The 70,775-nt window shown below is 52.3% G+C and overlaps 3 protein-coding genes across 3 annotated transcripts; 2 read left to right on the top strand and 1 right to left on the bottom strand.

The window, feature by feature from the left end:
* Positions 1-3,636: 3,636 nt before the first annotated feature.
* pall (F-box protein pallbearer) lies at positions 3,637-6,636 on the bottom strand. Its single transcript, XM_003744103.1, has 6 exons — positions 6,209-6,636; positions 5,059-5,186; positions 4,762-4,930; positions 4,507-4,615; positions 4,163-4,393; positions 3,637-3,996 (listed from the first exon to the last, which is right to left on the bottom strand). The coding sequence occupies exons 1-6, from the start codon at positions 6,485-6,487 to the stop codon at positions 3,767-3,769; spliced, it is 1,146 nt and encodes a 381-aa protein (XP_003744151.1). The 5' UTR covers positions 6,488-6,636; the 3' UTR covers positions 3,637-3,766.
* Positions 6,637-12,163: 5,527 nt separating this feature from the next.
* LOC100902173 (zinc finger protein Gfi-1b-like) lies at positions 12,164-39,098 on the top strand. Its single transcript, XM_029111691.1, has 3 exons — positions 12,164-12,416; positions 24,248-25,054; positions 38,824-39,098. Exons 1-3 carry the CDS (start codon positions 12,164-12,166, stop codon positions 39,096-39,098), a joined length of 1,335 nt encoding a protein of 444 aa, XP_028967524.1.
* Positions 39,099-63,252: 24,154 nt separating this feature from the next.
* Positions 63,253-66,879, top strand: LOC100902313 (zinc finger protein Gfi-1b). Its single transcript, XM_029111692.1, has 4 exons — positions 63,253-63,421; positions 64,297-64,570; positions 66,257-66,501; positions 66,605-66,879. The coding sequence occupies exons 1-4, from the start codon at positions 63,253-63,255 to the stop codon at positions 66,877-66,879; spliced, it is 963 nt and encodes a 320-aa protein (XP_028967525.1).
* The last annotated feature ends 3,896 nt before the right edge of the window (positions 66,880-70,775 follow it).

Raw genomic sequence — 70,775 nt, forward strand, 5'->3', positions numbered from 1 at the left:
CCAGAGAAAGACGCGTGTCGCTTCCGGATCAATAATTACTCACCTGTATGATGCCATATGCTGTAATGAAACATGGGTTACTGCACTAGGGGCCCCCTCGCACCACATCCCAGATTTCTCGCATTATCTTTTTGTAGTCGGCGCCCGTATCGCGGCGCGGCGTCTCTATATTCGTTAAAAACACCTTTTGCGTCATCGGAAGCCGTCCTTTCCAGGCGGCACCAGGGGCTGAACAGGCCGTCTCACTATTGCTCAACTCTGGCTCAACCTCTTTCCGTCTCACAGCCATATACTTCTCAAGCTTCCCGAACTCACTGACTTCCTTCCTAGACTGATCCCTTTAACTGTCACCCCCGTTGCCCTGTAGGTGAGCGTCGACCTCCTCTCCTCCTCATCCGGTACGCAGCGTCTTCACGCCCGCATGCTGGAGTTGACTCCTGTCCCCCAGCACCGTTCCCTAACCCCATTTTCGCCCCGCCTTAGAATGCTGTTTAGACCTTCCATGGTTGTCCGAGGACCGATCGCTGATGAGTAGAGTTGCAATATGAGAGGACACGTCCTTTTTTGTCCGCTTTGACCGCTTTTCCGGGGCTTTCTCTAGAATATCCGCTTTCCGGAATTTTCGAGAAAATATCGCTAAATTTGATTAAAAAAATTGAATTTCTGCGCTGTTTTTTCGCCGAGAGCACCCAGGTCTCGGCTGCACATGCGTGAGCCAGAGGCGCCGGGGGCTGGGTCGGGAATTTTCTTCTCAGCAAATTGTCTGTGAACGATCGTTAGGGCATCCAAGTTCAGTCGATTGTCGCTTATTAGGAAAATGGTTGGAGAGTCGAATCAACTCCATGGAAAGGGCAAAAAACATGGAATAGAGTGTCCGAGTTTGATGTCCGCTTTCCGTCCCGATGTCCGCGCGGACATTATCCTTTTTTCGAGGAATAAAGGTCCTCTCATATCGCCACTTCACTGATGAGGGATACGGCCTCGATTCTGCACTGTCCCGGATTTTTCTGATCACCTCCCTGTTACGCTTTCGATCGCCCCATATAGTGCAGACCTACCGAAGCCTCCTTCCCAGGGTATGCGTAGGATCTTCTGCTCGGCTATTTGCTCCCGTAGCATTCCAGTCGGCTCTCATGTCCCGCAACTGGAGTCGGGTCTATGCTCCCTCAGATATGGATTCCGCGTTTGAGATATGTAATCTCCAACATTCTCTTTTTTGCATACGATTCATGTTTCCCGCCAGTGCAGTTCACGTTTCGCCGTGATCACTCCACATGGTCCAAAGGCTCCCTGAGAGCCTCACGTCAGCGCTCGCACGTCATCGGGCGTCGCTTCTTCGCGCAGAGGGATAAATGATTGTTCTCCTTCAGTCCGAAAAAGTGTGGTCGTCTCATCTCTCTCCCTTGCCCGCGCGGAGCATACGCCAAATCTTGTTCGGAGGTTTGGTGGTATCGGAAAAAATAAGGGCAATTCATCAATCTCTCTTGTGGACGGTCGGCGTCTGCTGAGAAGACCCGGGCTTTCATGGGTTCCACGGATTATAATGTCCGCACATTCAATGTCTTTGCTAATTATTTTTCGACTGGTGGTATTGCCACCTCCACAAAATGCCCACCCGCCCTCGCTTCCTACATCGCCCTACATTCTGTGATCTCGGAAGCTCGTGTCGTCCATCGCCCATCTTACAGATTCAGATGTATAGACCCTTTGTCCCTCCCACGTCATGCATCGCTACGCAAGATACTTGTCCACAGTTCTCTCCAAAATACTTCAACGTTCGCGCTCTCCATACCTATCGCGTTCATCTTCGACCGCTTCCTTAGCTCTGACCGATTCACGACTCAAGCGACTGGCGGTTGTGCACGGGGACCTCACGTCGAATAAGTTCTCGGTTAGCTGTTGTGTGCCGCAGGGCTCGGTTCTGGGTCCATTCCTGCTTTTCGTTCGCCAATCCCAATTCCCTCTCAATATGGGCAAATGAGCTGTCCTCTGAGCGTAGGGCTGTGTCTTCTGCGGATGACACAACTCTGCTGTTCAACTTCAACTCAAGCTATGCCCTTGTGAGTCCGAGCAACTCATCTCTTTGCTCGATGGGGTTTCCTCCATGTATTGCTGTCTGCGCCTTACTGTGTGCGCGTCCAAGACAAAGACGCTTTGGTTCAGGCGCTGTCGCTCTGGGACCAGCTGGGAGCCAGGCCCCGTTGTACTCAACGGAGCCCCCCTCTCGACCTCTGGCAGATGCCTCGGCATTGAATTGTATATCTCCTTGCGGCGTGTTCCGTACATCCAGGCTCTCATCCAAGCTCCAGTCGGACGTTTCCTGTCTCCACCGCCTCCGACGGCTCGGTGAGGTCCTGATAACTTCCCCCCAACTTTCATCAATGGCCGCATACCCCACTATATTTGAACGTGGGGTTAAGATGAATGGTGCTTCCCTCATTACTCATTACTTACAAGTTGCCCAAAACAACGGAATCAGAGCCATCCTAGGTCTCACTCGTCCCGCTCTCCAATCTCACCTCTGTACAATAGCTTTTGTCTCTTCCGAGTAAGCCAGCTCTATCGGTACCTTGTCGCCTGCTCGGCGTTCCGTGCTGTTTACGCTACTCTCCTCCCGTTTCTCTACTGTGCATATTAGCTTGTTGCATCCGCTCTCACGTTTCGGAATTCTGTCCTTCGGACCCTGAAAGTCTCCTTCGTATGCCCTGGTTCTTCGCACCCGCTCCAGCTCACGACGGTCTAGAATGGTCATCCGGATCTTCGTGATGCTCTCACTTATTTCTCCCTATTCTCAGCGCACGCCCAAAAGCCTTTGCTCACACTAGAAGATATGCGGCCTAACGCTTGCGAGTACCACACGAAGATATCATATTGAGTAAATGAATAAAACTGTAGTAGTCAGAATAGCAGATGGCATCGCACCTCTCGAGACAGCATGGCTTAGTTTCCAAACCGTTCCGATGCGGACCCTTGCTTCCGTGTGGCTGCGTATGGTCATTCAGTTCGTCTGACTGAGACCATACAACTGATCTTAACTCCCTAACGAAAAAAACGACATCTGCAATCCCAGTCGAAGAGACGACAAATTGGTCTTGAATGAGCAGCCGGTATCGGCGACATATTCCTCTTTTTATCATTGCACACGAGTACGTAAACTAACCTCAGAAATTTACACACTGATTGCAAAACTAGGGACTAGGTGAACCCAGGAGTTGCATTTGTCATACATGTAACGTAACCGAACTTTAATTAACTTAGGTTTTTTCTACAACGTGTTTGGGCTTCAGGTTCAAAGGTGCGTCCCGTCTCGACAGAAAAAATCAGAGCTTCCCTATGTCACCTTTTTGGTGAAAGACTCGATCCTGAGATTCGTGGGATTCGATATTGAGCTCGGTTCCTATACATGGATTACGATGACGGGATCGCGTGCTTTCGGGTCACGTGGTGCTTCGACAAGTTGAGGCAATAGTATTACACAATGAGCCACACTCTACCGAAGACATGGTGACCATGCTAGATCCGAAGGAATGAAAAGCTTCGTCACGGAATCCTATAGACGGATTCCGGTGTCAAACGGAGTAGGCCGACCCGACGAGTCAAAGAAGAGACTAACTCGATCCAAAATAAATTTTTCTCGGCCCTCGATTTGGGCCTGTGTTTCTCTGCTCGATCACTCAATAAATTCGTGTTTGTTATCGGGGCTGAATTCCGATTAAGACTCGGATGGTAATACGTTTCATTCTCCGCTAGATTTGTACAGCAGCACTCAATTCAAGTCCCATCGACTTTTCTTTGCCCGTGGTTGGAGTTCGCAAACATCGAGATCATCTGCGGGAAATTTGCTACTGCGGCTAGTTGCCACTTCACACGAATCCTTCCTGAGCATGCTTCGCACTTCCACCAGTTGTTTCTCCACTTCTGCGACTCTCCCCGTCAGTTTTTCTATCACGACGTTCGAAACGTTCAGTCGCTCGCTGATTTCCTGTAGTTTCTTATCTGCGAATCGATCGAAAACTTCAGGTTAATTTTCTGCGAATCAGCGTTACGTAAGATCATCTACTCGCGGGCTGAGTAGATTCACATCGCGAATTCGAAATTTCGCCATCTCATGGTCGTTGCGGGAAAGGAAAGAAATGATAGCAGACGAAAAGCTAAAGCCTACCTTTCTCCTTAATCCGCTTCTCTAATTCCTTCGTTTTACTCTCCAATTTCGCAACTTTCCGACTGTGATCGGCAATGGTCTGATATACGGAGCCAGTATAATGCGGCGCGAGATTGCTCATGGATGCAATCCGGAAACCGGGTCTGTATCCCATCACGGTATCATTAGCTTCAACGATAGCCAAGTTCGCAGCAGCTAACAGAGGGTCCGAAAGTCCTCCCGAGAGACGATCTGTGGGTCGTACGAAGGTAGAGATTAAGCAGGATAAAGACCGCGAGCGTTTCTCAGGAGCCTCACCTTTCCATCGAATCTCTCAGGGAGCGTGAAGCTCGATCTGAACTCACCGGTTATTTTTGCTCTGAGCCGAGGTTGAATGCATTCATCAAAATGCTCCATGGCCATCGATGAGATATCGCGGAGTTCTTGCAATACCTCGTGTGGTCTAGGAGGATCCTTCGGGAGCGGGAGTAACTTTAGTGCGGGCGAACCCCATGCATTGCACGCGCGTCGCGGCGTCATATGAGCCGCCAGGGGGAATCAATCCAGCCATAGTACTTTCAGCATAGGGGGATGGAGTTTTAGATGAGAATCAAACGTACTTGGTCCGTATTGACTAGTTTTATTATGCGCCTGACTTCATCGATTACACGACCCGGAATGAAGCAACACAAGTTCTGTTCAATGAATTTCCCGTACGTCATACTGAGGAGACTCAGACGCGTTTCGATAGCCATCAAAATGTCACCGTGCCTCGCCAAACGATGTGTCCTGGAAATTTGAGTCGATATTTAGCCGCTAATGGGAACGATTCATTCCGAATCACATGAGAAGGCTGCTCCGTTCGATTTTCGTGATGCTTCGTGAGTCTCAACTGCTGACTATGCGAAGTCATCTACCTTCGTTCACTCTCCCTCCGAGGTAGTTGTGATTTGACTTTCTTCAATGAGTCACTGTGGAATTTCTCCATTTTGTAATAGCCCTCGTTGAGCATGCTTTTGCAAATATCATCGAATGATTTACAGACCTGTAACAGGAAAGATATATCCTTATAGGAGACAATATTGGATGTTGAAGGAGGACCTACTCAAGGCACTCGCTGACGCAAGCCCGTGAGGATGAGACGCCGAGGCTGAGGGGTGGAATAAACCCTGATTCTGTTTCATCCGGCAGGATAGCCCAACGGCAGGATCAGACTCGTGATTCACTTGAGAGGATGGTGATGCCGAATCATCGCCGAGCCCAGCCCGAATTAGCTTGCCCCGGTCACGGTGTCTATCTAAAAGGAATCTCGATATTCAGTTTCAGCAAATCAAGACGGCAATCCGCGGCATACTGGGGAAGGCCTGGCGGACCGAGATCAAGAGTGACAGAGTTATTAGATTTCCTCTCCGGGGAGCATCCGATATGTCCCGCTCACAGAGAATTATCCTAGAATCCGAATTTCGGTTCAGTCCCTGCCGACAAGGAGTCGGGTTTCCCACCCGGCCAGCAGACAGCTAGCAAAGACCCGTAACTCAGTCAAGGCTCCTGTTCCAAAGACGATGAATTACCCGGTGTCTCGAGAAGACGGGATGACTAACGAGGTTCCATGTCGAATGTGTGGGAATCCACCGATCATTGAGCCACGGGATCCCTGTAGTGGGGAACGGGGCGAGGGTTTCTGAACAAGATCCGTTATCCGTTCAAGCTGCTGAGGAATGAGGTCAACGCATGGAATGTGTGATCCCGCTTCACGAACAAACCCGCTGCTGAACAATGATTGGATTCAGAACGGTCTCAGCGACCGCTTCCCGACGGAGGAGAAGTACCTAAACCCCAGCATCCGTCGTCTCTCCCGAGAGGGATCTCCTCCGGCCAATCGGATGACTAATCAGAGCCATTTTGTGATGGCTTCTCGATTCGCATTCTCGACGAAAACATCCTTCGAAACTCTCTTCTTTACCTCCACCATCAGAGACCAGGATGTCAGATCTTCGGCCGACGGATCTGGGCTGAGCTCTGAGTTTTCGGCCGCGGAAGCTTCAAGAATACCAGGGGAATACTTACGGGACGCAGTTGTGCGATCTCATCGTAGTTCAGAAATTCGAAGATGTACACAATTATTTCTCTGGGCAGTTTCGAGAATGGCTGACCCCCCGTGTTGACGGAGTAAGCGAGAGAGCTTGAGCCCGGGCTCTCAATAGACTCGCTTCCGCTTGCGGCACTTTTACTGTTACAAGTACAAGGTCTGGCGCTGTCGTTCATCAAAAGTTTTCTGGTGATGCCGCAAGGACAGCTGCTGGAGCCCCTATGGCTGCCGTCTGACCGGAGCTCGGTATGCTCCATTCCTGGATCTTGATCCAAGAACACTACGACGCACCACTATAGTCAGATACACTGATTATTCGAATAGAAACTTTTTATTCCGAGGCACTAATTCCCAGATCGAGTATATCGGGTTAGCTGGTGATCTGCTGCTCTCATATGAGAGTAGTGACGGCTAGATTCAGTAGGCGACCACAGCTTCTGCTGCTCATTCACTGCTTCAAGAGCAGACATCGGGCTAGGCTCGGACGGTTTCACGATGGGACGCCGTGCCTTTTCGACGATTTAGGGTTTGCTCCTCACACCGCCCTATCGACGTTCTGTTCAGTCCGTGAGGGGCGAACGAGCATTACGGACAGGAGAGTTCGTCAGAGGCGAACGCTGCTTTCCGCGAGACTCGCGGAATTGATGTCGATGATCTTTCGCGGAAGTTCAAACGCGGCCGGGCTGGCGCCTCATCTCTCCGAGGTCCGACTTCCCGATCCCCCAGACCCGGTCTTCGGATCAGCGGCGGATTCAGGGGGGGCGTGCCTCCCCAAGAATCTTCGGTCCCTGTACAAAAGCATGGGCCACGAGGTGGCGCGTCATCCTCCGGGAGCTCTCGGTAGGGGGAGCAGCGCCTTGGTGTCACACATGTAGCTCAGCCATTACAACTACGAGGCGCGTAAGAGGGACGCAATTTATCGTTGACGAGAGTCATGGATAAATACTTCGACGGGACCGACGCGGGAGGGTCAGAAAAAATAAATATTAATATCTCAAATTTCCGCGCATATCCAACCTCTCCATTGCAATGCAAGATAAGTTTTCCTCCAACCTCAAGTCTATGAGGTGGAGAAGGTCAGAGAATGAGGGCAGATCTCCTCATTAATCGGGAAGCTTCCCGAGCACCGATCCCTTCATCAATGTCCCTGGTGAATTGCGACGAACCCAGTGACGGAAAAGCTCGAATAGTCGTTCGACCAACTTTCAGATGGGATCAAGCTCCCACGCATTTGGTACGACAATCCAAGAACTTGAGGGTCCTCTAGAACAAATGGGAGCTCGAGGGAGAGCTTTTCCCTTGATCCTCGCCGGAGTTTCGCCATTGTGATGATCAGCTACCTCAGTGAATAATGATCCGACATGATGCAATGAGCCAATCAGAAGTACATCCAGAACTCCGACAAAAAACCGTGCTGGGAACGACGCCGGCGCCGCGTCGCCGCGTGCTTGGCTGCTGCGTTTCAAGAGCATCGTGGAAGGGTCTACGGTGTCGGACTCTGTCTACGGAGGTTACATCCTCGCTCCGTACCGCATCGATTCAGAAGACGGAGAGAAGAAACAGGTTGCAAAGAGGGAGACTGAATTGTTTTTGGAAGTGATGGATCAAACGAATTTTGCATGAGATGCTCCAGCGGCCAAACGACAAATATATACACTGAATCTTCCTTCTTGAGACCCGGAGAGAGCATTTTCAGCTTCGCGGAAAATCCTCCTGCGACGGACGTCGTCTTCCGACCTACGACGGTTCATCGCGCATCAATTGATGACATGTGTCAAGGCTCGAACTGTAATTCCGGCCTTGTCCCGTTTGACACGGAGTCCGTTCCAACCTGGGATCTCTGTCACAGAAAACGAGAGACTAAACTTTGGATCAGCATGCGAATACCTCAGTTCCGTCGATCCCCGAGATCATAGATTGTGTTTGTCTTATTCGACCGACCTCAAGCAGCAGCCTACTGAGACGAACCAACGCGAATCGCTGATCCTCGATACGGAGATTGAGCGGCGTGATATAATTTTCTGAAATCAAGGAGAGAGAGGTGAGTCGGGGAATGCTACGGAAAGACTCTGGGAAAGAGTCTAAACACGGTCGGGAGTCACTTTGCCTCGGGATACATCGCCCACCGCTTGATTGGGCTGCTCATTCCTCTTCCTTCTAAAGGGGCATGCCTCCCATTTCGTGAACAATATTGTCTGTATCAGGATCGGCGCCTTAGAAGTTGATGTGTGAAACGCACCTTACGCAATTGGAGCTTCTCATCTCGAAGGCGAAGCAGCTCAAGCAGGGGGGATTATTGGCCCAGACCCTCAAATCTTTCGAAGCCCCCGTTAAAAATTATATTTTTGGAACGGAACGAACAATGCTCCGTGCTTTGCCTCTCGCAGGGTCCTCAGGGTTGACTCAACACCGAGTATGTGGAGAGATGCTCGCTAAGCACAAGACGAGACCTCACGGGCCTCGTTTCTGACGACCCTGCATCTGATGTGCCGTCTCCAACGGCGTTCTAATTTTCAGACCAGCGATGTAGAAGTAATCGTTTCTCCTTGGAGGGAAAATGACCGAGGACGAATACGAACTGTGCTTCTCTCCAGTCTCCTGCACACGATACGATGAATCGTCGAAGTGAACATTCAAGGTGATGATCATCCTCCATCTCGCGGGAGACCGATTGGGAGAGGACTTTTGACCTTCATCTCGAGTCCCGAGGAGAAGCATGGATCGAGTTCTCCGATAGCTGAACGCACCATTCATTCCTCTGCTTGGAAGCGAAGGATTAGGGATATCTTGCTGACAAAACGAGGGTGATCCGTGCTGTGGTCTTGACAGAATTATTCAAGGTTACCCGACGACAGGCATCCAAATGAATCTGTGCATACGATTCTCAGTGCATCCGCGCACGAGCTATGAACAGAGGTGACGGAAAGCAGGCCCATGAAGTTTCCCATCAGGTCTGAAGTGCTTTCCTCATCCGTCTTTGCGTATTTCAGGCTCTTTCGCTCTCTCGACTCTCAGACACTATAAGTTGCTTTCGACACGAGCACAAATGGAAAATAGAATAATACGTGAGCAAGGCAGAAACATGTTCGCCCATGGAACCATCATGCTCTCCCGAGAAACGGATTCGAGAGTAGCCAGCGGTGAACCCAACAGGTGTCACGAATGGATTGCCTCCCGCGAGGCAATCCATGAGGGGGATTGAAACAGGAACCGTTGCGCGGCCGGACCCTCATGCTCGAGTGTTGTTCAGTGGACAGTCTGTGATGGAGCTGTCGTGGCGCGAAGTCTTGGAGTGAAGTCTTCGGATGACCGATGCGCTATAGACGCAAAGCGCTCGAGGTGCGAAACGCGCAACGATCGCGTCGGTGGTTCTCAGATCGTCGCCGACCTCCACCACCTGAATCGAGATCACTCGTTCGAGGATTAGGGAACTTCTCCGAGCCAGGTCAAGGATATTTGGAGAAAAACGTGGATATCGCGCTCTAGCTGAGAGAAGTCTCGGAGCTCAGCTACCGAATGTTCGGAAATCGCTTGAAAACCCTACGATCCTCACAGATCTTCCAGCCTTCCTGATGAGAAAACCTCAACGGAGGCTGCCGTCCGATAGATGGTCCCACTTCCAGTCCTCTACGTCCAGGAGGAATCGCAGAGACAAAAAAAAAGATCCCATCTCAGACGATTCGTCTCAGCAGGTGCCCTGACGCGTCTGAATCCTGAGAATGCAGCCTTGGGATATCACAGAGACCCAGAAGCGCTTTCTCCCTCCATTTCATTCCACCGGGCTCACTATGTAGGCACATGCCGAGATTCTATCCTTCTCGAATGATTAGAAATTAGAATTGATTCGACCCCGAAGCAGCTTCAAAACCACGATGGGGCCAAGCAGATGATTGTCAACTTTCCGCACAAGGAGTCTAGAAGTCGTCGATTTACAATTAGATGCACATCACACTCCAAGCTGTGAACCGAAGCCGAAAACCGAAAACACATACGGAATCGACCTCGATCCGATAGCAATGACCAGGAATTAATCGGACACGGCATCAACGATGACATTGCAGCCCAAAATGATCGCTCATATTCCCCGCATCTCGCTATCACTCCAGAGGAGGCGATTCTCATCTCTTCAGAACCAGGGAATCGAGCCGGAGCTTCACTGTCTGACGGGAATCCGATCCGCGGGAATCCTTGCGAAATGTGCCTGAACATTCTACAAACCATCGTCAGTCTCCACCGGAGGAAGGGAGGTACTCAAACGCCTAACGGATATCGGATGCTCATGGCTCGCGAGCTCGCTGCTGATCGATAATTCAGCAAGGGGAATCTGTAGAATGACGAACTATACATTATGTAAGTACATATTCTCGGGGAGCCCTCAAACCTTACATGTTTGCAAGTAAGTTTCGGTGAACCACAAGGATTTCAAGCGTTTTCTCCCCGTATCCCCGGGTTCTATGATGATCGAAGGGATCTTTTCTCCCAAATCCACGCCAGACTGAAGCGACTTATCATCGTATTCTGGGACCAGGAGAAATTATTACGGCTGATGGGATAACCCGGAAGCCCAGCGAGTTCTCCGGCTAGGAGCGAAGCGAGCCGGAAGGAGCAGAACATTGAAGCTACGGTCGAACGAGAGAGTCGGCGGGCGCTGATGGTGATGACTATCAGGATGATGATGACGGCGGCGGCGGCAACGACGACGAGGAGATTCGTTTAATCTTTCTCCATATTCCTGCCGGGATCGTTGCTCCGGCGGTGGCGCCCCACTAGTCTTCATTGTCTTTTTTCCGGGTTTCAGCAGCAGCTGCTCCCGCGCAGGCAGGGGTTGCGTCTGCAGTTGGTTGTTGTTGTCGTGGAACCGGTGAGAGCGCGCGCGGCCGAGCAGCAGCAGTGGCAGCAGCGGCCAGCGAGCTTGCCCTGATTGGTTCGAGTGCGGTCGGAGAGAAGTTTGCCGATTGGTTGCGAGAGCGGCCTCGATCCACGGAGGCGGCGCATGACTCTTTCCTAGGCGGTGGCTGTGCTCGAGGGGTGGAAGATGACTGCGGCGGCAGCGGCGGCAGCGACGGCGGCGGCTACCATCACCACGACCACCAACCAGCACTACTAGCACGACCGACCAACAATAAGAGGAAAAATAAACTTTTTGTCATCCTATCGTTATTATTATAGTAGTCTGTACACTCGAAACTAGGCCCTGGCTCGAGCCGACGGCCCGTGTGCCCGCCCGCCCGCCTGCCTGCCTGTCTGCTCGTCCGTCCGTTCGTTCGCTCGTCTGTTCTCCTGTTCGTCCGTCCGGTGGTTCGCCCGGCAACCTCTGTGCCTGTCTGCCTTCGTCTTGCAAGAGAGACAGCGAACCGGTTCGAGAGTGTTTCGTCTCGGTGCCGTGAGCGCTGTCCTTCGTTCGGCTGCCATCGCCGCTGCTATTGCGCTAGACTCTCGATTCGAAGACAGCGAAGCGTACGTCGACACCATCTGTGACAACAACCGCCACCGACATCCACAGTCGGGAAACGACGGGACGTGAACGAGAAAGCGATTCCCCGTGAGTACCCATCACAGCTTTCCAACGTCGATGGTCGACCGATTCTTTGATTCTCCCTGAGAGCGATCTTTGAGAGTCTCTCGTTTCCGAAAAACTTCGACCTGAGACTGTGCTCAGAGGAGCTCTTCAAAGTGCCGAACTCGCGACGGACGGAGTGAGTGAGTGTTTGCGCGCTCTACATGTAGGTCCTCTCGCCGTTGAGCGTTGCCTTCCACCGAGTGTACTTGATTGGAAACGATCATGTTGCATCTCGATCCGGTGTGAGCGATACCTCCGGCCGGTCGAACCGTGCGAACCTCGTATCGACCGTTTCGGATCGACAGAAGGATTCTAACCGGGAAAGGACAGTTCAGCGGCATACTGGTTAGTCTTTCTTCCCGTGCTCGTGGAAATGGCATCGTCGACTTTGATGGAAGCCGGCGGTGAACTCGCGCCTAGCGGCAGTGCGTTTCGACTCGTCACACCTTTGAGACTGCCATGCGTGTCCCCTCCACATCCTCCGTCAGAGCAGCAGACGCAACATCAGCGACGTTCCCAGCTTCAGCAACACCAGAGGCAACAGCAGCAACAACAAAGAACTCAGCAACGAACACCATCCCAACATCAATTGCTACGGGACAAAGAACAAAATCGTCAAAACACAGGTAGGTGACCGTGTCAGAGCAACTCCACGAAATTCCTCACTGCCGATACTCGACTTCGCCCGGCCTCCTCTCCTACGATGGTTATGGAGTCGAACTATCGCCCAAAAGACATCCCACAATGAAGCTCGAGAAAAATTAGAAGTACATCGGAGATGGGATGATTGATGAATCTGGCGTCAAATGAACAACTATCCAAATTGAGCCCTCCGATTGGTGGTCGCTAGTGATTGTTTAGCCCTCAAATTGGGAGAAGAAACATGAGCTGAAAGAGCCGAGGAGACGAGCGGAAAGAGTTCGACTCGATCTCTATAACTCTTTTTGTGATTGGATGCACGCAGCCGTCGTCCGAACAACTGCGCGTGCGACCGAGCGAGCAGCCGACCGATTGCTCGTTTGGCTCTAAACACAAGTCAATTCCTTTGCCAATTGACGGATTGCTAATCATCCAACACGATGATGCTCGGAAAGACAGAACGAATAGAGATACTCGCTCCGGTATCAGATATACATATCTATCAGAAAGAATGATTCATGGGTTGAACTTTTTCATCGACGAATGTTCGGTCCCTCCCGATAATTTCGAGCCAGAAATCCTCACCGACTTCGGGCGAATTTCATGAGCAAAAGGGATCGATACCTAGTGTTCCATCCGGAACCCGAATCGAGAACGACCAAGGCTGCTCCGAAAGGGAATCCATTTTTGGCGGAATTCGCGCTGGGAGGATTTGGCTCATTTCAGGGAAAAATCTCCCGAGGCCTCTCCTCCTTGTAGAATAGAGCGCCCGTTGCTTGGTCTTCCGTTCGTGTCCGCGAGCCAGGTCATAGTTCAAATTGTGGATAGTTGCGTCGACAAGCGAGCGATCGTATTTGTTCTCATTGAGTACATTGTCGGCATCACCATCGAAGCCGCAACAGACGCCGATAGATGCATGCCTATTGAGTTTATCGTTATTGGGCTCGCATGGCTGAACCCGGAGGGCACCTGTGACCCTTATGATTCGCAGTGAACAACTTCAGCGACAAGCAGCCAGCTCGCCCGCCCGCGCGCCCGCCTGTCCGCTAGCCAGTCAGTCAGCCTGCCGTGCAACCAGCTACGCTCCACAGATTACATTTCTCCTCTGACTAAGCGGCAGCGTACCCCGTACTGATCTAATCGCATGCTACGACGACGACAGTGTTCATTGACTGTTATTGATACTTGATACCAAAGGCAACGTCGGCGATCAAGATGTCGTTCCGGTCTCTCCCTCCACGCTGGCTCCCACTCTCTCGGATATCGAAATTTCGTCGTATCCCGATCTGGGGAAGGGCTCCGCTTATCCGTATCTGCGGCGCGGCGTCGCTCACCGATCGAGATGAGAAAACGAAGTTTATGTCGCTATAGGAGGATCGAAAAGGACTGAAACGACTGCGCGTTGCGCCCCAAGTTGACCACACCAATGGCGGCTCGGATGTGGAGATCGAAAACGACTGGAAAAAAAATTCCTTGAATCCAAAGGACACCTCCTCGCACAAAAATCGAGTACGGATCGATGCTCCATTGTTTCGGGTCAGGTGGAACGATTTGAACCGCAGAGAATGTAGCGAGCAGTGCGTGCCTCGGAGCCGCGCCCGCATGGTCGACTCGAGTGTCAAACCGTTTCTTTACCGGCTTCGATTTTTCAATCACTTTCAACTTGTCAGATATTCTAGCACTATCTACCGTGACAAGTAGTCGGTCGGTAGATCGGTTAGTTTGCTTGCTCGCCTTTTATTTCCGAGAGTTGCCAATATCGGGGGTAGCGCGTCGTCGTCGTCAGCGTTCCCGGGTGGAGTACTCGATGTCAGGTGTTGCTCGCGTTATCCTGAGTCACAGACGAGCGTCAGTCGGCCCGTCGGCCTAGCCGGCTGGCAGGCTCGCAGGCCGTCAGGGAGTCGATCAGTGGGTTAGAGAGAGGCGTGACGGCGGCTTTCTCGAGCCTGCCGACCGGCTTAGAGCGAGCATCCGTTCAAGCAGACATCGCCAGACCCACTGACAGACCTGTGTACGTGATTTACGCCTGACAAGTGCGGTGGCGGAGGGGGGGCGCGAGTGACTCAACGTGATTTTGATTGTTCGGCATCACTGCTGACGACGCGTCTGTCGCTACCGGTGGTGATAGTCCGATTCATTCCAATTCAATAATTGATCTGTTGAACCACGTTCGAGCAATCACTCCCGCGTGGGTCCAGAAAGAGCCGGGTTCCACCCTTTGATTCTCGGGAGAGGGAGAATGGCAAGGCTTCTCTCGGAAAATGTCTTCGGCCCACCGGCCATCCGGGGCCTTTGGAAAGAATCAGGAGGAATCGTTTCCTCGGCGATCGAAGTAGATGGCCGAACGCGCAAATCTCGAACGGCGTGTTTTTTGTCCTCCATTGAACTCGTCACGACTGGAACCTTCGTCGTAGCTTCCGCCTGCGTCGACGAAACGAGAGAGACAAGTTTATGACCTCGACGACATCCCGGAGGAGTGCGTCTCTATTTTCAGTGTGTAAAACAATTTTGGCAAATTTTAACCCCATCGACCGCCCATCGCCGCCGCGCCAACCCCGCCGTGGGCGCCCCATGCTCGAGACTCGGCTCCACTTGCTCGGATAACTGGAGTGGAGTCAGGCAGCAAAGAAGGCGAGCCAGCAGCGGCCGGCAGTTGGGCGAGCGAGCGAGCGCGCAGACGAACAACTGCTGGAGACTCGCGAAGCCCGGGTGCATAGCAAAGTAGGGTCAATTGAGGAACACAAAATATTTCCCCCGAGGCCCTACTGAAGCAGAGGCGGCGAAAGGCTTGCTCGGAGCTTCGGTCCCACACAAAAATCTCCAACGCGCTCCCCGGAGCTCGTTTGTCTTCCAGTCCTTCACTCGCTGATTGGCGACTGGTGGTTCCCTCGAAATTCCAGCTGTCGGGAATGCTCGCCGGGCATCATCGTCTCGGATTCCGAATTCCTTCCGATTCCCGAATGATTCTAGATCAGAGGGACCATGATCCTTGAATCCACCAGCATTTTCGCCGTTCTTTCGATTATATTCGACACGGAAACGCATCGAGCTCTACGAACAATAAGGGGGAAACGATCCCTATCTCCGTGCGCGACTTCCCCAAGACTCTATACGTCATTTCCCGTCCAGTTAGGTTGCTTGCCGGGAACTCCTGTATTTGCTGGCGCTCCCACTGACGGCATTGGCATCGGTGCCTGAGGAGATTCCGCATCACTTTTGCATTCAAAGATTTGGAGCCCAGAAGGAGCTGGGGGTAGGCGGGAGCTTCTGTACAAATTCATTTGCGGTTTGCGGGCCGTCGATTCGATCTCGAATCAGCAGGTTTTCTCTCGTTCAAACGCTCCGCAGGTTGGCTCCTCTTCGCTCCTCCTCTAAGGCGATTGAAGATCTCTTTCAAGGGATTTGTTGGCAATTTATTTGTCTCACTGCGGCAGAAGATTTTCCAGTCTGTGGAAACGCCAGTCGGGAGCGAATAGAAGCGCCCGGACAAAGCTCCTTAGAGCTGATTTGCTGACACAAGCCCGCCCAGCACGTCAGAGGGAGGACCGTGCTGATCCATTTTTCCTCCTCGTCGTCAATAAATTCCGCGGTCGACGACACGTCGTTGTCATATTCTTCATTATCACGAACGAGGCTGCAGAGAGTAAATCCGTATTTAATATTTAGCGTGCCAATTAATTCATAGCCTCGGGCAGCACTCTAAGCTTATTCGCTGCCGCAGCTTGTTCACTCGTTTATTCACTGATACAAGCCACTCGAAACTTCTGCAAGACATTGAATTCGTCTGCAATCTACGTGAGTAGAACGCTCTCGATGAATGCGATCAGACAGCTACGACAAGAGCGAGTGTATTTTCTCCGGAATTCCGGAATAATGACGACGATATCCATATGGGTAATCGACGTGAGACGAGACCAGGGTTTTTCTGTTTGTTTTCCCTCCTGATGAACCTTGGATCCTACGAAGCTGCTGCGACAGCCGCCTCTCGTTGTTGTCGCCGTCGTTGTTGCTGTCGTCCTTAGAGACGTTGCGGTCGCTTCTACGGCTGGTGTTGTTATGTAGGCGGCTTTCTCACTGTCCTAATAGGATTCGCTGTCAAACCGAGACACTAGATCCCGATGTCCGACGGCTTAGGATGTGCTGGACTAACGGAGGACAAGACAATATGCTCCTTGTTGGCTGCTGTCCCTGTGGCGTTCCTGCCCTAATCCTCTTAAGGAGAGTTCAAATTTATCTTGGCAGCAGCGCTGTTTTGTCGATCATGTCTCCGCGTCAGTTTTCCCTCTTCTAACTTTATTCTCCCGCAGCTGACAGACTGAACTCAGTCGTAGGGCAGGAAGGAACAGAAGCAACAGAAAGATAGCGTTCTCGGGATTCCGCTGCCTTTCTTCGTAGTGAGCGAGACCGAAGCGAGAGCGCGCGTTTCGACCAGTATGTCTTCACCAAGTCGATCGGACGACCTACCACGTCTTCGATAATGCTGGAGGGATTATTTTGATCCCGAATATCTCAGAGCCCCAGAATCAGAACTATTCCCATGAACTTCGGTCCGAATTCGGTTTTGCTGCCCTCTTCTTAATCCCTTCTAGTTCGCTGGTGGTTCGTGGCGAGAGCGCGAAATCACTCGTGCGCCTTTCCTCGTGAACAATCCCAAACAGATCCTCCAGTGACGCCTAGGAGGCACCATATGTCCGAGTCCACTTGTCGGGGCTCGGACCAAAGGATTGGGACAGCTCCGTCAAGACCACTTGAGCAATGGCCGAGAGCACGACTCCGGTCAGAGTATTTGCCTAGATGGTCGACCTGATGGATGTCTTGCGAAGCCTTGCCACCGTTATTCGCCGTTAGATTATCTTGCTGCGGGCTCAGCCGTCGAGTTTTCCCCGAGTTCCGAACGAGGATGACTGGCGGGATTGCTGTTGAAACACCACACGCTGTTCAGGGAGGATACTTCGCGGCTTGAAAAAAATTGGTTTGTCTGAGCGGTTGAGTGATCGCTCAGGGCAAGAGCGAAATCAGGAGAGTGGAGCATCAGGAACTTCCGTAGTCGGGGCGCCACCAGAAGTAGTATCAAGCCCACTTAGATGTCGCCCTCGCTAATCAAATTGTGCGTCGCTCGGCAAACTCCGAATGACACTTTACGCCTCCCAGGGGCGCTCTTCCACGTAGCTCGCTCGCTCAGAGGACTGCTGTTCGCTTGGATATCCTCGGCGGGAAAGCACAGACTGCTCTTCCGTCTTCATCGTTCCTCGTCCACGTATGTCTACGTAGAGTACCCGACGCGGATGAGATTCGAAAGCTCTGTCTCTCCGAGTGCGCTCACGAATACATTCGTTGGACGAACTCGGGTATTCTACTCGGCGAAGACGGATTGATATCACTGATCGCGGAAGCTCGGAATTCGGAGTGAGAATGCGGGAGAAGAAGGCTTCGGTGGTCGATCCTCGCACCAGAGTTTCAACACGTTCACGGGTTGGGGAAATTCGACGGTCTCTCCCAGGAGAACGTTTGCGGTTTGGAGGCTTTAATCAGTCGTCAATAAATCATGACCGCGTTTTCCTTTCCGCGGTGACATCGCAGTCGACCCAGGAACAACATCGGGTCGTTTCTACAAATGTTGTTCGGTCTGCTGTAGGCGTTGTATTTCATCTGGGCTCCTTATCGAGCGCTGTTGTATTTCGGCGCCTTTAAGGACAACAAAGACACCGACCGACGCGACGTCGGAAACGGTGGCGACACCTGTGGTTCCGTCTTGGAAAGGCCGACGATTCTCTTTCGAGCCGAAGTTGTCGACGTAGCTCTGGATCTGTTAGCGGATCGAGATTTATGACGATTGAGTCCGCATCATGTCCTGTGGGAAACGGACGACTCCGCTCACGCAAGGCGAGCGGCAAGTGAATTTACATCGAGTCAATATATCAATAGCTCCGACGGCGCTCAACGAATAAGCTCGAAAGCTGAGAAGGATATATCCGATAGTATGAGCTTCCGAGAGCCGACCGATCGGCGATCAAGTCGGAGATCGGTCTTCTTGTCGATTGCCGTCGATTCCCTCAGGGTACATAGTTCAGGGAAGATGTTTTTCCGTATCAATGTTATGGCACGGATAGTCAGTCGAATGTCTTGTCAGTTAACTGACCGGGATCGTTTTGCTGTTCGGCGCAATTGGGTTCGATGTCTACTGGTGGCTAGCGATTCATTCGTCCGCGGTCGGGCGAGCTTGCTCGGAGAAGAAGAAAAAGAGGGAAGTCTCCAAAGAAGGCCTCAAGACGAGAATGCCAAATTAAGCCGCTACGCCGCCATTACATCGATCGAGTTCGCCGCAACTGCCCTGCCGGCAGCAACAATAGCTTGGAGCATTGCCGAGCAGTTTTACTCGGATATAGGCGACAACGTTACGAATATGTGAGACAACGAGAACTCCCACTCGAGCGACTCCAATGTGTCTACACATCTGTATGCGTCGACGAACAACAAGTAGTAATTGTGGTCTAATAAATAGCTTCGGTTAGTTTCTCACACCCTCCGCGCAGCTATCGTTATACTTCCGAGAAGCTTCGGGGTCTCCGTGGATCTCGTTTCTGCGAATGGGGTAACATTCAGATGAATCGAGTCCTCTCGAACATCAATCCTCTAGAACTCTAGAATATTGTTGGATCAACGAAATGAGGGATGCCCAGCTCCAGCGCCCACGAAGAGTACTCACGCGTCTCCAGCAACGGAAACCACTCGAGTCGACGCAAGCTTTTGACAACGAGGCCCGACCGATACCAATAGGTTCCGGGGAGCATTCGTCGTCATGGACCGGGGTTTGAATCTCGTTGTTGGATCTGATCTCGATCCCCATTTAGCGGATGGGGCTATAAACGGCGAGAACTCTGACCCGGTTTCACCTGTGACTTCGATATGCTCCTCACATTTGCATTATGGGGATTGACGTGTTCGACACGTGCGATTTCTCCCTCCCGGACTCTCTCGTACATGTATCGCCAGGAGCTCACTCACGGTAGCCGATTCGCTCACCTACCCGCTCACTTGGTCACTTGCTCGCTCGCATATGAACACACTCATACGACTCCAGTGAAGTCGACAGTTGATTCCCCGAAGGGCCGTTAGGTAACACACCGTGGGAGCTTTGCAACAAACCCATCCGAACCTCTACAGATCGTCCTCGTCGTCGACTACTTGCCGGCATGCCCGCCTGCTTTCAAAACGACCGAATTATTGACCACCTCGACATCCCTGCGCCCATGCGACGATGTCCCCCGTTCTAGACAATCCAAGCTTGGGTCTGGACTGTGGAATGGCCGGGCTTTCGAGGAATAATTTGGCTCGAAGTTTTCGTCGGGATTTTTTTTTAATCCTTCCCTGTACGACTGTAAACGGTTGTTTGCCTTTTCAGATTCCGAATCCCCGCCGATTTCCCCCCTGGCGGGTGTGAGCCTCAATCTGGAGGGTCTGAATCCCACGTCGGCTGTCCTCTTTCGACCTCAGTGGCCTCTGCTACCACCACCTTCATTTTGGTCAGCGTTGTCGGCGATAAAAGGGAGAATCGAGAGCACCCCACCCGCGTTCTGGCCTCTCCTCAACTTCTACCCTTCGAACCCAATAATTTCAGCCGACGGAATCGTATCGCATGCACAAGGCAAGTGATACGCGAAGTGACGAAGTGGGTATCTACATACCGATACATATATAGCATCCGTCTCGACCGATTCAGCTCGTTGATCGATGCTTTCTGATATTTCACGCGGGGCAGGGTTTCTCGCAGAGCTTCGCGTCGGCGAAAACACGTCCAATGGTCCGAGGCAGGCGTCGAGAAGGTACGGATCATCGTACATCGAGTACGTCACACAGGACCGTCTCACGCGGTCACATCGAAAGACTCTCAGTGGTTCCTTTGTGCCGCAACTGCTATTCGGTGCTTGCCTGCCGCTGCTCACTCGGTACAAGTCCCAGGAGTGCGAGTTAGCGGACGCACAATCAGCTGGAATCAGGTTATCCTTGATTACCTCGCTCGGTGTTCTTGTAGCAAATCCTGTAGGCTCGGACGGAGGGATGCCTGGCCAGTTGGTCGGACGGCTAGAGGTGGTTAGTGGCTGTCTGCCACGTTCGCTTTCGGTGGTGGTGACGCGCTAGTTTCCTCAAGCAGCCGTTCGCCTCAGGCTTCTCGAGCGAGGGGCTTGGAAACATCCGAACCTCGGGCGGACCACGGCGCCGGCGCTCGAGGAGCTGCTGCTGCGGGATTGCATTTGTGGACAGCGGCTCAAAGCCCGATACGATTTGACGCTATGTATCCCCTGAGGCGACAGCATCGTTTGATACCTCTCAACGACGGCGATGATCCAGGCGTCTGCGCTATCCCCCTTTCCGCCCTTGCCCCGTGAGCCTCGACAAGATTGCCGGCGCGATATTGTTTCGGACGATCGACCGAAATTCCGTGACGACCTCAGCGTCGGAAGATTGTGCACTCTTCGAGCACTCGACCAGTACTGTTAATAGACTCCCCGGTCCAATTGTGGACTCAACCTGTTAGTTCTTAGTAGCCATTCCGAGTGGGCAGTCGGCCACGAAATGGAGGGATTTCGGTGGGAACAGGGAAACTTGAAGGGGCGTCGAGCCGGGTGGACGAGTCGTCCGGCCGAACGACCGACCGGCCGCCCGGCTCTACCAAGTGGCTGGCTGGCTGGCAAAGAGGCAGCGAGGGTCGGACAAACTCGATTGGTTTGAATCCTCTCGAGGATCAGGATGATACTCCTCTTCTCTGCCGAGGAGCGAAAGGGAGGAAAATATGAGAGCGGGCGCCAGGCGGGAGCGGGTAATTCTATTTGGCCCGGAGCTGGCAGAGGAGCTTTCCAAGACGGGCCCACAGGCGTGCGGACAGACAAACGGATAGCCATGACTCGCGACATATTGTTTTGTCCCGTCCGACAGATTGGAGAAGTTCACCGAGCTCCTCCGTCAGAGGCGAAAAATTTGCTCCGATAACACATAACACAGTTCCTAAAATTATTTGACGCCGACGTTCGAACGTCCGCGTGCGCACCGGCTTCGACGGACGTACACAGCCCGATAGGTTCCGAACGATTGTCGGAAATCAACATCCCGGCTCGGCGAAAGTCTCCCTGCGTTGTCTGGCGGCGGCGGCGGCAGCGGCCCGGCTTTGCTTTTGTTGGTTCGCTCCGGCAAATCGCGAAGTCTCAAGGGTGATTTTTCTCGGTTCCTCCCTCTACCCCGTGAGCGGCATCTCGGAAAACAAGGCCGCGATTCCCTCGATGTTCTCCAAGGAGTTCGGCAAGAAGAATGAACGACTGGCGGCGGCGAGAGGAAGAGAACTCCGGCTACGCTCGGAAGAAAGCAAAATCAGCAGAAATCATCGAATGTGTTCTGTGGTGTGCTGCCCCTCCGTTTCGGTCTCCTTGGAATTGATGTTTGTTCCGAGTGGGCCGCGCGTTCTCCGGAACCCGCTTTTTCGCTTGTCTGCTCTTTTCTCTATCACGGCGTTCTCGCGGCCTCTCGGGATTCTGGATTTCCTCTCCGTCTCCCCGCTTGTTGCGTTCTCCTTCGCAGCCCGAGACCTTGGAGCTTGAGCTCGAGTCGACAGCGAGATTTCCATGAAGCAGGGAAACTGCGAACGTTTCTCTTGCAGGCGACGCCATGGATTTTATCCTTCCCGTTCTCTCGTTGATTGACGATTATCGGACGTCCGTCGTTCAAATCCTCCGATAAGAGGTCCTGACGAGCTCGGCGGTGTTTGGACCTCGTTCGGGAGAAGCTCACGGGAGCTCATTGAGGAGCGAGCCAGTGGGAGTGATTCCGTGCACGGAAAGCCTGACCGGAATTCCCCGCCTATCGAGTCAATCGCCTTCCAGCGCAACGAGAAGGGAGTTCGGTCTCTTTTCAGAGCGCTGCGAAGAGACTGCGAAGAGCGAGCCGAAGAGAGAAAGACGAGATGAGGTGGTTGAAAAGACTACATGACCCCGGGCTGTTGACACAACTCTACTTCGTTACCACGCAGACGCGGTTGATTCTTGTTTCGTTCCATCCTGTGGCTGACGGCCCGACTGGATGATTCGTTGCTCGCTTGGAAGAGCAAGGAGAAAGACCGACCGAGGCATGGATGGATTGCTGGCTCTTCAACTTCGGCCGCATTCTACCCTTTGCGGTCTTCGCCCACGGCGATTCGGTGATTAAAATCATGAATGAGCGGTCCCTGCCCCTCTGTCCGTGTACTTCTCCTTCGCCTGTTCCACCGTCGCCGCCGCCAACGACAACCTTGGCGACTAGAGCGTGCGTGCCCACGATCATCCTCAGGACAGAAAAGGATGGAAGCCGAGGACGAGCTGCGGAAACAAGAGGGAGGCTTCTCAATCAACTAGTGTGGCCGAGGCGACCGAGACCACGAGCAAATATTTGAGTGTTTCCCCGTTTGTGCTTCTGTCTCTTCGTTCGGTCCTCATTTAGAAACCTCGTTCCCGGCTTCGCACCCCTTGCTGCAAGCCTACCTTTCCTTCATTGGCTACCACGGCAAGGTAACTGGATTGCTTCGCCTTAAATCGGGTCGATTGTGAAACATTGGTGATCCGGCCCAAATCCGTTTGCTCCCACTGAGGGGGTTTGTTTACACCCGCCTCGATACAAAAGGATCTGATCGAGCTGGAACTCGAATGCTCACAGCTGCTCACTCGCTGCTCGGTCGACGTCGATCCGATTGAGACGGACATTCTGCATTACTGATCGGTGCGGAGGGGAAAATACCGAATTCAGATATTTTCCTTGCCAGCCGGGCAAGTCACCGACCGTGATCAACACAAACGCCTCGGAGAAGTGCTCGATTCTTGGAAGTATAGCTGTGCTTGAGGGAAAACCTTAGTGAATTGCAGCGATCGGGAGAAATTCCTTACCCTCTGACTGCGGAGAATCTGCTTTAATAATGTTGGTCTGTGATGGCCTTGATGCGACTCGGTCGAGATCGCCCCGGATCTGATCTCAGAGTAGCGAGGAATTCCACGCCTGCCATAAATAGAGATTGCTCGCGGAGTATACTGGTGCCACTCTTGTCTTTAATATGGAGCCATTGTTTCTGCGTTTATCACTTCTCCCTCCCTACTCCGCAGGAACAATTTAGGCCAGCCAGTGCTCGAGTCGGGTCTGTCGTCCCGCTTCGGAGCGAGCTCTGCATCGGAGTCTGGATCTACTCAGCTGTTCGATTGCTCTCAATCCGTGGAGTTCTAGAAACGGCAAAACAATGAATAAACCAATGGATGTCGCGAGACAAAATCCACTATCGACCTCTGATGCCGGTAGCCGTGACAGCGGCAGCGGCGGCCGCCTGTTGGTGAGGCCGAAGCCCGTCGGCGAAGCCAAAGGCTGTTGGCTTTCGAGCGCTGGGCTCCGGGGTCGATATGTCACAGGGATGGCAGCAGCGGCGGCGGTGGCGGCACGATAAAATCAAATTCAATACTGACCAACCGCGTGACTGCTGTCTCTTTCTTTTGAGAGGGTCACGCCATAAAACAGAGTCTATCTGCGTCCGCTTATCTATGAGGTCGCGCCACCGAGAATCAAGAAGAGCATATCGGGAAACCGATCGCCGCATGCGAAACTCGCGTTCCAGACGTTGTATCTGCGGAACTATTCAATTTTGGAGTATTTCGAAAGGACGACCGCGATTTAGAAAGAGAGAATAGGCTTCGGAACGGTGTCTCAGATCGGTTTTGCAAGAGATCCTTGAAAGGAGAGAGATCCACTTCTTGGACTCCACGGATCGTTTTCGGAAAGGCACGGTCGACTGACGTCGCGTTCTCGGGATTTTCAGATGACTCGTCGAGCAAGTCGCCCGACCCACCAGAGGACGACTCGGGCCGTGAAGACGAGTCGTGTACCAGTCCGTCTCGTCTCGAGCAGTCGAGCTCCCCTTTCGAGTCACCGTCTCTCAACGCTCCCGCATCGCACCCGTTGGCAGTCAACTTGAAACCCCTGAATTTATCGACAAGTGATCTGAAGAACATCGTTCGCCCGTGGGTACACCTCGACGGGAAAGAACAGCAGAGCGGACAACTAGAACAGCTTCACCTAGAGCAACAACGGCAACAGTTATTGTTGCAGCAGCAGCAGCAGCGACAGCAAGAGCGCCAACAGAACTCTCAAGCCCCCGCGGACGATGCTTCCCGATTATTCAACCCGCTGCTGCAATTCGACTACGGGGAAATACTGCGACGGCACGGAAGCTTCCGACCGATGTTCCTCGACCTGAACCACCATCCCCTTCAACACGCTTCTCTGTCCGACATCTACTCTTGCGTTAAGTGTGATAAAATTTTCAGTACTCCGCACGGGCTCGAGGTCCACTCCCGAAGGGCGCACATGGGTAGTTCGAGGCCTTTCGCCTGCGATCTATGTGACAAGACCTTCGGCCACGAGATGGGTCTCGCTCAGCACCGGTCCGTTCATTCGGCCGAACGAAGTTTCGAGTGCAAACAGTGCGGAAAATGTTTCAAACGCTCTTCGACATTGTCAACGCACTTGCTGATTCACTCCGACACTCGACCTTACCCATGCGAGTACTGCGGCAAGAGGTTCCATCAGAAGTCTGACATGAAGAAGCACACCTACATCCACACAGGTCAGTACATAAATATACCTTGCGGCATGGAGTCTTTTTCCCTGTCTCAACATTTCTCCTCATAACTAGTGCATTCATTGGTCATGTTTAGGGCTCGATTTTCGTCGCGGTCCGTGACCGCGATTTCTCTAGCCTCGCGGGGCGTTCCTGATAGGAAGTCTATAGGAGCCTGAAAATGCCGTGAATTTTCGGCTGAAAAGCCACGACGAAAGTCGAGCCCTAGTCATGAAGTTCTAGTCTTCGCAAAGAAGCCTCAAGGGCTTTGCCCTGTCTCTGGCGGGGCATATGGACGGGAATGAGGAAAACACAAGATGAGGAAAGGCAACTCCAATCGAGATGTAAGGCCTGTTTTAGGCGTCTTCCGGGTGGCGCGTTCCTTCTGGAACGATGAGTTTATCAATTATTATCTTGAATCTGTGTGTGAGGAAGAGAACGAGGGTGGTTCGGTGGGCCTTGGAGTGTTTCACGTAGCGTGTTAGGTTGAATGTTTGCGTTCTGATCAGTCCTGAGTTTGGAGTTCTGATTGAGCTGGCTCGAGTTCCGTGGGGTTGGAGAGATTATCGAGGGTACGAATGAAGGCATCGGCTCGCTGTGGGTTCCTGTTCAGACTTTCTGTCCAGGGGCACTGCGTGTATGACTTCCAGAGCAGCAGGACACCTGCCTTCTCATCAGGGGGTTCCATCGGGACGTCATGCCTCTCTCTGGTGATTCTGGAACGTATGCCTCATTCATTTGGATATGTTTCCGGTGGCGGCAACGTAGGAGAGCTCGGCTATCGACGCCGAAGAAAGTGACGACGAAGAATTCATTATCGCCGATATTCCGATATTCTATCCAGGTAGTTGTCGTATCATAGATTCAAAGGGTCAGGAATCCCAGACATTCCTAACGCTTGGTCGAGCTGGAGCCTCGATGGACACGGGGACGCGTTTGTTTTCGGCGAGAAGCGACGCCGAGGAGCAGTCTGAATCACCTGAGGTCTAAGTTGATGCTCATTCGCCAAGCGATTAGACGGGATTTGATTAGCGACATAAAGACTGATACGCTCGCTCTCCTTCCGAACAAAATATTTGGCCGCTTCGGAGGGCGGAGGTTATGTTGCAAGAGAGATTTGAACAAGAGCGCACGCCGCGAAGGGCGCGCGCGCGCACTTTACAAGGGTTCGTTGGTCGGTCGGCTGCCTCCTCGACAGGTTGCTTGCTCGCTTGCTTACCTGGACTTGCTTGCTTGCTTGCACCCATTCTAGACTGAAATCTTGTCGCTAACCGGATTAAGAGACGGATGAGTCTCGTGGGCCGAGTCTTAATTTCTGAATTAACTTTATTACAAAGTGCAGCTATCTAGCAAGCAGACCAGCCAGCCCGGAGCACTCACTCGGTCTCTTGCAAAGCGGCCTTTCCGCTCACGGGTGAGCGGGTGCTCTCGCCGGTGCTTAACACACCTGACAGGACACATTATTGTTCGCTCAATGCCGCGCTGCAGGAGAAGCCAATCAAGAGATGACGGACAACCCGGGGCAAGATTCTCTTGCCGATCGATTTCCCCATCTGGGAAAAGACCGGGGAAACGGGCACAGAGGAACATAGAAACGGCGCTAGCAAATTGAAATATGCGCTTTCCAGGTAGACATATGTATATCGAGGAGCTCCGAGGCGACCCTGGGTTGGTTTTTCCCCCGAGATCCGAACTGGATGATGATCCTTCTTCGTCGTCGTTTTTGTCTTGTTCTCTCTACGTCTGGAATTCGTCTCGCTGATGCATGGTCGAGTGCGTTTGGCCAATGTGGCGAGCGGGTGGGCGAGCGGAGCGCGTTTCCATTTGGAGCGGTTTTGTGCACGACCTACGAGCGAGTGATCGGGCAAGCTTCGTAGGATCTCTGTTCGAATAATAATTGTTATCCCGAATGACGAATGGAACAGTCGAGAGATGGACGGATGATGTCTACGGTTTGCCTCGCGCGCTCCCTTCCTTTCTCCCTCCGTACCCCTCGTCAAATATTCACGACCTTACATGGACAGCTTCCTTGTCCTCGGCGTTCCGGAGCGGTGCGGGTGGCGCGACGCGACCCGTAATTCGGGCACCGTCGTTGTAATCTCGCGCGAGTCGGGTCGCAGCTCCAGCCGGGCGTCGTTGGCTTCCGGAAAAGCATTTTCGCCCCGGCGGCGCCTCCATCGGACCGCTCGCTGTCACTTGCAGCCCGTTTCGCAGAACTCTGTCGAATTTCTCGATGTCCCCTTGCTTTGTGGTAGGAGTGCGGAACGACGCGATCCCGATGTCGGCACACCATCTATCTCCGATCAAGAAACAATTCCTGCGCTCAAGGAAAACTCGAGTTCCACACTAGCCCCGGTCTCAAGGCTCTGTGTCAATGCTCCTTTCGAGTTCGTCCCTGCAGCGTATGCGTACTTGCACTTTATCCCTCGGAATCGGCTCGCTCCGCTTTCCTCGCGCGTCTCCAATGTCCACAATGCGGGAAAACGAGAAGACGTCATCTCATCGTAAATGCGGCGACGGCTCAATCCTCGGCGCCGATGAGCGCCGCGATATTGCCCGTAGGATGTTCAGAAATCCATAAGTCGGGATCTGAACGTATTCTGCTCCACAATAGCAGGATTCGCCACCGGCCTGTCGTGACACAGAATCGACGAATGTCCGAGTCTCGATAGGAATATCGATGAGATTTGATCAGTTCCGAGTCTCCTATTCTCTCCTGATTCCTCACAAGTCCCCTATGCGCGGTTGTCGCTGTCGTAAATTCCTCTTTGGTTTGCTGTCCGGTTCGATATTTCGAACAGAGATACAGACGAAACGTTCGCTGAGCCGTCAATACTCTATGAGGACGTCGTTGAGGACCGCTTTTGATTGAGATGAATGTCATCTGGAGCTTCCAAGTGACAAACTATTTGGCTTGCATCGCGATTATCGATCGGGTCATTGTGTTCTCCGGAGTTGTTTCTGCTCCTACAGCTGCTGCTGCCGCCGCCGCCGAGGCTCTCGTGTGGCGTCGCAAAAAAACGAGACAACGACAATGTACGTAGATATCCTCGCCGAAGAGGATCGTCATAGACGTCTACTCGGGCATCGAGGCATAGAGCGACGACTGATTGGAATACGACACCGACTCGTCAGTTTTGGGCCACAAGGAAAGGATTTCGAGCCGAGGATACAGGTCCACCATCCACCGCGAAGAGGCAACAATTCTTGCCTTGGGGAGTGGCCTGCAATCGCTTCATCTTCGAGTCGGGCAATGGGAGAAATGCTTACGAATTAGGAGCTAGGAGCTCTGCATCTCTGTTTTGTTGTCGGCTCGGAGTGATTTCGCTCAGAGGTCAAAGTTTGGTTGGAGTGTAAGATCACACTTATCTATTCCACGCGGGTCTATGGAAAACTTTCCGATTGGTATTGAGACGCAAGCAGACATCCTGCATGCATCGCCGGCTCTCCTGCGGGCCTACTTCTCCAGTTTTTCCCGCCGTAGGGAGCGGGCCTAGGAGGAACTCGTAGACGACGTGAGTTGGGTAAACTATTCGGAGCTGTCGGTCTGTCTGTCGGTCTTCCTATCTGTGCGCCAGTCAGTCGGTCGGTCGGTCCGGCAGACAGAGAGACAGACAGTCACTCCGGCCGAGCTGGCACGGCAGTCTCTAGGTTTGTGTAGTGTTCTATGTTAGAGCCACTTCTACAATTGGTTTTACGACCGAAGATTCGGAGCCGGTTGGCAGTAACTTGCCTCAACTTGGCGGACGTGGTCGGCGTTCCGATGCTGCCGTCGGGGAGCAGCCGTCAAAAACTAGCCGTATCGGTAGTAGGCGTCGTATATCTCATCCGGAGCGGCTTGCATGCTCTTCTGAAATCGTGGCGGCGTATAAATTCTGGCGAGTACTCGAATCTGTACTCCGACCTTGACAAGCACTCAGGAGAGTGATTCAATCGTTTACGTTTTTTCATTCTTGGACAGTCGCGGCATGCCGTTCAGTGATCTGTCGTCGACCGTGATGGATCCACGAGACCGAGAAGGAGAAACTCTCCAATCTCGTTCTTCGAGCACGGGAGGAATCTGGTGATATTCCTCATCTGGATGTCTCGTCCACCGTGAGAGCCAGCCTTCCTTCACGGGACAAAGAGCGGAATCGTGCCGATGGCTCAGGGAAATGCCGCGGCCTAACCCACCTCCTTCTAACCATGTCTGATTTGCAAAGAGAAAGTTTCCTCTTGCTTCCGTAAGAGCGCTGATCCTTCCGAGAGCTCGGACGGTGAGTCCACGATGAGATTGCTCCGAAACTTATCTCCCCGAAACATGGAAGGTATGACGCGACGTAAGGAATGTTGCGGAGCAAGCAAACAAGAAAGCTTTCGCTAATCAAGATCATTGAGTACGTTCTGTATTTCGTCGCACTTTCATGACTTGTCATTGAATTATTCAACAGCCGGTCAGTGGGTGACGAGAAGTCATTCCTCTCGCTGCTTGAGAGGGAAATTGTGCTGAAATTTAAATATTTTTATACACATACCTCATCACCGGCAAACACGAAGGAGTCGAAACGAGCAGCAGTAGCAGCGACTGAGAGGAACGACCGCTTCCATCTCTAATTGTTTGGGGTTTGCTTGTGGGAGTTCAGCCGAGCCAGCCGAGTAGGGTCGTTGCAGTTTGTGCCAAGGGACAATACTGTGCGGGGGTGCATACGAAACGCGTCGACAAATCGAGTATGGGGGGTCAGCAGCATGCCCCCTCTGATGCGAATCGCACCGACTCGGGGGAAAAAGAATTCTCTTGCGTCTTAGAGACAACAATTGATATTGAGGTCTCAGAGGTGGAAACAACAATCTGTTGACTCACATCTACGGCTTTCCGCTCATCGGTGAGAATCGATTCGGAGGCAAACGAGTCGACAGCAAAACCCGATTCGTTTCCCGGAGCGTAAGCCCACAGTATTCTGAAATTCGCCTCCCCCCCCGGGCCTGCGAGGCAAACGTTGGAACTTCCGAATTCGGGAACGCTCGAAATTCGGGAGACTCCATGCCTCAAGCGGGGATGCGAGTCGGGGATTCAAAGGGGAAACAATCAGTCGTTGGGATTGTCCGGTCACTCCTTCGGAAGGCGGACAGGAAGTCGAGCTCTCTCATCATCCCACAGGTGTCCCCATGGCAGAACTGAGTGAGTCCTTCTCGAGTCCTGATGTCTCTCATTGCTCGCTTGCCAGCCCTCTCTCTCAGAGGATGGATGAGCGAACGAGCGACCGACCGAGCGGCCGACCGACCGGGTGAGTGAGTGGTGTCCACCAACTCCCGTGTAATGATCTGCTAAATAAATAATCCAGCTCTCGGAGCAGAGTTCCTTTGAGCCAATTCAAGTGACGACTCTACACTGACTTCCCCGACAAATGCGACGAGTTTAATCGAGTTTAGATGCAAATTGCTGCAATTGCGACACAACTCAGTGTACGAGAAGAGAGTCGGGCAATAAATCAGATGTTTAACAATAACCCGTTTTCAAGAAGACCAACAACAGTCGACGACTTCTGCTCCGACTTATTTTGGCAGCGAGCTGAAACCATTCGGATCCCTTGGCGACGCTCGCCGTCGCGACGATACGGAATCCTAGCCGCCGATTGGAGTCTTCCGAGCTGTCAGCGAACGAAACCCCGACCCGAGGAGTCTTCCAACGACTCGTGCGACTTGAACGGAAGGGATTCGTCGGACACAGGCGTCATCTGTTCCCTTCGTAGCATGCTCCGCTGCGCGTGAGACGAGGAAACCCACTATGGGAACATGCGGCGCCGTACCCCAGTGAAATGTGGGTTAGTCGTCTGCGGACTGCGGTTTTCTATGTTTTGGAATTCGAGTCCACGACGCTTTCCCATGCATCCTTACCGATTGGCAGGCAGGCGAGCACGCAGGTCGGGACGGGTCCGCCGCTGACCGCAAAGCAAACTACGCCGCGTGGCGAGTAATGGGAGCCTGAGGTATTTTTAATAAAGCTTCTCTCCTTGCGGTGCCTAAGTAAACCTTAATGGGAACGCGCTCGGTGATGCATTGACTCCGAGCGTTTATCGCCGTGGCGCCGAGAAGAACGATCGAGACAACGCTGAATTTATCCTTCTCACTCCGCAGAATCAGACGAGGGAAATTCATTTTATTGCTTTCCACGGTGAGCGAGCTGACCGATAGATAAGACGAGCTCGAAGCTCGCTTATCTGAAAGTCTGCTACTGTCGTCGAGTGGATTCGATGCTTCTTTTCCCATCGAGACGCCTCGCGACTTCGATTCCGCGAGCCAGACCTCAATGTCGAGCGACACGTCACGGAGCCATTAGGGCCAAACCATTTGCGACCGAGCCTCGTGAAGGCAAAGTATCTGAGTGAGAGCAATGTCCAGCTTGTCGTCAAGTGATACTAAAGAGCTCTTTCCGTGGCGATGAAAGTTCGTGACGCCTCTGGTGACCGGTAGGTCCCGATGAGCAGCTACCCTGTCGAGCTGATTGCCGGTGGGCTTGCTGATAAGTGTGGGAGAGTCCCGTCATTTTACGCCTGTGTGTATTTCGTGCCGGCGAGCGAAGGGACGAGAGAGTGTTCGACTCGGATAGGATCGATAAGTTGGTGGTTCGTTCGAGATGATTGTTTGAGGTAGGCCCGTCCCTGAGTGAGATGGAAGACGACAACGTCGCAGTGAAGCGTCGTCGATGGCCTCTCGTTGGTGAGATCAACGAAGGAGGCTTTCACAGCCAGCCATCCTTCAATTCATCCTTCTCTCACTCATCCATCTATGGAGCTTTCTCTTGTGGCTTCATGGCTGGCTCGCTCGCTCGCCTGCTTGGGTCGTCTACCATCCGCGACTTGCGTTCTATTCCGGGCTTTGTGGCTCAGTTAGTCCGCTGGTCGGATACGGAGAAGTGATGACCGAGAGATGATGAGGCCACCAATCAAGGCGATGAGCCGCGAAGAGCAGCCGATGATTGAAAAACATGTCAAGCATGATGACCAGCCAACACACGTCGATTGAAACATCACTCGACGATCGTCCCTCAGGGAAACTCGATGACTGCGACACGCGAAGAGCCGCCCGCCGCGAGATACCTAACGAGAAACTATGGATCCGTGATCATCACTCCGGAGAACACTCGGGATCTACAGGAATAGCCTTCGATGCCTCTATCAAATCAGACCGGAGTTCGGAGCGAGCCTGCCAGATACACTTCTAGTTCCATCTCGTATTCGATGCCGATGCTGAATCTCACGTGATGATCGTTTCATTTCGGCAACTCTGACCGATATCGACCGAATCTGGATTACATTACGTAATAGTACGTGGTTCTGAGTGACCGTAATCTCGAAGAGCAATTCAAAGTGGAACATCGCTGATGAATCCCGATTTTTCGGAGCCATCGTGCGGGGCGGAACCCGAAAAAAGGGCGAAATGCTTCTTGAGGGCATCGCATGAGCTCCATAACTTCCTCGACCATCGTACATATGTATGTCTGGGTTTTCCGCAAGCACCGAATTCCCGGCCGTCTTCTCCTGGCGGGCGGACATGTTTCGGAAGAGACCCCATAAAGGGGCGTGTAGCGTGCTTTCTTGCGCTCTCAATCAATGCTTCGAGGCCTTCTGCGATATTGTTTGAAGTGGACGCGTGTCCGAGGGACTTGGCCCGAACGGACCGCCTACCACTTCTTCGGCAAGTGCAGCCCGTCGGAGTTGCAATTTGATTCCCTAGAAGAGGGTCATTTTGTAGGCTATTCAATAAGTGTCAGCGAAGAGAGTCCACGGCAGATTAATAGCAAGTAATCAATGTAATGAACGCGCCCCATACTCTTTCGCAGTCGCTACCACCACCACCAGCGCTACCTTTTTCTCCTCCGGGAGGAGTTCCCGCTGAAGACCGGCTAAGCTGACTTGTCAGGGATGCACTAATGGCCTAATCGGACGAGCTGGCCATCGGCGATACGATAGAGAAATAGGCACTCCGAATACATACGAGCCCCGGGAGATCCCAGGTGGAGAGTTCCACCGTCTCGACCCGGGTCAGCCGTTAGCGCATGTGGGCGAATTCGGTGGGGTCGGCGTCGTCGCTGTCGACTCCGCTGATGTGCAAATCACAAAATGTGCTTGACACTGTGGTTTCGCATGCGTTGATGACTTGCGAATCCGAATGTCGGTGGGTGTTCCAGATACTCGGCCGAGGGTGTGTTTTGGGCGTGGATGTTTGGGCACCTGTTGAAGTCATTCAGTTCGGTTAGAGCTACTCGGTCGCGGCTCGAGCGCGTGCCGTTGTAACGCTCCGTTGCGCAACAATCATATGCACCCGTCGTCTCTCCGCAAGGTTCAGCACTTCTCCCCGCCGCCGGCCGGATGATCAGCTCTCTCGAAACGGCGAAAAATGGAATTTTCGAATCCCCTGCCGATCTTCCGCTGTTGTTCTGGATTGTCCCTCCTCAATTGGAACGCCTCGAGATCTTCCAATGTCGGTCCGACGCCCGACCTATCTTGGACTGCCGGCCATCCAATTTCGGAGAGAGCCGGTAAATTTCTTCACTAAAAACGCCGGGGTTTCAGACCCGACGAGAGCTACGGTCGGCCTGCTTTAGTCGTCAGTTGTTCACTGAAATTTATCCGAATGGTTATTGAATTTTTTCCTTTTCGGAATGCTCCACGATGAGCGGAATTGATCACACGGCAGTTGCAATTTAGCGAAAAGCTCCCCCAGGATTCGGAAGTCGGTTCGTTTTTTGCGGTCAATCGCAAAGGTGATGGACCATCACGGCTCCTGTTTTTTTTCTTCTCTCGGCTTTCTCATATCTGGCCGTCGCCACTCACCACGACCCGACAAGCTCGCCGCCTCCCTCGACGAACGAACGAGCAGCCGGCTTCTATTTTTCTCCGTGGTGCCGTTGAAGGTGATGTTCTTTTCCTCTTGATGAAAGCTCTCACCGGCGGCGGGGCGATGGAAGTTTTTGGCGCTAGTTCCGTCAGTGCTTCTCATTGTTCCCTCCTGCTTAACATCATTACCCATTGCCTCGGGGAGATGGAGTCGGGGCGCTCTGCCGTCTGTCCCGCCGGCATACCAGAAGCAAGCCGCGCAAGAAACAAGTAGTGCTCATCAACGTTCAAAAGTCATCCCTGACTAACTGATTGACCGACTGACTGGCTGACTGACGGGAAGAAATCGAGAGTGCTGGCAATCTCCTATGCAGGGAGGAAGCCACTGCAGAGAGAATTCCATGTCGGAGCATGCGTTTCGCGCGATCTAGAGATCTACTGTGGGCAACGGAGAAATTTTGTCTCCTCCTCTTGGTGGAAAATTCCGCTGCCTCCTCGATCCTCCTGAGCGGACCGATCGGGATTGGAAGACCGCAGAAACTCATCAGGCCTCGCTGATGAACTCGTACGATCCGGCCTTATAGATCAATGTGAAGCTGTCAAACTCGGTTCTCTAAACGAAATCGTTCCCATTGATTAGTTCCCCCTGTATCTCGCACGTCACAATGCAGCACCTCATCGCTCATCTCATGTCGGCTCCCTTACCGCGATGGGTCGCAATGTGGTTCGGCTCGATCGGCTTCATTGTCAATTCCATTCTTTGCGTCAGACGAGCTGCCGGCTTTATCTAGGTCCTCTGCAAAAGTTCCAAAAAGCCTGCGGCTTTGCTCCCTGCCTCACGGAAAACTCGCGGACCCAGTCGCGCTCGTCATCGGCTATCGCTAGGGAGCGTACGTAAAATGATCATGAATCGGAATCATCCACCGCTGCCTGAGGTCCAGATTCCGATAGTTTTTGGACGTAACTCGAGCAGAACGATGACGGCCCGGTATCCCCATCGTCGCGTCGATTCTAGATGTTGGAGCTTCCATCCAATCTAGGATGCGATCCCGATCTTTCCCTCAAATTCCGAACGCTCTCGGTACACCTACCTGCTCGAGTCGCACACTGAAACAGATGACTGTATCGAACGCCTTGTTGATGTCTCGGGGAGCTCTCAGAACGAAATCCTATCGTTGGAGGCTCGTGTGGCTTCGCTGTTTGTTCAGGTAACTTGATTAGCGAGGAGGCTAGCCTTGAAGCAAAAGAGGGGATCGTCAACGATGCTGACTAACGCGTCTTTTCCATCTGGGGTTTGGTAGTTCTACTCCTGCCAGTGGCTTTGTCGGCTACTCGCCGCTTCACGAATAGACAAACGCTTCGCATCGGGAGGCTTGTTTCGAATTTCCAAGCTCTTTCGATGAGCGTATCGGGAGACAGTGAATGAAAAGAAAAGAAGATCAAATCGAAGCTCGCATTCCGGATCGCCGGAGATTCTCGGGATGGGATGCCGAGAACGGTATCGATAGCATCCATCCACAGGAATCTCTTCGGAGAGCTTCAAGAGGATCGGACGAATTCTTCGCAGTTCCGCCATCCTTGCCAGCGATGATGGGATCCGGGTCTCGAATAGAGATCCGAAACCTGGCACTAGCAGTCTCGTATGACATGAACTCGCCGGATCGGGAAGACGACTGACCGGGCTGCTTATTTTCTTGCCTGCCCGGCTGCCGACCGAGCGACCGACCGGATGGCTAATCCAATATTAGGGAAGCTCGTCGTTCTTCTTCCGTTGCGGCTGCTCATCACGACGGCTGCACTCCTTCAGGACGAATCATATTCACGCCGCCCAAGCTGACATGTTCGTTCGCGCGATGTCTCGCTGTCACCCTCGATTGGCACAACCGGTCGAGAGAGTGAACGGACGATTCAATCTCACCGAGTGACTCCTCCTACTTCTTGGAGCAAGAAAGCAGATCCTCGAGATCTAGCTCGTCATCGCACTCTTCACGAAATGTGTGTGAGCGCGTGCAAGCGAACGCGTTCAGATGGCGGTATGGGCGGCGGCTCTTCCGGGGCTAATTTTATTAGTATTCCCTCGTTCCCTCGTTCGTCCGTCCGTTGAAACAACACCTCAACACTTAAGCGGCGAGCCAAAGAGCAAAGACGCCTCCGCATTGAGAGTCCTTCACGCCTGCCACACTTCAGAAGCTTCATCTGAAGTGAAGAAACCCCTTCCCTGACGGCCTGGAGGAAAGCGATCCACGCTGTGCTCTCTCGCGACGCGACGGAAAGATCCGTCTACGTGTTGCGGGTTCGGAACATTCGATGATTCGGATTGATTTCCAAGCCGGATAAATGTTTTCCGACTCCAGACTTGAGAGACTAAATACTAAGTATTTAGTAATAAACGAATAGCCGATCGGAGCACCCGGTGGCTGTTTGACGGAATATACGTAGACCTGATGCACGCGATTCTGTGGCCTTTCCACCCTCCTGGGAAGCACGTCCACGCTCACCATCGGAAGCGATACAGGCGCAAGGGACTCGTTCCGGAACTATTGAGTCGCGACAGCAGATGACGATACGGCTCATGACTTATTAACGCGAAAGCAAACATTTCCCGCGGAAATAGTTTGTCCAACAAGTGACCGCAGTCAGGAGCTCAATCTGTCATCATCAAGCGTCGCTCTCCCGACGGCGCTAGTGCAAGGCATTCCATCGTGCATTGTCCTGACTAGTGGAGCCTGGTCAATTTTATTGGCTCTCTGACTTGACTCCTACCGGAGTCATAGACGAGCTATGCGATGGGGATCTGTAATGTCTCACCGGGATAACAGGAGAGAATTCGCAGTCGCGTGTGGGCACAGCTGGCATCGAAACAAAACGTAAATCAAAGGCAATCGCGCACCGCTATTACTGCTTCCAGCATATCACCGCCATCGACGATTAACTGGCCGAAAGGAATGCGAGCATTCAATTTGATTGAGCTGCGGTAAACGATCAGAGTCCCGACGTCCACCCGCGACGCATCGCTCGGACGCAGGCTCTTGCAGAAAGCTGAATTTCGAGATTCGAAATCCACGGGTTTCGACAGCGATAGAGAGCAACAGCGCAATAATTAGACGGCGGATCTACGTAGGTGAAACGCGTATAATTGAAGTCAGGTCATGAATGGGTTCGGCTTGTCGCTCTCGGTGCCGTTTCAATTACCGAGAGATACGAGCAGTGAGTACACGGCGATGCAGTTGGAATACAAATGCGTCTTGGTGGCGAGCTCCACCCGCGGCTGACACCGCGGACTTCTCTGCAAATGGACGACTGTGAGTGAGATGTCGCTCGCTTGTCCACCTGGCTTGTAGAAATAAAAGCAATGTTGATGGCATATCTGAACTCGGGGGCGTCGCTTCGTTTGACTTCGGCGTTCCGATTGGTGGGGCTTGTCGGAATGAGTTGGTGGACGGCAGTCGTCGTTATCATGTGGCATTCTCGGAAGCTGCGCGACACCTTCTAATAACGACTGATGGAGACCCACTTCGTCGACGGATCGTGAATAAAGTAGTTGTAACGGTGGCCGTGGAATGAGTTCTGTACCTGCCTCCACAGAGCCGTGATGATGCTCCATTCACGAACTCGGCCGCATCTCATCCTGTTCTGACAACCCCGGTTCGCCCTCGACGTACTTTCTGAACTTCTTCCTCTCGGGAGTCGTCCACCCGTGGTGTGAGTTCCTGAGTTTGCGGGTCTCTGAGTTAGGCGTGCGTCGTCCCGTTTCCCTCCGGGGGGAAGCTTTTTATAGCATTTTGACTGAGGTCCGGCGGAAGCAATGAGGAGCTGAAATTTAATAAAGCCGCTTGAGGAAGAGTTGTGCGTTCTCGTTGGCTGACGCGCGTTGTGCTCTCGAAAAGAAATGCCGGTCTCTTTGTATTATGATCTCCTGCCGCCAAGTCTGCAGAGGAAGGTCCTGAAGCCTCACTCGCCGGGAGTCGATCACGGTGTCCCGCGATGACGGAACGAATAAAAATTCCTCGACAGGAGTTGGCGATCCCGTACAGGAACGGCGTCAACGTCGATTCTGAGTTGATCCGGACCGGACAAGGCACCGATTTTTCGATTTGGGGCTCTTCCTCCGCGAACTATCCCGCACGATCTACCGTACCCTGGACCCGCACTTGGTCAACTGCGCCTTCCTGCAGAGTCGACAAAGAGATATCAGAGGGGAAAATGAGCTCTCGGATCAAGGGCCACCGCCGAGAAAAACGAGAGAGCTTTTTGTCGGAAGGGGATTTCGTCTGAGGAAAACAGCGTTTGTTCCTCATTTGTTCCTTCAGGGATATAAATCGGCATCGCCCTCCTGCCCGCCTGCTCGCCCGCTCGCTCTCCCTCCCCTGAAAGCTTCCCCGGCCGAGAGCAGCCAGTGGAATTTTGATTGAAAAAGCTTCGCTCAACTGGCGGCTGCGACGATCATAATCATCATACATCATCTATTCAGTTTAGTTCAGCCGAGGAAGAATACCACTTCATCGAATTAACAACCGCCGTCGTCGTAGCCGCCGCTGCCACTCGCGCGCTATCCGGGGAACACAATGGACTCAGGCAGGCAGCCGGGTGGGCAGAGCTCATGGTCAACTCATTTTAAAGTCTTTGGACGGCCCACATATATCTTGCCCTCCTCTTTTGCTCACCGCTCCAACCTCTATGCTTCTTCTCCGGATGGAGGTCAACCCAGAGCGATGGACAAGTAGATTCACTAGCAACCACGATTCGCTTGTCTTCGACCTCAATTTTCTTCGACGAGACAATCACGAAAGTCTCCGGTGTACGGCTCGGCCTCCGGTAAATCCTCAGCTACTTATCGACGGGCCTAAAGAACTATTCGTGGAGTTCTCGAGTCACTTTACGTTTTATCGTCGAGTCGACGGGAGCGACGAGCACCTTTTGATAGACCTCATGCGCATGAAACTCGTTCCTTTTTTTCAGGGGAGAAGCCGCACAAATGTACTGTGTGCGGCAAGGCCTTTAGCCAAAGCTCGAACCTGATAACCCACAGTCGGAAACACACTGGATACAAGCCATTCGCCTGCGACATCTGCGGGAGAGCCTTCCAACGGAAGGTGGATCTGCGTCGTCACAAAGAAACTCAGCACTCGGGAGGCTTACCAGCGCTGGTGGGGTCTCATCTCGTCGCTCAGAGACAGCCGTCGGACCTCATCACCCCGGGACCACCATTGACGCTGCCGCTTCCACTCACATAAGACGGTTTCGAACCGTCAGGTTTTCATTCCATACAATTGCCAGGTGAAACGCGAGTTTCCGATTAGCGGGAATTCATCAGATACGCATTTCGAACATCGTCTAGTCATCATCATACATACATATGTGAAGCAAGGGTATAGCGCGAAACCGCGGCAACTTACTCACTTGTGATAACACTGGTCCGAGGGAGCGACGGCGGCGACGGGGAATCGTTGTACACACACCTATCGTACAACGACATTGCAAGCCTCAACGGAGATCAACACTGCGACGAAACGCAATGACGATCCGCATCGTTGGCTGACCATTGCACCAACTGACTTCGAGTCTCAAGGTATGTTCAGCAGCAGGAAATAGTTCTCCGGAGACATCCCCGCATATGCCATCAATTTTCGAGGAATCCCGGGGTACCTGTCAGCGTCTCTGTTCGGGAGGATGATGACGAGGAGTCGCAAAAACGAATTCTCGGTGCAGTGTGCATTCCACTGTGGACGTTGGAAGGATGGAACACTTCCGTCTCCGAAAATCATCTTTCGATATCTGCAACGTGATGATGGCATTCTGATCCTCAGAGATTGTATCGTCGGCCTCATCGAAAAGCCCCGTGGGAGAAAGCGTACGAAAACGGGGAAGGTCGGATATTGTTGGAGTGCATTTGATTTCTCGTCTTTTCTGGGCAGAATGCTTTTTTTCTCAGACAATGAGGTGCGGGTATGTACTTTTTCGAGGGAGATTCGAGGGTTTTGTGCATCCGGACTTACAAGGAACAGTATTTTTTTCCCAGCGAGGATTTTGTGTTTCTGATAATTCTCACCTCGCCTAGTTCCGTCTCGAAGAAAAGTGGTCTAGTAGGTACATGGCGAAGTCCTGTGCGAACAAGACGTGGAGAACAATATTGATTACGATGATCGCAGGCATAGTAATATATTGTTGTGTGAGTTTATTACGCGGACGCTAATAAATGATGACGGAAAAAAATCGTCGCTGTTCACCAGACTTCATTTTTCCCCCGCACCCTCAGGTTTATTTTCCGCAGCGGAGCGTTCACGAAATCGGCCCGAGGAGCTGGTCTGCGAGACCGCGAGGGCGATCCCAGGTTTTCCCGCGGCATCCCCACCATCTCAACCCGACAAGACAGAGCGAGGTATTTTGTGGGAAGCGGACCGGATACAAATTGGTCGATCGTTCGAAACCGAAAGCCTCGTTTTCGGGTTGGGTGACAATGTGTTGATGTTACGGGGTGAGCTAGTCTTACTCCCTGGCCGATCGTTGCCTAATGTATGCTAATAGAGGGGTTTCACATCAAGTGGCAGATGGTTCGCAGGTGGGGGGCCGCGAATCCAAGCGGCATAACACAAGTTCTGGCTCGAAGCAAGAAGTGAACAACGGTACACTCGCTCCTCTGAGCTTTCAAAAGACTGCGTTCGAGTTGCTCCCGTGGATTTTCCTTCCGCATCCATCGAGCGGGTGGTGTTTACCCTGCGAAGTCTAAAGGGACTCGGTTCTGTACAATCACGGTCGCAGATCAGGCTTGCGATGAAGAGCGGCACAAACTCGAGTTTCCCGTGGATTAGAATCATAAACTCCCCGAACACTTTCCCATCCATATTCGGATTGCGATTTCGAAGCATCGCCCAATTGGAATCCCAGCTAGGGAGCAGATACGAATCATTGTCGAGCGAATCGTGAACGAGCACAGCCTGTTGTCTCAATATAGATACTCCGGATTTCGATACAAAGCTCAGAGTTTATCGATCCAAATTCAATCAGAATCGTGGAAGTAGTTCGATGCTTGACCGACAAGACAGAATCGAGCGGCAGTGGGCTAATGAACTCACATCGCGAGCGGAAGCATTCGATGCTGTAGAAATGTAGAGGTTGCCGCATGCCGAGCAGATACCGCGAGCTCACCCGGCTCAATCGCTTCGACTCGAAGTCATCCACTCGTCTCCACGCTCCACGAACGTCTCCTCTGTACGAAACACGCGAAATAATAAAGAAGCGATGTAGCCCGCCAGCTACCAGGAATGGATCGTCAGGATCTTGCAACTGCTTGCCTTGTTAACAGGTCTTATCAGAGTGCTATTAGCGGTTTCATGTTACAGCACACTCACGAGCAAGCGAGTGAGCGGGCGGACGAGCAAGCGAGCGAGCGAACAAGACGCCCTGTCATTGTGCTAGCCATGGGTGGTTCGAGTAGTGCCGCTGAGCAGCCAGATCGAATTTCATGCGGTCGGATTCGGCAGTACACGAGGTGCGAGCCGGGGTCGCGTGCACTCTCATATTTGCCGAGGCAGTTGCTTAAGGCCCGTTAATCGTTTCCCAGGCGGGCGGGCCGGTCGCTCGCTCGCTAAGGAAGCTTGTGGGATATCCAGTCAGTCAGTCAGTCAGCCAGCCAGCGCAGTTAGCGGGAGATGTTATCTGAGAGACTTTGTGGGAACGATATCGCGCATCGTGTCAAACTTGACCCGGATTGATTTTGGAAGAAGCACGTCCGATCGAGCAATCACAGGACCTTGCGGTACCGAATCAAACAGCGAAATCTAATCCGGGATTTCGCGGGCCGCACGGTATGAACCTCTTCGAATAGCAGAGATGCCGTCATTTCCCCTCGAAGCGTCCCTGCCGAGCGGTCTCTGTTTGTCCGATCGGCTCCCCATCGCCCCCAGATCGAGCCCCATCGGTACGGATCGAATAGTTGTCCCGTGGACATCACGAAAACGTGAGCTTCGAATGGCCCCGTCATAGTTCCGCCTGAAGAATCGTCGTATGTTTATATGCAGAGAATCATCTCGCCGCGATTCCGTTCGACCCTCTCGTTATCGAGCGTATCGCTGCGGAATCGTCTCTCCATAGATCGGGAGCGGGTAATCCGGTGAGCTTGCCGTGCCGATTTCCCATTGACTGGCTGAAAATTCAATCTCTCAATGGACATGCATGTAAACCTACTCTTCCAATCTCGGGAGTTTCGCGTGACCGCGCAATATCTTCGGCTCCTGGCCTCCCTAGTGAACTCGATATCAGTTTGCGAGACACGCTAGGCCGCGAGTACCCACCATACCGCTAGCTTCTCCGGTGCATGCGACGCTGCCTCCAATCAACCTACTGAACCTTCCAACCACTTCATAATGATATCTCCGCGATCTACCTCATTGCGACGTTGGAAAAGATCCCGCCGAGCTCCTCGACGGAGCTAGCAAGTGATCATGAATCTCTATTCCCTACGACCTACGACCCGGGAGACGACGCCGACGATTCGCCGGTGGGCGAATATTGGTCGCAGAGTGAACACCTTGAAATTGCCAGAGCGATTTTCTACAACAACGGAACGACTTGGACGCATCGGGTGGAAGCATCGGACCGATGTGGATGAAAAACCGGCGTCGGATACGATCGATCGACGTCTCTTGTTTTCTCCCTGGGCCGGCGCCATTCCCGTTCGGGAGTTCTCGTCAATAAGAGTTCTCCGAGCGTCCCATCAACCGCTTTGTTCCAGCGGAGAGGCGACGCCACGCGCCGCAGTCGATTTCTCCCTGGTTTTCCACCCTTCCCCCGTCCCCCACGTGGACCCTTTTGGGAACTGAACGAACGCAAGTCATGGAATGACAGACGAACGAACGAACGAATGAATGAGCCAGGCTGCATCGAGTCAAGTCGAAACGGCGAGAGGCTTTTTATTGAAATTCCACCCATTTGCCGTTCCCCTTCCATCTAGTGGTAGTGGCGGCGGCAGCGGCGGCGAAAGCCGTTCTCCTTTGCTTTCTTCTCTGCTCTCCTCAGGAGCTTTGAACGCGTTTTTCGCCCGCTCGTTCGAGGAATTTCGAAGATTCTCGCCGAGTCGGAATCGTCTCGAATTGAAGAGATCGTTGGCGCCTACTTCGAAGGGAAATCGAATTTTCAGAATAGATGGTTCACTAAAACGAGACGATAGGATATTGAAACAGCCTGCCCGGCCGTCTACCCGCTCGGGCTCAGATAAAGGGTTTCGTATTTTTCCTGCCCTACGCCTGTAACTTCTCTCCAACATACATACATATAGGAGCTCGTCCGGGGCTTCCGGGAATAGATGGACTCGAGCTCGAGCCCAGGTTCTCCCTGATGGATGGAGATGTAGCTCGCGATGCCTCGGTCGCCCCCTCTGCTGGCCAGCCTCGATTGATGGAACACCATACGGACGACCCCGACTGTAGGACGACGACTGAGCTCACTGTTCCGAGCTCTCTCGAGCTTCGCCGGCATTCGTCGTTTCTGCGCGAAAGCACTCGCAGAAGTATCGCTCGCAGAGGCGATTTTCTTCCAATGGCCGACTGTCATCAAACTCTATGCTGCTATCACGTTCAGAAAAAATTCAGAGGTAGCAGCAGAGCCACTACCGTGTAGAGGACGTGAAACGTCTTCGGAATGGCCATTCGTAATTCGTAAGACTCGAGCATCGTTATTATTTCTTTAAACTCAGCTCCTACCCGAGCGCAATGGAAATCTACGATCGCATAGGTAAGCAAGGGTGGGTCGCTGACATCGGGATCGGGAGTCACCTCCATCGGATTGACTAGCATTGCTCCATCGCATTGCTGTGGGACTGGCTCACCGTATTCAGTCGACGCGCCCGCCATTGCGCTGTCCTTCCAGCACCCGTACGAGGTCTTTAACAGTTTACAATCACTCGGAGTTTTAGTCCGTGAACGAGACTTCCGACGCCGACGTCTGGAACTGGCTCTTTTAGGTCTCATTCTCACTGGTGGAATCGACCTCTCCACCGAAGTTGGGAAAATATTTTCTTCCGAGTGGGAAATATCTTCTTCTGAGTTTTGTTACGCGCGCTCCGGAAATTTGAAATCGCCCTCTCCCAAGAGCAGCCATGTTCACGGGAGAATAGGGCGTATAGGGAGTCATTCTTGCCTCCAGGAATTGATCTGTGTGTGTGGGAATTCCGTAGGAGGTTTATGAAATTGATTTGCCGTAAATTTGCTATCTAAAGACACCAACCGGGTGTCGATCGGTGTAGAAAGCACGGAGCTGCAAGGCGTCGAAAATGGACAAGTTTCGTCACACTTTTGGTGAAATACTAGGCCAACCTTTTTAAAGACGTTTCACGTCAAAACGCTCCCCGAGATGTCAGACCTGGAAGCCTTCGAGCGTTCCATTCCTTATTTTTCAGCGGAAACAAATCGAATACGATCGGCGCCGGCTATCGACGGCCTGCCAATAGATTCCGATAACCATTCCCACGTTCCATCGAGAAATTGAAGGAAGATTGCAAATCGCTCGGTGGCCACTCTTTGGATAGTGATTCGTTGGAAAAGCAGTCAGTCGGCGTGCCAACCTCTGAAGGCCCCATGGTGTCCTTCGGGAAATCATGAGCAGTCAGCCGGCCACTGCTTTCGCCAGGGACGAGGAGGGTATGAAGAGAGGCAGCGCGCGGACAGACAGTCAGTTCAGGAACGAATGAAGATCTTCGCCCTGCCTTTCATCATCCACCTGCAGTCCGTCAACCATCCCGACGAACCTCCGACCACGCGTCCACACATTCTCTCCACTGTCCATCCACGAGTTCCTCCATCAAGCTAACAAGCAGAGCCTCCCGTCTTAGGAAGAGCGGATCTTTCGTTTTACTCTCATCGTTGTCGCGAACACTTCCGATGGATAATTTAAGCCCGCTCATCGGCATAATGAAAGCCCTTGATTGCCTCAGCTTCGGCTAATCAACGATGACGGTGAATATCTCGTAGAGAAGCGTCGTTTTTTCCCCACAGTTTGAGCAACGAAGAAATCGCGAGAAGTAGAGTTTCTCCCGATGTTTCCGTCTCAGGAGCTTGAGATCCGAGGGGGATCGCGCACCACACGGAAAGGAAATCGGACCCGTCAGTGCAGCATAAGATGAAGTTGAGCCGAGATTAGAGGACGAAACGGGGCGCGAGGGCGAATGAGCCAATGGCTGAGCACAGATTGGAGGAAGGACGACACTCTGCCACCGGCGTGTCGGGAGAACGAACCCGTGGGCTTTGGGCGGGGCAAGTCGCTCCATTATGGTGCACTCGATACAGAGGAGGGAAAACTCTGCCGAAGAAGCTCGGGATGAGTTTTCCTTTCAGAATTCCCCCCCAGCGGAATGATTTCCCACTGTCTGTAGTCGACAGACCCAGCGAAGCGTTCGGTGAGGGGAGCGGAGAAGGTGGCGACAGTTGTAGCCTTGGACCTAGCTGCCGGCTGCCCATACCTACACTGATCGACAGGCCGGATGTCGCAAGTGAGTGTAGTCTCCGTCGTCGACACGGTGTCGTCCTGATGAGATGTCCCGAGCCGAGCGCTCTGGGCCTGTCGCCCTCAGCGAAACCGCAACGGCTCTTGAAAACCGGTGGGCCTGCGGATCCTGAGTCACGAGAGCGTACTTGGTTTGCCCTGATCGGAAGCTCGAACTGGCAGAACCGCATATTTCGCTGATTGCGAAGGCGGGGTACAATTTCGGATTCATGGAATCGCTGGAAGCTCCTACACTCTGGCCTTCCTTCCCGGACGCATGTCTTGCCCGAATCCGTTGGATTTATCTTTTTGAATCAAACGGCCTGACTTATGCGGAATATCGAACGCGCTCTGCTCGACGCTGCCTTGCCGAGCTGTCCATGCCGCGACAGATCCCTTATTTCTCGGCGCGCCACTCACTATTCCGCGTTGAAAGATTCGAACTCATCGAGCGTAGACCGTCGAGCGAGTGTTCTCTGTGCCAAAGAACCCATCGGTCGATATTATTTATATAGGTCTCGGGCGAATGTTGGCCGGTCGGGTGCGACGTCTGTCGAGGGCAAGTGCACGGGTTCCCAAGGAGTTGTTATTGTTTCCTGTGACACCTCCTTGATGTCCGGATCCCTGAACCGAGATCTCCTCTTGATTACCTCAACCTCGTCTCTCTCCGCCCCGAGGCAACCCACCTGCGAATGATTCACGATCCCGCAGCGGGAAACCCACAAGACGGCGCGAAGTGAAACTTTTCCCTTTTTTCCAAGCTTGCCAAGAACATTGGCCGATCGTCCGCTATCCGCGAGCGATTTATAAGCTCGCTACATCGACAGAGAGAGTCACGAAAAATCTCATCGATGTCGGTCTACATCAAACATCGTATAATACGTCACCGGACGACGCATTGTTCAGCTTAGCCGAGCGCCGATGCCGTGAACGGCACAGAAAATCCGACCGTCCTCCAAGTCACTCTCCGCGGCTTCCTCCCCGAGTCCAGCGCCCGCATCTCCGCCGACAATCTTACGACGGTCATTACCTTAATCATTGGAGCCGACTCTCGTTCCGGATGAAGCGAATCGGGACTCGGACGAACGCATTCATTCTCGTGGAAGCCACGCCAGGAACCTTCTCGTGGAAGTGTAGGCGCACCAATGGGACGTAATTCGATCGCATTTCCCCGACACGATGATCCCATCTCGTAAGAGACGGGCCTACTACGGGTGTCTGAGGACATACGGACGGACGGGCTGGCGGCAACTCAAAGCGAACCCACCGGATCTTGGCCACAATGAACTCAATTGAGTGGAAATCCGTTCGGGTCGCAGTTCATCGCTGCCTGATAGGATTGTCGTGTTGCCGAGCTTCAACAAGGTGCAACTGAGCAGGCGGCGACACAAAGAGAAGCGGCAGAGAGCGCAGTTGTTCTTCTGCCGGGAGTATTGTCGGACGAACAAGTTCACTGAGCAATCTCAATGGACTCCGAGATTCTGCTCACTTCGGTGGTTTTTCAAGTCCGCTGAAAAAGATTAGCTCGCCTGAGCTCCGGCCCGCTACTCGACATCCTCGGCATATCGGCTTAACTAATTTGACACAAGGCGAACATGAGCCGAGCAGTGATGGCGCTTTTAACAGTCCTGGCATACGAGCTCTGCGCATTCTCGTGTTCGAGCGCCATGAACTTGAATCGTATGGGACAGCACTTCGAAAAGCTGCCAGCCCGTCGTTCCGCGGGTCGGGGACTCTCTCGTTCGGGATCGACGATCAACAACGGATTCGAATCTCGTATTCGGAGCTATTCCTTTCAGCAGGTTCCAAATGTGGACGAGGTGCCGTTCCAGAGCTGCTCTTTGATCCTTACGGAAATTGGAGTCGTCAGCGTCAATTTGAAAAAGTGTGAATTCGTGTCGGCCGACGTGAATTGAACATCAGGCGCTGTTCTGTCAACGCCTCCCTCATTAAGAAGACTCGAGAAGATAACACGAACGTGCATGATTCACTCTACGAGTATACTTATGCAGACCTGCCAGACAAGATAAAAGTCCTTGTTTTTCCTTCTCAACGTCGGATGAGCATACAGTTAGTATATTACTTCGTGGTTTCGCTGTTTCTTGATGATACCGCCGTTGTCGCCGCTGCTGCTCGTGCCGAAGCTTGGTGGAGCACGCGGACTTAGCGAGCGGTTTCATTAAAGGTTGCGTCGCGCTCTCTTTTTTTTTGATCCAGTCGAGAGATTCGATGTAATGGGATACCTGAAAATGGACCGCGAAAGCTGTTGCGACAACATGAGTGTCATGCGATGTGATTCAGAATTCGCATAACAAACATTCTCATTTATCAGGCTCTTCCCCGTGCTTTGATACAGTGAATGTTTTTTTTGCGGACAATTGGAAAGGCAATCGCTCCTGACCAAATGCAGCTGTGTGCTTCCAAGGTCCTGGATTCGAGAGTTCCCGAAGGTGCTGCTCGGAATCTTGCACATTTTCAGATTCCACGTTGAAAATTTGGGAGGAGAATCCGAAACTTCCGACATCGAAGGACCTCCTGTTAAGGAGTTCGTTAACTCTCATGATGAGTAGTGAGTGTCCGCGATTCACCCTCCCTCCCGTGGTAAGAATGTGAATCCACGCTCACATCGTATAGGTTTTCCATCAAGAGTTCGTTCCCAGTTGTGTGTGGAAAAATGATAATGATACGAATTTATCCACCAATCGCTCGGAAACTTCTCAAGTGGCTCACAGCTTCCCCCGTGGCATCTGGAGCTTGTCAATCAAAGGGCGCGCAAAACTTTGGAGGAATCTGAGTGGGTATATGAAGTTGACAGAGAACTTCTGTCGCGTACCAGCCCGAAGCTCCGCGCACGAATTCGGCAAGAGGATTGCGAACCCCGCTCAGACGCAGAGCGTTTGCGGCAGTGAATCTCGATCGGAAGTGTGAATCGAGATTGCTATCAAACGGACATTCGGATAATTGGATCATCGAATTATTTGAGATCTCGGAAACGTCTCACGATAGTTCTCCGTCGACTCTGTCATCGGGACCGGCTCAACGAAAGGCTGCTCCGTCGGTTCGAGCCAACGCAAAGTTCTGGTCTGCTCGTAGATCCGATATTGATTGGAGCGTCGATTAACCTCGGCTTCAAGCGGCTTCGATCTAAGTTCCGATTGATTGTGGAGGGAGCAGCTCACGGTTGAAGTTGAACCCGGGGAATGAATCGAGTCCACGAAGAGAAATACAAACACAGAGCTGGGCCGTCAGACCCGCGGACGGACCGACATCTACACAGCAATGAGCAGCGTGTTCGTCCGAATTACAAGAGCTGGATTTGGTCGATCGACATACTCGCATAGCTAAAATATTTGATTTGCCGCGATCACAATGGGTCAAAAATTCGCTGACAGCAGCAGACGGATAACGTTTCGGATCCGCTCTAAAAGTCAATGCAGTCCAATATTCGCTCGACATACGAATGGTCGGTGCTCTCACGGTGATCGGAGAATCCATTGCCAATGAGAGGGGAGGGAAACGAGGGGTACCGGCGGAATACTCGGAGGAATCTCGGATTTGGGAGTCTCCGGAATATCCGAGAGTATGATCAAGGCCCTCTTCTCTCCGGACTTCGGATTACGTTGGACGCCGGCTGGACTCGATATCAAGCCAGCGGCTCTCGAGGTTGTGAATCAATTGAACCACATCGAGTTCCAACGATCGAGTACGGCTAGTCGACTTTCCTATGTGAAAATCGACTGCCCTATTCTCAATTCGGAACGTTCTTCAGAATTTCGACAGATAAAGCCCGCAGAATTCGTGCTGCAGGCTTCGATGATTTTTGGGTATCAGAGCGATTCCTAATGAATTCGATTGACACCTTTCTGGCCTGAACAGGGTTCACAGGCAGCTGGGACAGAAGAAGCTTTGTGAACACACAGTTCGGGTATATCCCGATCATCGACCCTAATATCACTGGATATCGGGCGCGATGCGAGCTACTGCAGGCGTTCGGAGTTCGAAACATTCTTCTCAACACATCGAGGATGAAATCGCGTTTCTGAGCTCGACAAGAAATGACGATATTAAGACAAACGTGGGGAGGCGAGCGCGCGGGAATCCGCGAGCTAATGTCGTCTCCGCAGAACTTCGATTGGCATTGGCCGTGGAGTAGGGTTTTGGCATTCCGCAACAAAGGTCCGGCGACCTGATCCTGGTCCGGATTTCTGCTCCGTCGACCAGATGACCTGGCGTAGCAGAGGATGTAGTTGGATCGGGCCGCGCACTGTTTCCGTCGCCGATTTCTCGTCGTTCGCCATCGAACGTTTACCGTGAAGTGGTGACTCGGCAGTTCTTCGGCTTCCTCTGGTTTGTTTTCGCTCTGGGGCTTGTCGGGGTTCCCTGCAGTTCGGATGCACGAGTGAAGAAAACGCTGCCGACAATATATCGTACGAGCTGAATCAGTAATACGCCCCGCGTAAAGTGAACAACGACGAGTAATTCAGAGGAAGAGCCCAGACGAGTAGGCTCTCATTCCATTGATCAAGCAGTTGGCGTGCTTTTTGAGCAGGCGCTAGAGTGGATTTTGTTTGCTCTCGTAAAAGCCGAAGCCGTCGATTCCACCGTCGTGTGGAACGGCGCAGTGTCCTTTGACGGAGTCGTTGTTTTTTCTTTTTCGTGATGAGCTTGGCGCCGCGCCAATCAAGGGCCGTCTCTGGTGTACTCGCTCCGTACTCGCTTAATTGTCACCGGAGCCTCCTTAGACGATGTCGACTTGCTTAATCTTAATTACAAAGCTCATTTTCATTATTAGTAATTTTTATTAATCCACATAGCGCTGTCCTCGAGCTTACAGCGTTGTCGGCGGCACTGGTCTGGTGACGTTCGAGACGCTCCATTGGTTGTTTGATCGATGTCAAGCCCCTGGCATGACCGGGTCAGAGTTTCCAGTCCGCGCAGTGTTTGTCCGCCCCGGAGGGAATTCCTCCCCCAGAGACGTGAGAAAAAATACGAGAACTGATTCCATTCCGTCGAGCAATGGCCTCGTTCCAGCGGACCGAATGAATTTTATTTTTCAGACATCGTATATGTCAGCTCTGAGCTCGACCTCGACGCTGCCGCAGTTTTTACATCAATGAGCGCATCTGAATATCGTAGGTGGCGAGCGAGCGAACGGATGGACAGACGGACAGAGCTTGCTAGTGTACACATCCAGATACGAGGACATTTACTCGATGAGATGCTTCTACCGCGGTACGCTAACCAAAAGCAATGGGAGCGATTCCCACGAAATAATAGAGAACATCGCTGTCAGCGCTCGCTCGCTTTTCCTCTGATGCTTCCTGTAAGCGACTTCCCGCCGCTGGGAGAAAGCCACGCCCGTTAAGCGAAACGAGAGACAAAGACATTATCGCTCGAGCCGACGCACGTCGAGTTTAATCGTTAACCTGTCGACCATCGAAGAATCGAACGCTCCGATATCGCTGAAATCGGGAGGCATTCAATGAGAATCGTTCCCCGATGGGTACCGTCGATTCTAGTCGAAAGTAGATTGACGATCCTCCATGGATCCATATAGTCCCTTACAATCCACTTTTGAACGGTTCTCGCGGGGAGTCCCACACATACCGCACAGAGTACCGCGTTTCGATGATGAGTGGAAATGTGTCACGCAAAGAACCGCGCTGGTGGCTTTTGGTGTGGCGGTTTCTATAGCTATGAGCTCGGCACCAACTAGCGTTGCTGTCCGCATGCTCGCATCATAATTCACCGCAAATGCCGCGTTGTGTGCCATGACACGCAGTTCCTGTGACAGCAGCAGAAAATGCACACCTGCTGAGACGACGCACCGCCAAGACCATTTTGACCAGCTGATTGGCCCGTTCAGAGGCGCAACATTAGGGCACACGGTGTTGATTGCGAAGTCGAGCGCATCACACGGGCAGCCAAAGAAACCCAGACCCTACTCCGCGGCTCCTCGAACTTCCCCCTGGCTCCTCGTACTCCTACACATGGTCACATTCATTCATTTATTCATTCATCCGTCCATCGAGGCGGAGGCTCCCGGGTATGTAGGTAGGTGTAGGTAGGTAGGTAGTTGTTCGTTCGCTCATCCGCTCTGTTCGCACATTGTGATTGAAGTTGCAAGCGGCCGGCGTTAATAGGGCTCCGATGACAGACTGCAACTCGACACCTCCTTGTTGAAGAGGGGTTCGGCCTAATCTGGACTTCGAAATCCGATCTCGACAACGAACTGTTTCATTGCTCTCATCAAGAACAGCTGTATAAATCTTTCCATCCACGTTCTTCAACAAATTGATGCCTCGGGCATGAGCGCAAATTCGTTCGAGGTAGGAGAGGGAGGGTATGATTCGAACCTCTGATCCACCGCAATGGGTTCTCATCGTTCAAATTGTCGAGTGCTACCGCGCGTCACTTCACTTCTGCGAGAATCGAGCAGGTAGGTACCTAACTAACTAGGTATTATTCTTCTTTTTCGGTTCTGAATGAGACCAGCTCCGAGTCTCAAGCCGGATTCGCGAGAAGGTGCGCGGGTGCGACACGTAACCGGTGGGGTGCCGGTCCAGGAGCTAGCGGAGGATTTTGTGCTTTCCGAGAGAGGCGGGTGGGATCAGCTGTTCACAGCCCGGGAAACAGGAGGGTGTCGATTTTCAAAAGGAATACCAATGAAGCCGGGCTGAGTCGTCTGGAGGAGGAAAGCTGCGCTCGAATTTCAGTGGATCTCTCCAGACCACAAAGCCCGCTAAGTCCCGGTGTGATACTCTTTCCTCGTGCCTCCGCTACACGTTCTATGCATCCGAGCCAAAAACATACCGGTCGGTCTTTGTTCCTTTCTCATCGTCAGACAACGGATGGACAAAATCAGGAAAATTGGAACAGGAAATACGACTTTCTCGGCTCCGTCGCCGGAATCAGCGGGCTCTTATCCGGGAATCAGGGAAGAGAGGGAATATTCCCCGCGGATTCAATTAGAAGCTTCCGGAGATCATGACAGCTCGACCAATGCCACTGCGCGGAGGAGCTTTCTACGGCGCGGCGGTCCGTTGTTCCCCTTTATGTCCCGACGACTGTACTACACGCGAGCGGCTTGTACCTTATTAGGATTTATTCGAGTTTTTTCTCCTTGTGTTTCGAGCAATGCTTGTCGTGGGATCAAGATGGCTCGCGCACGCCGATGAAACCGGAAGCTGTAGTAGGGGATCGGTCCGACGAACCTCAGCCGCCGCAGCTGGAACGAGAATCCATAGATTCTCGCTCTAACGGTAGGATTTCGACGCAACGTTGACCTCTGGAAGAATCGGTGACGATCGTTCGAAAGCTGATCCGAACTCCCTGGTGGCATTCGTTTAAGAGTTCCGCAACGCTCGTCATGTTTTGCTCTCGATGAACTCCAACGGCGCAGTGATAAACACAGGGTTGGATGTGACATGATGGTATCTATCGGAGCGGTCGTGCAGAGGCCTTGTTGATCAGCATGCGACAAATAAATATAAAAACAACCGGTAGTACATAACCCTATTGGCGTCAAGACCGAGTGCGATTCGGCCACACAACGAAAGAATTAAGGACTAGTTCTCACGGGAAGTCCGTACATTCGGACAGATCTACAGATGCGTGGGTCACTACTCATACGCTCTCTTAACATCGACTCGTAAACAAAAGCCGTTGTTGGAAGTTGTCACAGGCGGAGAGGCAGCACATCTCGTGTTCTCGAGTTGTCGATTCAATCGATATATCTAAAGAAATTCCCCCAGAAAGTTGTGACGACTCGACCCGCCCAAGGAAGTTGGCCGCGCGGATTCTTGACGGATAATAATCGACGTCGAGCGAACGCAAAAAAGCCCGCGACGCTTACACTCGATGCGGTCGTGGACAACCTTCTCGTGATTCTGCGGAATCAACAACTACTCCGGAACGCCCACCGTGGATCGCCGAATCGTGGTCGGAAGATCTCCGGCGTTGAGTCAGAGAAGCGATGATCTCGAGACGCCAGCATCTAGTCCGCGTCCATCTTCATTCACTTGGCCATGGGCGGTCACCAATTAAGCGTGTCAACGCAGAGTCGAAAAGAGAAAACGAAAACATTCGGAACAAGGAGCTTCATTAACCGACCACGTCGATGGCGATGACGGCTCAGATACCAATGAATATAGGGAGGGAAGGAGCTTCCGACTCCGAGCATTTCCTCGGCGAGCACAACTTACCACTAATTCACTGACGAAGCACAACTTTCAATTATCAGGAAAGCCAATCGAAGTCTGTGCCGACGATCTGTCGACAAGCCGCCGCGTCTTCCTTGCCTCCTTCGAGCTCTGGGTTTGTGGTCGACGTAAACAACCGGTAAACTCTGGGCTCGGAAAATTTCAACTATGATCCGTCGTTCAGCTCGGAGGCTCGGGGATAGACAGGGCGAAGACGTCGGGTACGAGCGAACAGCTGATCGGTACCGGACACCGATGGGACATCAGTTGATCCCACGGCGCTCTAGCAGACGGTCTCCACAGTGGAAGCGTTGCAGAACGGTCGGCAAAGCTTTGACATGTAGGGATTTACGAAGCACCTTCACTCGCAAGCCGAGAACGCGAGTCCGGAAGTCGCGGAATGGTGGTGAACGTAAATCATTCTGCGTAGAGCGTATCGACACATCTCGACAAATCTCGACCCGGCGAGATTTTCGCTGTCACTCAGCCGCCAGATTAGATTTTCCCGCGGAAATTCTAGGCAACCTCGCCCAGTTTGTTTGTCACGGCTCCCGTCCGAGGTGAATATCGAAGAACACAGAGGAACGGGCTGCGGCCCGCTCGGTCGACGAGAGAAACGAGTTGGGCTTCACGAGCTGAAGTCTCGGTCTGTCTCCGTAGAAATCTTTCACGAATGAGAAAGAAGATTATTTGTTTTGACCGGTCCATGATTCAGAACGCCCCCGAACAGAAAGATGCGAATCCTACGACAGCCGACTGGACGTACGTATGCACTTCTGCGCACGTGGAACGTCTGGCGCGGCCTGATACCCTTGTCAGTTCGTGTCATGATGAGAGCCTCTTCAGATCGATGATTGTAGCCGCACACGCGGTATCTTTCGTTATACGGTCCCAGATGGTTATATCCTTCCTCGAATAGCTCTGGAAGTATCCATCGTGATTTACCTTTGAGCTGTGCGGATAGATCTCTCCTCATTGTAGCTAGGTACACGATCGATTTCCTCGAAATTAGAACTTTACAGAAGCTGCCGGTCGTACACGAAATTATTGAATTGGGCGAGTGTCTCGCGATCGACGCTAATCCTCGTATATTGAGAGGGGAGCAGCGGGCCAGTTTCGATAATAGACCTATCGTAGGGGGAAGCGGCCGAAAACTGTCTCGCCGACGGCTGAACAAACACACGAGTCTCGAATAACAATTTCTTCGGAAAAACTCAGGCAATGAGCGTCAGTATTTACGGATGCTCGAGCCACTCGAAACGGTCGCGTGCGTCCTCGGAAACGAACTGTCATGCTAACTTGTTATCGTTGAAATTTCTCGGCTTTTCCGTAATGGCTGAACCATGACGACGGCTACCGCTACCACAGCTCTTACGATAGCAACAACAGCAACTACTACTGTACGAGCAGCAACAAGTACAATAACAGTTGTGCGTAAGTGGTAGCCAGAACTAGAACAAGCTGACGGCACGCACGCACATCGGTTAAAGTGACCGTCGTCGTCATCGAAGCTCAGCCGAGCTTCAAACGGGCTCTAATTGCTCTAATGACTGAGCTTTGAGCAGCGACCGTTGGGTGAGCTGATCGCTGAGCGATCTTGAGTGGGTGAACCGACTTCAGCACCCAAGCGGTCGGGCGACCAGTCAGTCAGTCACCGTCTGGACACCGCATACACCAAAGTTCTCGTCCACGCGTCCGCTAAGCGATAGACCTCTCGGAGACGCATGCTCGCAGACACGCTTATACTTCGAAGTGTAACAGATATGTGACGAGTCCGTCTGACTGAGCTGCAGCCTTTGAAACCGGCAAATCGGAGGAAGTTTTTTGTTCGGTCCTCTTGAATGCATGCAGCGAGCTTTCTATTCACAACTGCCCGGGGAAGATGAACCGGTGACGGCGAAAGTCCTCGTTCCTTCCGAGCCGCGAGTCGATCAGATCTGTACGTCGAGAGCTCCTCCCCGAGAGAACTTCAAGCCATCGATGAGAAATAGCGACCGAAATAAAATGAGATAGATCGAGGAGAAATCGGAAACAATCAAATCTGGGACACATAAGTGTCGTCGCAGGACCAGATAGGAAAGTGTTCAAAAAGGCCAACAGATGAAGAGCGATACTCTCGATGGAATGAAATTCGAAAGCTGGTCGCGGCTCGCCGGAGAAAAACTTCTGTTTACAACTTGTTCAACAGCTTTTTGACCTCTTTTTTTTCTCTTCGATTCGAACGCGTCGAGCACAATGGCGTGCACTCGACCGACTCGCGATTTTGGCCATGCGTCCTGGGATACATGCAAGAGCGCCAGGAAATGAGTACGTGTGTCCTTGATTCGAAAAGCACATGTTCTTCTCGGTGCTTTTCGCCTTGACTCCTCGTGGAGTACCTTAGATCGAGGGTAAACAATCATGAACGGCAACAACAGTAATTCACCGACAGAATGTGGACTGATAGACACGGAGATACAGAGCGAACGAGCGAGCGAGCGGGCGGCTGACGATCCAGTCGACTCGTGCCCGGGCGTACCGTTAGCTTCCTGTTGTTTTGATGGGGGCGGAGAGTTCGCTTCACTTTTTCTACGGTAACCAGATGGCACTCGCGACTTGGACTGCTGTTACCGCCGCCGCCGCTGTTGCTCTTAAGAGCTCTAGAACACTAGGAGTCGTCTATCTGATGGCCGTTCTTGTGGCACCGATAGCAGTAGCGCAGTGATGAGTCGATGGGCCGTTACGAACGATGACGACGACGGCGACAACAACAACGGCTCTGCTTCACACTCGACCGCGGTTGCTGCTCCTTTCGCCGCTTGACTTTCAACAGGCGTACGACTGGAGCTCACGAACACTGATTGAGGTCGAGATCGGAGTGTGACCCAGGGACCGGAAAGAATTCAATGTGTCCAGCGCTACAAGTTCCATGGTTCTCACTCATCGGTTCATTCCGAGACTGGAAATTAGTTTCTCCAAACTGGAGACTGCTCCAGGACACCCCGAGGCCAGCGAGATTTTTCCCGGGAACGGCCGCGGTCTCCTTCCGGGGCGGGGAAGACGAGAAAAACGGCGGCTCGCGGGACTGAAGGACGGCACGCGGAAATCTCGAAGAGCACGTTCTCATCGAGAAACAGGCATGGATTGAGCTCCATGTCCGGATCTGAGGGACCGTTGGGAAGTCTAAGCTCCGTGGGCTGAAACATGCACGTCATTTTTTAAATGAGTTGTCTTAAATTCGAACTCTTCATCGATCTCAGCTTGGGGCGGACGTGTTGGTCGAACGAGCGGCGCGGCGTTAACATCTATCGATCCTTGATGAATCTCTCGAGTTTGTTTGATTTTCTCGTAGAAAAAAAAAACCCGAGCCCCACGTCGCCGACAGCTGTTGCCCGGCGTATAGTTCACAGCTAAGACAATTCAATTCCGTGGATCCGATCGGATGAGATATCTCAGTTAGGATTATTTTTCTCGCCAGGCACTCCATGGGAATACCGTACCGGCCGAGGCTCATCCTAAGCTGAATAATTACCGACGTTCAGGTCTCATCGCTTTGACGAGATAAAATCATGCCGCTCGATCTACGATCGGAGACGGATTCCGAACGCAGTAGGTATATGGTCACATCTGAATTTCGAACATCTGCACGAATCAATCGCACGATTTGAATTTCTTCGAACGATCAGGTGTCAAGTGCTCCAAAGCTTAGAAGGATGTTTCACGACGCAGGTCCGTCCCTCTTTCCGAGTCAGAGTGACTCAGCTCGTCGAATAATTCGAGATGACTGGAAGATTATGATCGCTTAGGATAATATGATGTCCGGCATCGAGTCATTATTCCCGTGCTCTCTCTCCTTCATACCCATCATCGATTATCATCGATAGGTATTTTCATCGAACCGGAGAAGGACTGAGCGTAAGCAGCCGTTTGCAGAATTGCATCGACCGTATTGGCATCGTCTTGAGCAAAAGATCGTCGATCCGAATATGGCTAGCGGTCGCTTCCAGCGATAAGTTGGGCTGGCTTCCATCGTCCGATTCCCTCCGGGAGGGGACAGGGGTGAACATCCCTGGCTCGAGCCGCACGGACCCAGACGCTCGAGCCGCACGGACTCCGACGCCCGAGCCGCACGGACTCAGACGCCCGAGCCGCACGGACTCAGACGCCCGAGCCGCACGGACTCAGACGCCCGAGCTCCCCTGGCTGAGGCTGAGCCCCCCCCCCTCGGTGTACGGTCACAGGAGCAAACGAGAGAGAGGCCCTGCGATGGAGAAAAAAATCGCAGGTTCTCCAGAAGATCCCCTCCGAGGCTATGAGATGTCTAGCTACCGTCTTTGACGTCAGAGGAGACCCAAACCCCGGATCGCGTATTTTTCTGCGAGGAGGAAGACTGAGGAAAAGGTTCAACAAATAATCCGATCCATTCCTGGTTCTCAGGCGTCGCATCCGGGGACGGAATCGGTTATACACCTACGAGACTCTGCGCGCTGAGAACTCGCTCCTGAGGATGGAACGGATGGATAGCTGATCGAAATTCGGTGCCTTAAGCTCCGTGGACCTCTGAATTCACGTGATTTGGGGGTACCTCGGGAAAAAGGGTACCCGAAAGTTCGCACTCGTAAGTAGTGATGTCCTAAGTGGCTGCTCAAGCGCGTTGAGCAGGACAGCAGCATATTTGATCACCGGTGACTTTTCTGATCTGGCAGCCAGGTCACGATTTGACGTCGGCGTGATCTCGATCGTCATTCAACCGACAATCCGCGACCGCGTCTGAGTCGATCAATATTGTGTTTAAAGAAAAACAGAGAGAAAAAGCCAGAAAGCGATCCTGGCAGTCGACTCCAATCGGATCCAATTGCACGGACGGAGCAACTAGTGTCGGCCGACCGGGTGCAGCTTCCTCCAGAGTTGATCGTATCGTTGATAATGATCTGGCGATCGGATGTTGCACTAGATTCACGACCCGACAAGCTGTTAACAAAGTGACTCGGTACGAGAGCCACCGTTCAGTCACAATAGTCTGCAAGAGAAATGCGATCAGGCTCGGAATCGTCAGCACTCGACGCTTGCAGAATCAAATCAGAACCGCAAGTTGGCTTCGATTTTGACTGACAGAGTGTGAATATTTGCACAATACGACCTGGTCGTACAGACTCGTATCCGTGACCCTCTGGGAGGTCTGTGGCTTTAGAGCGCGTGCGGCGCTGACGACAAATTCCGAGACACGTTAGGACCACGATCTCAGTGGCCACAGCACTCTGATCACCGCCGGAATCCAGAATTCCGGAGAACGTCGAAAGCAGCCCCGCACCTCGGGAAATCATTCCGAAATCAGAAACATAGGACTTTCGGTCGAGGCGAGATCACATAGGTCAAACAGAGCCGGTGGAACAAAAAACACTCGGGAGACATTCCGAAATATGAATTCAATTCCTAAAGATAAATCCATCGGGGTCGACGGTTGCGAAATACTCGTTTGTTCAAAGCGAGAGTTGTTATGATTTCCCTCGGCCAAATAAAATTGGTTACTGCTGCACCATCACGAGCTGCACAGCATCATTGGAGCTCGGTTGTTAAGTGCAGAGCTCGCGGGTGAAGTTTCTCTCACAGGCTCTCGACGAACAACGAATACATTTCGACAATTCAATCGGGTGATATATTAGCCTCGAGTGGAAGCCTCGACAAAGGCTGCCTTCTCGTCCTCCAATATTGAGACATATAATCGTGCAATAATTTGTCGAGGACCCCCATTGTTGGAGCAATCGAGTGGGGAGACATTTTTAAGGTGCGGAGGATGGATGGACGAATACCTTCCACTTTTGCATGCAGGGTGAAGCCTGGCTGCCTGCCTGCCTGGACCGACCAGTCGCTCGGTCGGTCTGCGAGCGATATACAGACGGACCGATTGAGAGAAGAGGCGAGAGAAAACCAAGCATCGTGACATATTGTCGTATTGTTGCACATTTGGTCGGAGGAGACCCCGCATACACGGTGACTGATAGGAGCACTGAATGACAGAAGATTGCTCTCGGTGTTGTTATCGTAGTCGACGCCGAAACGCTACTCGAATAACGACCTGTTCCATGCTGAAGTCGAGTAGCCTTCCGCACTCGACTCCGAGACTTCCGCAGATCGAGTGGAGCGTCGGAGAGCTCTTCGAGCAGCCTCTCCGTACTTCGGAACTCCGAGTAAAAGGATTCCCGCTCGATGCATGAAAACACGGCAAACCACATGGAGAGCTCCCGTGGAAAGCCGCTTTTCGGTGGCGCGCGACGTCGCGTGTCCGTATGATGAGTTACGTGAAGGCCCATTAGTCGTACACGCCCGACCAGCTCGGTGGTTGACGGTCGCGTCGGCGTCGGTGGGTTATGAGCCCGCTGCTGCGACAGCGTCTGAATCCGAGGAGTAGCGCGGGCCATAGGTTGCGACGTCAAAGGTGGATTATGTGCGTCGAACTGGAACCAACGGGGAGGCTGGCTGGTTGGTTCTCCGCTGTACGAATTGCTCGGCCGGCTTGAATAGATGTCGGATTGTTCGGGGGGACGGGGAGATTGCTCTTCTCTACTCCTTCGGCAACCAGATGACCCATTCTCTCCAAAAACCCCCGCTCGCCTCTCCCACTCTAGTCAGTGCAGCAGTCATTTCGTCCGTCCATCCGTCCTTCCATCGGTTCGCCCGTCTGCCTGTCCGTCTGTCCGCTCGCCGATTCCGTGCTACTCGGTACTCCTCTTTGTCTTCGTGCGGTGGTCACACTCGATGCACAGGGCTCTCGTGTGCAGCACGTTGTACTCTTTGATTCGAGCGGAGCGTTAGAACTTGATTAACAAAATCACAGAGTCAACACCACCCGAAAGCTCGGCCAGCCTGGCCTAGGTCCTGCGATTCGGCAGAGGGAAAATCCCCGGCGTGCGGGCGGAAGAAGCGCACCGGGAGCCCCTGAATCCGATCGAGCGTTGCGACGCGGATATTTTTTCAATTTTTTTCTTTAAGTGATGGAGTCGGATCCTGCAGGAATAGGGCCTGTGGAAAGGATTCGGTGCAAGAAGGCTCTTGCCGAAACTCCGCGCATAGGGCCATTTCCCACGTCTGCTCTTCCGAGGCTGTCGAGCCGGAGAAACACGAGACTGTCGACCGAAGGTGCTGAGCGCCGAGCGCGATTCGGTCGCCGCTTTCAGCTGTTTTGCGAAGATTGTTTCTCGCAGTCAATCGGACAGTCAGTCAATCGATCGCTCGTTCGAAATCTCTCGGGTGTCTTCTGTTGTCTCCGTGAGGTCGAACCACTCGCTGCTCATCTGGCATCTGCTGGATTCAAGTGTGCTCAATGCGTGCAGCTCTCGCTGTCCGAAGATCCACTTCTCGGTTCAGGTTATCTGGTCCAGCTAGGCTGACTGAAGACCGTACGGAGCAAGCGGGGATATTGATGAACCGTTATTACAGGCTCGACTGTTCATTCGGCGGCTAGCGGGCGCTGAGATAGATTCCAGTGGGCTACCAAACCGGCAGACTAGCAAGTCAACCAGTGAGTCGAGTGGCTTCACCCCACAGACCACCTGACGCGTTGGAGGCACGCGCCGAGCCGTTTCGCCCGACCGCCCTGGCAACAGCCTTACTGCCTGACTGACTGTCGCTCGCCTGGCTGGCTGACTGTTTCCCTTCCACCGCAGAGAGCACGACCGACTTCGACGGAAATTTCCTTCTTTCAATGATCTCAACAACATCCTTCGGTGTCAGCTTCTATGCTCGGAGCTCGGGGCGAAGTCGACTCGATCGGGGAGGGTTGCTGCCTTTCCGGGTCCGAGAAAGTTTCGACAAGACCGCCAAGTCACTGCGACAGATCTCCGCTGATATGCTTCCATCGATTCGTGGTCGAATATCACTCGGAGTTATCATTCCAGACTCTTCGACTCGTCAGATTCAACCGGATTTCCCCATTCATGCGGCAGCAGAACGTCGGGCCATCGAGAGTCCATCTTGTCTTGGGCGATGGGGTTCCCATCTTCGGCGGACATATCACGAGTACACGAATCGGGGGATGGGAGCTATTGCTGTTCCCGCTGTCAAGCGTAGCAGGATAGACTCCCGGGCGAAAGCCTTTCGGGCAAAAACATCAAATCGTCGAGTCCTTTTTATATTATGTTACATTGTTGCCGACTTTCCCTGTATCAGTGTATGACCACATCTGTTGTCAACACTATTTCAGACTTGGTATCGGAGACTTCGGGAACTACAGCGCATCCCATGGTCACGGGTTAAGAGCCCAGAGCTCGCGCTTTCCCAAGATCGAGACCGTCCGAGACCAGTCGGCTACCTCCTATTTGTTTTTCGTGATTTGGACGGACGAGCTTTTATGCTTTGTGGAAGAATGGAATAACTCGGCACAGATTTCCGAAATACGCTCCGACACCCGAGATCATACGAGCTCTATCAAGCTGCCACGTTATCCCAGAGAATTCATTTGCCGAACTCACAGGTGGCAACATACGGCCAGATTCTCGATGGTCTCAGCCTTGAAATTCGCCACATTTCACCCTACAAAATGTACAAATGAGCACGAGAGTTCAGAGTCGAACTGAGACCGTCCGGTGGCGTTCCAATTCGGCATTTAGACGCGACTCCTCAGAACGATGACAGCGAATCGAGTTTTCCGTCGCAGCTGATAGATCCGAGCGTATGCTTTCTCGGAAATCTGATCGCTCCCGTAAGATGCATGAATATCAATCGATCATGAGTCATGAGGCGCAGTGCTTTCGACGGAAGGCTTTTCTCAAGAGGTCCACGCCTGAAAACTTACGTTTGACGTGAGCCTCAATAATATCGGTAGAGTACCGAGAACGAAGCGCCTGATTTCTGGATCGATGCAGAATTACGCGATAAATTCCCTTCCCGGGGACTCGCACACGGACTTCGAGATACCCTGATCCGAGGGGTATGCATCAAAGCTCGGCGCGGTATATTAAGCAGAAGCCCTGAGTTTGCGGTCACTTTTCATTTGCTTGAAGGAGTATTCCGTTCTCGCATTGTCCAAACTCATGAGAATGCCGTGCTCGTTTACGATGGAGCTCCTTGTCAGAAACCTTCCGCAGAAGTCCAGACCGCCGGTGAAATGAACGCGGAGACCTGCACAAACTTTTGACTGTCGATTAGATCAATGAAGAAATCCATGAGTTGTTCCGGGGACGCTATATCTCTCCAGATAGAACAAAGCAGTGGGAGCCAAGCAAAGGGCCCAGCTATCTCGGCATTCCAACCCCCGGCTGTGTGAGTCTAGCTTTGTGAGTTTCTCTGTGCGTGCGCGTGAGTGTGTGTGATCCGCGGCCAGCGTTCCGTTCCCTCCTCTTCGGGTAATAGCATTATGATAACGCGAGAAGGCGGCGCTTGAGAGAGGAGATTCGGCCCTTTCTCGGAGGAGTGGTTCCTTCTTCCTTCCTTCTCTGCTTGCTTCACGGGGTTGACAGGCACGGTGTACAGCACTGGTTCTGCCAGACACAAAGAAGTCGAGGACAGCGTCGAGCAAAGCTCCGTTACTCTCTAAACAGTGACAACTGCTAATACCACGAATCAAGTCAAACGGTATTCACTGATTGCTGTTGGCGGTTGCTACCGGTTATCCCGAACGGCGAACTCTCTTCTGGTTGTTTCTTGAGTGCGAGGACTAAGTGGGGTCGGACACGCGGCTCGGACATCTCCTGTCCTGTGTGGTTGGTCGCGAATTCAAATCTTCGATCCGGTGATGATGCCTCGAGCGCTCCTCGTTGCCCGGGATCCCCTCCTCGGCCGGGAGGAAGATGAGGAGGAAGTTGACGTTGTTTCTGAAGGGGACAGCGAGAAACCTCTCGACTTCTCCGCAACGGCGAGCCCACACTGCACGCCGGTGATAAACCCATCGCATGCCTTGCTATACGGTGAGTAAAATTCCCTTTTCCCATCCCGACCGAAGACGACAGTACTCAGCGAGATTTGTGTCCTCTGAGCTCCCAATCGAAATTTGAGAGGAGCAGCTGAGTAAGAAGATTCTTCCATTTCAAACGAGAGTCACGACATCCGGGGGCGTTGGGGAGAGGACGCTTAAAAACTTCTCTTCATCAATCATAAGTAGGAGCCGGCGCGAGCGATGGGCAATGACTCGATGCTAGATTACGGAGACGTATCATGCCTGCGAGGCGCTCCCTCTTTTCGATGACTGCTCCAAAGCAGCTACTCGCTGCGAAAGCAGGCGGGCAACTGGACTCGATGTTCTCTGCTCAGATACTCTGCGCAAGAGTCGGCCATGAAATACTAGAGCTTCCTACTCTCGTTCTGGAGGAACAAAAGTTTGTGAGCGTCGATGTGGTCATTAGCCCAGGACTCTTCATACGTGCAAACATCGTTTCGAGAGCGGCTAATCAATCAGGGCAAAGTCGTAATCGTCTAGAGACTCGTGGGTTCTGCTCACGGGGCAGTCCCTTAAGGGAAAAAATCTAAAAGACAACACGATCGGGATCGATTATGCTCCGGGATGCCCCCTCTCGTCGATATGGGGCTATCCGAAGACGCTGGGGGACTCTATCGCTTTGATGACTCTATTCGCTTCTTGATCGCCCTCCGTGTAGAAACACATCATCAGCCTCGGAATCACCACGGCACCTGATAAGCTCGCAAATTCTACGGGGCAGCTGCCACTTCGCGAAAAAAATACATCTCGAGTCTGGGAGCACTTGCGCGTGGTGGCCGGATAATGAGATTTGAGGAAATATATGACAGCCCAGAACTTTTGCTAAGCTCCATGGAATTCGAACAGATCCCGTCTTCTACCTTCGGATGCTTCGAGAGTTCCAACTGCAGTTCCCTCAACCGATGGCGATATCGTATCATACGGAGACTTCGGACGGCTCGGAAAGATCCTCGAGCCCTCCATCCCCCCAGCACAGCCCGCCTCCTCTGATTAGGTTGCCGCTAGTCTGTCCTCCTCAGCGTCCTGCAAACGCCACCAACTCCTCAAACTTCAGCATCCGCGCACTCCTGGGCTTGAACACGGAAGCGTTCACCTGCCATGTTTGCCGGAGACAGTTCAGGTGAGATTTTTTCTTTTTCTCCGCCAATAGCTTGATGGAAGCCCCCGATTCAAGGACCGAGTACAGGCCACGGTATGCCACAGATCTGCGCTTCCTATGAAAATATTGGCCCCAACGGACGCAAGTCCTGAGCGGGATCCGTATCAATGGGTCAGCTCTCGGCTCCAAGCTGAATAATTAAGAAACATGTGCGCGTTGAAGCGTACCTGCACTCAACTGAGTCGGTCTGCTCACACGGATTTCTGGCAATACGAGTCCGGAAACCGGCCGACCAACTGACCGTGTGCGAGGGATCTAGAAGAGGGATTCGCCAGCCTATGAAGGAAATGTCGAAAACTCTTGTGAAAATTTCCAAGAGAGTGCAACTGCTCATCGCGGGGAAAACGGAAATTACCGCTCGAATTTTGCTCGATCTCCAAACTCATGAGGGATTCCAAGCGATCCTCCACAATGCGGCGGCATTGGCTCCGAAGCCCACTCTTGTCGGGAAGACGATGATTTTCGTCATTAGCATACAATTCAGTGTCTGATGAGGACATGGTGAGCATGCGATCCAGCCATCCGGCAAGAGGTTTGTAAGCAAACCCGAATCTCAGCGGGACTTTTTGAAGAGGAGCCATGCGAGCGGCTTCGCAGCTTCAAAGCAACCTGGTCCCAAACGAGCTTGTTTTGATACAGAAACATCAAATCTGTCACCGCTATTGAGATGCAGATCGAGAAGATGAGCTAGCTGGTATCCCGTAGCGGCCACATGGCACCCACACTCGCTCGTCTTCGAGTACTTTGTCACTCCGACCGGAGAGCCGTCGGTCGAACGATCTGCTATTGCCACAAGCCCGCGATAGAGTTGTTCGAGCAGAGATCTCCCGTCCTACTCAAACTCCCTCCGAGCTGCGAGCCGGAACAAAAATCTTGCTCCATGCATTCGTGAATTTAGCATTGCGAAACACGATCGGCATACCGAACGATTGCGAGTTCCACACCATGTACGGCGATATGTTTTCGGATAAAAAAAAAGGAATTCGACGAAGCCGGTCTTCGCTCGAGGTTCACGCATTCCATCTGCATTACCTTCGAGATTTCGTCCAAGGCTGCTGCTGCTGCCGCGGAGGAGGCGGAGGGCGAGTAGGCAAAGGGAGAAGCTCGGTAGATCCCTCGTTCGGGTCCAGGCACCCGCAGCAGAGCTCAGGTACGAACTCAAGGTATCGCAGGAGAAGGCGTTGAGCAACGCGGAACGAATCGGCACCCGGCGTGATTCGACACAGCGAGGATTTGTGAGCTGACAGACCTAACGTTGCAAGCTCAGCACGTGGCCGGAGCGAATCGCAGAAGAGCTCGACAATGGTAATCGATCACATTTCAGTAGGCGCGAGTCTAGGGTGCAAATCTGCGTAAAACGACTTGATTATGCGATGAGCACATAGAGACAACAAATCGAGAGACGAATGTTCGCTCGCAAGCGAACGGACAGGGAGGCACGATCCATGAGTCCGACGCTCGTCTGCTCTGGCATACTCACTCATTCAGACATTCGCTCCTCCGACGAGCTTGTAGCTTGCATCAATTTCCGTTCACTTCGGGGATCCCCCGTCTCCGCAGAGTGGGTTTTTGAGCTTCCAACATTTGGGTGGGGAAGAGGACGGAAGGAGTCCCTAGGATAATCGTGATTCTTCTTTTCCATCGCAGCACATCTGGCGGGCTCCAATCACATTTGCGAAGGGGCTGCGGACTGGATCCCTTGGCGCCGCCATCGCTGCCGACGCCGTCGAAAATGTTCGAGTGCAAACAATGCGGCAAATGTTTCAAGAGATCGTCGACGCTATCTACCCATCTGCTCATTCACTCCGATACCAGACCGTATCCTTGCGAATACTGCGGCAAGAGATTCCATCAGAAGTCAGATATGAAGAAACACACATATACCCACACAGGTGAGCGTCAAACTGTGACCGAGAGAGACTTCCGGTATACCGGGAGGAGAAATATTTGCCTGGCACAATGAAGGAAGCCGCTGAGGTTCAATATCGATTCCAGGTGAAAAACCTCACCAGTGCACAATTTGTGGGAAGTGCTTCAGCCAGTCGTCGAATCTCATCACTCATATGCGAAAACACACGGGTTTCAAACCTTTCACTTGTCGAATCTGCAACAAGGCGTTCCAGCGGAAAATCGACTTGAAGCGACACTGCGATACGAAACACGATCCGGCGTCCGAACAATTCGATGGATCCTCGCAACAAGTTGCGCCGCAAACTCAAGCCAACTTCGTTGAGCTACACCGAGAAGCTTCGCTTTTCAGACCCATTTGAAGGCGTGGAGTGTCACCCTTGTTGATCGTTAACTTTTTGCTGAACACAATTGTGGGCTCGGGAATCACATTAGTTTAGGAGCGTCCTTAGATGTTTTATAATAATCTTAATGATGACCGAGCGAGAGTGCATGAGTGAGGAGAACACATCTCCATGAGAGAAAAAAATATCGGCGGCTTGACACGAGGACCCGACCCCGTCCACATGGATTGTGTACTTTGAATGCTGTTTGGGGTCGAGCGCTGCTGGAGAGCGCCTCAATCAAGTCAATTGAATCACGACGAGGTCGAGTATGAATGGAAGACAGTTATGCATTGGGAACCGCAGTTGACCGCTACACGGCGCAATTTTTCCAGGAGATCATGCGCGTATAGATAATATGTAAATTGTAATACCTAACCCATCGCCCCGGCTCCCGTGTCGCGGGGATGGACCACTCGTGTACGTGGAGAGGGTATGGAGTCGCAAAGCTGACGGAAATCATCAAGTGACCAACTTCTAACGTGAGCCAGAGTCGTTCCCTCCTGCCCGTCGCCACGAAGTGGAACTCCACGTATACGAATTCTCCATCTTTAGATCCGCGGCGCAGAGTGATAAATCGCTTATATGTATATCTAGTGTAATAATTTCGGAATTGAGATCTAGACCAATAAAAGAGCGGGAAATTTGTTATGCGTCGCTTGTATGTACATTCGGGACAGACCGTGAGGACGCGCAGGAGGTCGCGTAGGAGTTGTCCGGCGAGAGAGCGTGAAAATAGAAGTTCATCCAGCGGAAAAGACAGAGTCGGTGCTACCAGTGCAAAAGAAGAGAGAGACATTCCTTCCAAACCCCCTTGTTCAGCATGGCATCACTTGACGACAGATGCATTTATTGAGAATGTATTATGATTGAGCTATGTATTAGTATTTATCAATCCCTCTTCACTCACCTCGATAGATAGATGGAGAGATAGATTGAGTGGTCGATCGATCGATACAGCCTGACTATCTCGAAATGGTATCCATGTACAGAACGCTGAAGCGCTTGAGATCTCAACGAAGACAAATGACAACGAAAAGGACGGATAGAATGGAGGTGATTGGATATTACGCCACATTCGAATGTGTAATTCGAGCTTGAAATCTGTATCGCCGCTTCTACATCTAAGTTCACTTCGTACGCTCTTCTCGACTGAGCGGTCGACCGTGAGTAGCTATCTAGTCTGGAGACATATCAACATGAATTTGCTGTAATATAAACCGATCCTAATAAAAACAGAGGTGTGCAAAGGTCGTACAACCTTCTGTTTCTATGATACGAAACTCGAAGCCGGACTGCATCGATTTTGATCTGAAATAGTGCCCCCGAAAGAAGGGCGAGCTTAGTTTTATACCTGGGGAAAATCCGAGCGTTTCAGAATGGCTTGGATGCCTGTTTCCAAAACGCAGTAGTACTCAGGAGGGGACCGATGTCGGTCAGAACATATTTCCCTTGGATTTTTCCCGGGTAGGTTTGCCGCAGGGAATCGTGAGAGTGAACGACAGTCACCACATATATCTAGCTCGCGAGACAGTGCACACCTGCTTACCATGAGCGCTCCCCGATTGATCCCACCAGGTTTTATTTGCCACTTGCACGAACTTGGCCTCGATTTTTTCCTTCTGGTGGAATCTCGCTCTCTCATGCCAGAGATGACAATCTGTCGATCGGGAAGATTCGTTTTATGGTCAGATGTGTCGAGAAACTCTTGCATGGCTCTTTCAAAACTGGCGTCGTCTTCTCGCGCGGCGCGAACGACAATCAGTGCAGGAGAGATTCAGGGTTCAATGGACAAATCTCACAAACCGCACTGTTCCACAATATTGTTATCGCTTCTGGGGGCCAAGGATTCAACGCTATCGAGACGGCGCACTCCAAACTCACTCACGCTCGTAGAGTCATACAAACAAATCTAGTCGACCCTCTCCAACTGTTGCCGCTCCACAGGACGAAAGCATCGTCGCTCCTAGTTAGAATCTTGTGTATTCATTTTTCATCGCGTGCGGCTATGAAGTTCATTTTCAGCCCACCGGATAGGGCTGAATTCAAGGATCTGAGACGAGGCGAAGCTTGCCGGGAACAGCTGCGAAACTTGAGCGCCCTCAGCGAATTTATGTCAGGGCTCAGTCCCTGCGTCACGGACGGGCCCTTCTGCGCCCCGCAATTTCGCGGATCGTAAAGAGTATCGAGTACATAATTATTTCATTGAGTCCAGGAAGCGATTCAAACCACAGAGATCTCTTTCGGGGGAACAACTGATACAAGGTTGTCAAAACTGATACAACGACAGAAATAAACGTCACTCCGTCTCATCGAGTGTGTCAACAGTTGGAGCTTCTAGAAGAGCTGACTGCAAGATTCTGGAGCAGGTTTACGTCATCCTCGAGATTCTTTACCCTTTCTCCGTTTCCTCCTGTCAGCATCCGTGCCGATTCTCTGATGATAATTGTACCCATGGTATCACGACGGCGCCTGATCTTAGCGGATTCCTTTCCCATGCTTATCATAAACCTTCTACAAGCTCCAAAACTATGTATTACACTTCAAATGGTCAAGGTTGGGAGCGGAAGTTATTGTTTGGTCCCAGGTTTTACGATTCGGGGCATTCTCTATGTCGGATGTTGCGCTAAAATTAGCTGAGATTGAGAACACACCGTCTTTTGATCTATTGCGACAGAGCACCGACGTTCCATCAGGTAGAATTTGAGGCTCTCCCCAACATCTAGCGGAGTCTTATATGTAATGTAATAATTGCTGAGCGACCGTTCATTGTCATTAGATCGTTCCGGATCTCGTGCGTAGTGTACTGCGCTTCCGTCATAGGTCGAACTATGCAGCGGGAACTCTTTTTCCCCCAGCAGCCTGGCCCAGAATTCTTCTCCTCCTGAGCGATTGCGAACTCGGACTGAGGCGCAGAACCCAGATCTCTCCAAATAAACCAAAGGTGTATCCGAAAACAGGGAACTTCGCAATATGGATGTTTGCTGCGCGCTCTGTTTATGATAGTATCAACTATCGGTCGAGATAATCGTCTGATGTCTATCTCGTCTTACTCATCTCCAGGAAATCACGATCCGCTCAACGAGTGTCTTTCTAGACTCTGGACGTTCCTGTGGGGGTCAGGGTTCGGCGCCGGCGTTTTCAATCAAGTCGGTCGCGGTTGTCGTCTCTCGACGACTGGCTGACAATCCGTTTTTCGAGCGATCCTTGGAAGATGAGTTATGATTGTGCTACAACTGCAACCGCCGGCTCATTACCGCCGTATTCCGAAGTAAGACTCCCGGGACTTCAGGCGTATCACTCGTTAGCGCCATCGCAGCTATCGGCGTGCAAAACCGGGCAGAATCGGTAGGTTCACGCTGGTTGGAACTGCTCTGGTTCGGAAGCGCCTCTTCTGAGAAGCCCATAGCGCAACATTAGCGAGCGATTCGAATCTTCAGTTTGGTATTGCATGTCTTAGCCCGAGGTATCTGGCGCGTCCGAGAATTTCTCCGGACACACTGTCAAATGATGCGACTCCTCTTCAGAATTTCCATCGACGGAAGGTCATGAACGCTGGCGCAGGAAAAACATTTATTGATGCTGTAGCAACCTTTCCACTGATACAGAGCTATTCGCTCCGATGGTCATATTCTGCGATTACATCGGATGCTCATAAAACTCACGTAGCGCTTTGTCCCATACTCAATACTGACGATACTCGATCGCGACAAGCGCACCATGGCGCGTCAGGAAAAAACAGTTCTTCCATTCTTTGACTGTTTTCATCCTAGGCGGGATTTGTTGCTGAGATACCCTCGTCGTCAACACCTCAAATTCAGCTTCGTTCAAGGACTGGAGATGAAGATCCGCGAGTCAGCTTGCTCCCAGAACGA

This window comes from Galendromus occidentalis, unplaced genomic scaffold (assembly GCF_000255335.2).
Source record: "Galendromus occidentalis unplaced genomic scaffold, Mocc_1.1 scf7180000077460, whole genome shotgun sequence".
NCBI classification, from domain to species: domain Eukaryota; kingdom Metazoa; phylum Arthropoda; class Arachnida; order Mesostigmata; family Phytoseiidae; genus Galendromus; species Galendromus occidentalis.

Bases quoted from the DNA above. Each gene is read 5' to 3' on its own strand.
- pall (XM_003744103.1), bottom strand. From the start codon at position 6,487: ATGGAGCATACCGAGCTCCGGTCAGACGGCAGCCATAGGGGCTCCAGC. The intron at 4,931-5,058 runs GTAGATGACTTC...TCAAATTTCCAG, and splicing joins CGGAGGGAGAGTGAACGAAG to GACACATCGTTTGGCGAGGC. The intron at 4,616-4,761 runs GTACGTTTGATT...CCGCTCCCGAAG, and splicing joins AACTAGTCAATACGGACCAA to GATCCTCCTAGACCACACGA.
- LOC100902173 (XM_029111691.1), top strand. From the start codon at position 12,164: ATGGCATCGTCGACTTTGATGGAAGCCGGCGGTGAACTCGCGCCTAGC. The intron at 12,417-24,247 runs GTAGGTGACCGT...CGGGATTTTCAG, and splicing joins ACAAAATCGTCAAAACACAG to ATGACTCGTCGAGCAAGTCG. The intron at 25,055-38,823 runs GTCAGTACATAA...CCTTTTTTTCAG, and splicing joins GCACACCTACATCCACACAG to GGGAGAAGCCGCACAAATGT.
- LOC100902313 (XM_029111692.1), top strand. From the start codon at position 63,253: ATGCCTCGAGCGCTCCTCGTTGCCCGGGATCCCCTCCTCGGCCGGGAG. The intron at 64,571-66,256 runs GTGAGATTTTTT...TTTCCATCGCAG, and splicing joins GTTTGCCGGAGACAGTTCAG to CACATCTGGCGGGCTCCAAT. The intron at 66,502-66,604 runs GTGAGCGTCAAA...TATCGATTCCAG, and splicing joins ACACACATATACCCACACAG to GTGAAAAACCTCACCAGTGC.